Here is a 72,089-nt window from a genome sequence, read left to right on the forward strand (position 1 = left end):
GAGTAAGCAACGCAGTTTGCCTCTGTTGGCTATTCTGAGTTGGAGAAGGGGGGCGGAGAAATGAAAGTATGAGGAAAGAAAGAGAGGAGAGGAGACATGGACAATCAGATAACATACGCGTTAACAATTAGTGCCGTATCCTGCGGGCAAAGAATCATCACGTTTTTAAAATAAACGTTCAGTTGGGAGTAAGCGCTCGTCCTGCTGGCCTTCCTCTTGTGTCCTTATCTATTGTTAGCGCTTTTATTTGAATAAGTCAAGAACCTACTCGCCCGCTTCGCCACTTTCACTCAGTTCACTTCTTGTGCGTACTGGTAGTCTGGCACACCTTCCGCCGTGTTTTCTGCTGGGTTTTCAGACCTCCCAGCGTTCGATTTCTGCTTCTTACCTTGTGCTTTAGCGGTCGTACTTTGTAAGTACTCTTCGGCAATCGCTCACAAAGGTTATTGGCTTCCTGCTAGCTCAAGCGCGTCGTGGTGCCGAAGGCTGTACCGAAGGTGGCTTTCACTGGCGGCCATAGTTTAGTCCGTTTCTGCTCAGCGCCAGCTTACCATTAGCTTCCACAACGCTCCTGCAACGAGCATTCCACACCACCAAAATTATAGTTCTTAGAACTACAATAGGTTCATCGTGGTAAACTTGCTTTTCGGCCGGCAACTTTATGAATATGTATTAATATTTGCTACAGATTTTTGATATCTGCAAAGCAAAGCTGTAAAAGAGTTGCAGGTCTCACCTGAATGATTTGAACTGCTCTTGCGACTACTAGGCTAGTTGTACGTTTTGCGTTACCTCATTACGAACTTTGCGCCACACGATGCAGCTGATCACATGTGTTGCCATCATGCTCAAGCCGGTAGTACTGGTTTCGCCGAAAAACCCCCGAAACAAGATATTTAGATCGAATATCTAGAAAACTACACCTACACATGGCACAAAAAACAGACACTTTAAAATGTACGTACACTTCGTCACTAAAAATTGTCCCGGAGTTACCCATCAACAACGCGTGTGAGCTTTTAGAAACAACTACGAAGTGCACACATTAGCGAGGGTATCCTTAATATAAAATAGTATCAGTAATATTAATGATCGAATCAGAACGGTTATTACTAACGAATTTTTATACACTTCTAATAAAAAAATAATGCAATGGTTTTGTTAGTGTATTCAATCAAACATACACACGATAATACGATGAGCCTCTTGTACCTTGGATGTGAACTGGGAAGCTGAAAGGAACATTAAAATAAGAAATTTCAATTAAATCGTTTGCGTTTCTAGCTTAAAAGAAGCTGTAGACATGATCCTGCGCTCTAGTATTTTCATTCACAATCTTTTATTTCAGGGGAATCCTCCTCTCAAATAACCAAAGTGTCCGACCCATGCGGGGTCTATATTCAAGAAGGCGGAGACCGTGAATGCTCTGCGCTACGAACTGTGAGTCGTTAAAGGCATAGAAAAGAATTAAATACAAAGCAGATTTTTTTTTTAATAATCCAAAGTGACTTCCTTACTTCTACAAAAAATAATAATAATAATAATTGTTGTGGGTTGCCCTCTTCTTTTTTTTTGTGTGTGTGTTTGGGGGGGGGGGGGTATTACGTAGAAACAAAGGTTCTGTGTTGGACCGCGGAATGTCGGTTTATTGACGAATATGACAGCACGTCTCGCCCTTCGAAAAAAAAAACGAAAGAAAACAGTAAAACGTTGGCGCTGTCGTATCAGACATTCACCTGGAGTGGCCGATGCTACCGTACTATGTAGCTTCCTGGGAAAGGGGACACCGCCCTCTTCGAGGAATGCGGCCTCGCCTCAATCTTGGAAGCCTCTGACATGGCGGTCCGCACGGCCTGCATACTCTTATGGCTCGTTCACACTTGCGAAATACGCACTCGCCGCCGACTAGATTCGCTTGCCGAAAAAAGATCGAGCCGTTCACATTTCTTGACGCCTGCGGAGTCCGCGGCGCGCTGCGTCTTGCAGTTTCCCGAACAGACGTGAGCTGACGAGAGCTCCCAAACCTCCTCCTTGCCCCCGCGCGTCTCGTCGCCACCGTCGCCTGCTCGTCAGCGGGGATCCGACGTCAGCAAGCGCCACTTCCCCCATGCGTTCTGATTGGCTTGCGCCGAGCGAAAGTTTTTTTCCGGCGTTCAAAATTGGTCCCAGAGCGATCTTGTTCTCCGTCGGAAATTCTGCCTGCTCTCGTCGCCGGCCGTCAGAATTCTCGCGAATCCGGCCGCCGGTTCACAAGTGTGAACGCGGCATGAGCCTATACTCCGTTTTACCTTAGGATGTACCGTGATAAACGCTACGAACTACCCGAGCCAATTCATAGTTCGTAACTTGTCTCATGACTTCGCACGTTCGCGTCGCTCGGCCAAACCGGATAGAAGGAAGCAATTGACGTGTATTGGAAATCGAGAGCCCTACGTGAGTTTACATCCTAAGATTCAGGTTATCTGCTCGTGCGCCGCCGGTAGCTGGGAGCCTGGGCGAACTTCAAAGGACTATTGTTAGTGATAATGGTTCTGATGGCAATTGTGAAGCCCATGAGGAAAGATGCAGCGCGGCAGACTCAAGATGTCGGAGGGGTCTGGTAGTCTAGATCCTGAGCTACCCCTGGTCAACACTGCCTAGAGGACAAAGCCGTAGTGCTCACATTTTTGCGTCACTAGCAAAGGCCAACACTGGACACAGATTGGAAACGATTGCTGTGTCAGCGCTTTGCTTTGAGTAAAGTTTGAGCCGCACATTGACTCGATCGCCGTGTCCAATCTGTGGTCAGGGTTGGCCGTCGCTGATGAAATCTCTATCAGCACTAAGGCTTAGTTATTTCTTTTTTATTTCGAATACCCTCATGGCTAGAGGCATTACAGAGGGGAGTGTGGGTTAGTAAGGCGATTACATATAGCGCTCCGAAACAAGGTGCCGTCGCTGATGGTGACGGTATTCTCCGGAACCTGCCTCGTGACTTCGCACAATAAAACAAATGAGGAAATTGTTTTGGTAATGTATTCAATGAGAAATACACACGATAATCAGATTAGCCTCTTCTACCTGGGATGTGACCTGGGAAGCTGAAAGTTCAAGTAGTTCAAGAGAATTATGAGAATGCCGGCCCTCCTTTTCGAGTCCGCGATTGGGCGGGCTCACTCCGCCATAAGCCTTGGTCTGACCGTTACTGGCAGTCGCTCGATGACGGTCCGTCGAAATGCTGCTAGGACTTTGCACTCCCAATATTCGTGGGAGAGCATGGGGATGACTCCTGGCACCTTACAACGCTGGCAGTCCGGATCAGGCGGGACGGCGTAAGGCTTTCCTGTTGAGAGTGATGAATCGCATATCGTAGATCACTCGAGGGGTGATCGCCCCACCCGTCCGGATCCGGTGAAGGGTGACGGTTTCCCGCCGCCGGAAAGTGTTGTCTGGGATCGGATCGTACGTTGGCTGCCAGGAGTCTTGTGATTCCCGTGGCCTTTAGAGCCGTTCCCTTCTAACTTTTTCCCTTGGGTCGTATTCTTCAAGAACGTTACGTCTGCCGGTATCGTCGTGGTTTGATCGGGGTGGCCTCTGGGGTGGTGGCTGAGAAATGGTCGGTTTTGAACTGCATAGCACAGACTGCTCTTTGCCGCCCCGTGGTCGGTCTCGTTCCCAGAGAGCCCTTTATGTGCGAGAACCCACCTGATTGCGAAAGTCAGTCCGTGGGACCTCTGCAACTGCATGGCCGAGACGTACGGCGCGTTAATGGTGGGAATGCACGTCGTCCCAGTCATCAATCCCAGTCCTTGTATATTGTGTAGTTTCCAAAGAAGTGGGGCAAGTACTACGTTGAATAACGTCGGGGATAGAACTGCCCCTTGCGGGACCCCGACCCTGTTGTCCCTGGTTCGTCCGTGTTTAGCTTTTGTGCCGAAGCCGGCTCTTATGCTGTATATTCTGAGTGCCAAAAAGGCAAGGACAAAGTCGAGCAGCTCCCATTCAGATTTAACTCATCCATCAATTCGATAATAGTTTTATGCTGCACCAAATCCTACGCATTCTTTATGACTATCCACACGAAGACTCTCATCTTCTTGCTGCCTTTAGGTCTGCCCACCACGGTTTTGTAGATCATGGAGAGACTGTCCCTGGTACTAAGGTTCTCCCTGAACCCCGTTTGAGTTGAGTGAAATATCCCATTGTATGTTGCAGTGTGCTGTTTCTGTGCCGAGATCATGCATTCCATGAGTTTTCCCACGCTCGACGTCAGGGAGGTGGACCTGATGTTCTTTGCGTCCGTGACCGGTTTGCCTGGCTTCGGATAGGCAATACCACGGACATCCTTCACTCGTCTGAAAATCTTCGGTCTCCCAGATTATGATGAAAGTCTTCAGTGTTTTGTCTTTGACCGTTTTAGGCTCGTTTCTCGGCATGGCGGCCGTGATCCCGTCCCGGTATGTCGCGCTGCTCGTTCTGCACTGGTCAATGGCGATCTCTAGTTCATATTCGTTAAAGGAGGAATCTCATTGTTCTCTCGCCGACCCGAAGTATTTAGGGGTGTAGATGTTCTGGTCTGGTTGTTGATTCGGTTGGGGAAAAAAGATGTTCCCCTTTCCTCAATAATTTCTTCCGTTTCCATGTCCGCGCGTAACGCGATAATGGGAACGGCGCTGGCGCTCTTTTTTTTTTTTGTAGTCATCGAGTTGAAGACTCTGTAATGGTCTTTCATTGTGATGGTGTAGTTCACTATGGCAGCAGCTTGTAGTTGAGGGCCATAAAGTTTGTATTTCGTCACCAGTGAAGAACTCTGCCTATCTCAGAAGGTTTCTTGAAGAGGCACGTGTGACCGGATGTGAAATGATGAACTAATGCTTGGAAATGGTCGAACCATGTCCATTGCGAGGCAAGTTTACTAAAAAAGGTGCTATCTTAAAGGATTTGTAGTAGCAGAAGCGTACAGTCGAGGGTCCTAAATTGTGTATTTCATAACCAGTAAAGCCCTCGGTCAACCTCAAAAAGTTCTTAGATGAGGTGCGTGTGCCGGAATTTTAAAAGATGAACGAATGCGCTAAAACGCGCGAACCATCCCCACTTTGATACCGGTGTTCGCAGAAAGATCTCATTTTTGAGCACTTGCCATAGTAGCAGGATGGGTTCGAGGGCTCTACATTTTATATTCCATCTTTAGTTGGGAAGTGATTTCTGCTCAAAAAGTTCCCTGGCGAAGCGCGTGTCCCCAAATTTCAAGATATGAACGAATGCGCAAAAACAGTCGAAACATCCATACTTTGAGACAGCTTTATCAAAAGAACTGAATTTGAAGTATTTGCCATACCAGGATGGGCTCGAGGGCTCTGATTTTTATATTCCAGCTCTAGTTGGGAACTGCGTTCTTCTCCAAAAGTTTCCTGACGAGGCGCGGGAGCCCAAAATTTCAAAAGATTAACGAATGGGTAAAAACAGTCAAACCATCCCCAATTTGTGACCGGTTGTCTCAAAAGGTAAACTTTTTTTAGTACTTGCCATAATACCAGTATGGGCTCGAGGGCTGTACGTTTTACATTCCAGCTTTAGTTCGTAACTTAGTTCTACTCAAAAATTTACCTGGTGAGGCGCGGGTGAGGCACGATCCCCACCTTGAAACCGGTTGTTTCGAAAATTAATCACTTTAACCCCCCATTCACACTGGAAGCGGATCCGCGTTCGCAAAGCGGTTGCGAACGCGGTTGTATAAAGATCCAGTGCAATTGCACGCGCATTTGATGTCATCAAATGCGCGTGCAATTGCACTGAATCCTTATACAACCGCGTTCGCAACCGCTTTGCGAACGCGGATCCGCCTCCAGTGTAAATGAGCCCTTAGTATTTGCCATAATACCAGGATGGGTTGAGGGCTCAACGTTTTATATTCCAGCTTTAGTTTGGAACTGCGTTCTAAAAAAGTTCCCTGGCGAGGCGCGGGTGTTGAAATTTCAAAAGGTGAACGAATGCGCAAAAACAGCCTAACCATCCCCACTTTGAGTCCGGTTGTCTCAAGAAGTAATAATTTTTAGTATTTGCTATAATACCAGGATAAACTCGAGGTGCATGTCGGGGTTCGGGATGTCGTTCACGACTTTCATCGACTTTCTTGCCCTTTCGGTAGCGGTTCTTAGCAGTGACCCCCGTGAAGTCACGGGGTCACGTGACCTCACGGTTACGCCTACGCTGACGGCAGCACCGACGCCGCTCTGGCCGGAAACGGGCGCCTTAGAGCTGCGCTCTAAAAATCAACATTATTTCAGTAATATCCAGCGAGACAAAGTATCAGTGTCTGATGCGTGCCCTTCATTACTTCACATGTTATGCAACATAATCCCTAGACTAGCTTGGTGGTTTACGTGATTTTGTTAAGGGCTGCCGCACGTTAGTGTCCGGTTGCGGCATTTGCTGGGAAGCTGGGAGAGGTGCGGAGGTAGACTCTTCCCGTCCAGGCGGTGTGTTCTGCCCTGCCACAGCATGTTCAGGCGGCTGTTCGTCTGGCAACGACCTCTGATGGGATAGAACTGACCCCGGTTTCATCGGTGCCCCTGAATTCAGCGAAAACCATCCTGGCCACCCTGGTTCTTTTTCTTTTCCCGCTTGAGGGACGAGAACTAATTTCAAAACGTTCCACGTACGTCCGTCTTCCAGCTGAAACATGCTTGGTACTTTTCTTTTTAGGATTTTCAACGGTCTCGTATACCAAAGGTCTCCTTTCCTGCCACCAGGCGGCTTGCGTACTCTGGCAAGGTCGCCCTGCTTGAACTTGGCAGCTTTTGCACCACGTTTTTCGTCAGTGTAGGCCTTGCTTTTGCTCTGCCGGTCCTCGACTCTCTTCCGGAGAGATTTCATTTCGGCCTCTAATCGTTGAAAGAAGTCCTTGGATGGCAAACTTACTATATCTAACCTTGTTCTTGGCTGCCGACCATGCAGTAGAACGGCGGGCCAGATTCCGGTCGTGCCCTGTGGGCTGCATCTGTAAACGCCCAGATAGTTGGTAACCGTAGACTGCAGAGGGCGACTCTCGAAGAGAGCAAGCTGGATGTAGTCCTTTAAAACCCGATTGAACCTCTCAATCAATTTATTCGCTTGCGGATAGTATACTGAAGACAGGCAGTGCCGGATTCCCCTTTCTTAAAGAAAATCCTCGAACTTTTTGGATTTAAATTGCGTCCCATTTTCTGTTACAATCCCCTCGGGGTACCCTTTCCTACTGAACACTGAGAGAAGAAACTCGATGACCGTTTGCGAGGTCACATGGCTTGTAAAGCAGAGCTCAGGCCATTTCGAGTGATAGCCTATCAGTGTTATTACAAACTGTTTGTCTGGTGGTGCTCGAGCCAGTGGTCCGACAACATCCATGGCCAACTTTCGCCATGGACGATCCGGTAAAGCAACCGGCTGCAGCGGAGCGGGCACAGGCTTTGCAGATTTGTCTACTTCCTGGAAATGTGGCTGTTTCTGACTTCTTACTCCACTAGGCGATCTATGTGAGGCCACCAAAACCGGTCCCTGAGCCTTTACTTTGTTTGCACGATACCAGTGTGGGCTTCATGTGCATAGCGTACCATCAACGGCGTCTGGGCTTCAGGTATGACCACTTTCTCCTCCCGCAGCACAAGCTTGTCAACCACCGACAGTTATTCCTGAACGTAGTAAAATGGAATCAATTTAGTGTCCATCGACCCAAAGGAAAGCGAATGGGCACGTTGCCTATGAGCAACTCCGTAGATATCTCCCGTGCACGTCTGTAACCGTCGTCGATCTGCAGAACCGTGAAGACGTTAGCTTCCGCCAACTTCGGGTCCTTGACGGCTTGAACACTGGACATCTCGCTCGACTTTCACACTCCTTCGAAGTGGGCAATATTCTTGCATCGGCGACCAAAGGTCGGCATTTTAGGTCGCCCTCACTCACCCTCACCCTCACAGCCACACTCACCTAAGCCCCTCACTCACCCTCACCCTCACAGCTACACTCACGTTCAGCCCCTCACTCACCCTCACCCTCACAGTCACACTCACCTTCAGCCCTTCACTCACCCTCACTGAACCCCACGGCCCTCACGCACTCACCGCCCTCACGCCCCTCACGGCCCTCACGCCCCTCACGGCCCTCACGCCCCTCACGGCCCTCACGCCCCTCACGCCCTCACGGCCCTCACGCCCCTCACTCACTCATGGCCCTCACGCCACTCACCGCCCTCACGCCACTCACCGCCCTCACCGCCCTCACCGCCCTCACGGCCCTCACTGCCCTCACCGCCCTCACGGCCCTCACGGCCCTCACGCACTCATAGCCCTCACGCCACTCACCGCCCTCACGGCCCTCACCGCCCTCACGGCCCTCACCGCCCTCACCGCCCTCACGGCCCTCACCGCCCTCACGGCCCTCACCGCCCTCACGGCCCTCACGGCCCTCACGGCCCTCACGCCACTCACCGCCCTCACGCCACTCACCGCCCTCATGCCACTCACCGCCCTCACGCCACTCACGCACTCATGGCCCTCACGCCACTCAGGCCAGCTTCAGATGGGGCAATTTCGGCCAGAAACTTTACGTCGCAAACCAGCAACACGCGCCGCCCGCGATCACACGCAGCAACCAATTGCTGCAATTTGCCATCGTCATCATAAAATTTTATTTTTCTTGCACTATTTAGACACAATTACGCGTTATAAACGTGTTTTTATGCATTTAAATCCCGTTAAGAATACTAATGCACCTTTCTGAAACAGTTTATTTCCAAAAAACAATCGACTTCAAACGAGAACCAAGTCTTTCGGTGTCATCATCACCGGCACGAGGTATCACGTGAAAATTTTGCGTCCCTGATTGGATGCAGCCGCTTCAAACGTATTTGAATTGCTCCGAGTTGCTTGCTTATTTAGAGCCGGACCCGATCTCAGCAATTCGTGTCGATCTAGGGAAAGCTAGAGAACAACCCGTCATTAACACCAAAATTGCTGAGAAAGATGCTCGATCTGAAGGGGGCCTCACGCACTCACCGCCCTCGCGGCCCTCACACCACCTCATGCACTCACCGCCCTCACGGCCCTCACGCCTCTCATGCCACTCACTGCCCTCACGCCACTCATGGCCCTCACACCACTCACGCACTCATGGCCCTCACGCCACTCACCGCCCTCACGCCCCTCACGCACTCATGGCCCTCATACCCCTTACCGCTCTCACCGCCCTCACAGCCCTCATGGCCCTCACGGCCCTCACCGCCCTCACAGCCCTCACGGCCCTCACTCACCCTCACACTCATGCATTTTCCTGGTTCAGAAACTCACTCACCCTCACCTCACCTGTGAAGATGAGGGTGAGTGGGGTGAGTGAGGGCCCTCATGAGTGAGGTTTGCCGAGGTATGTCGGCGACAAGGCTTGTTCTTTGCCCGGGATTTGTCGTAGTTGGCCTTGTGAGCTTGTGACCCACAGCGGTAGCAACATCCTTTTGCCGAAGTAGATCTCTCATTTTTCTTCGGTGCCACGCGCTGCACAGAAGCGTCACCATCAAATTCGTGGATCTCCCGTTGAATTTTTTTCAATCTGTCTGCCCATATCGATCGCTCTCTGAAGTGAGAGGGTAGAGCCTTCGTAGAGCAGGCGTTCTCGGACTTGACGACTAGTGCCCTCAAGGAGTTGATCTTGAATGACGTTGTCAATGTCGTCACCGTAGTCACAAGAAAAAGCAAGTTCCCGCAGATTGGCTGCATAGGCCGCATACGCCTCATTAGGCGCCTGACGTCTTTGTTGGAACCGGCGACGGATTACGAGCACACTCGTAGTCATGCCAAAATGAGCGTCCAGCACCGTCATTGCAGATTGGAACCCATCTTCAGCTGATGGCGTTCCCTCCTGTTGTAGCGCGAGAACCAAGCGATGAGCTAGTAGCGCAAGTGGCTTTGACACTCAAGCTCGTGACATGGGCCGCGTTCCTCTCGCGCATGAGACGTTACCTTTTTCGTAAGCTCTCAGAACGAGTTGGACGCCATAAAGGTTCTTCTGGTTTGGATCGTCGTCCTTCGTCGTGGTTATTACATTGGCGACGAGGATCGGTTTCGCCTGCACTGGTCTGCCAAGCGTCGGGTAAGGAAAGCGACAGCAAGTAATGGGAAGCCGTCAACGTTCAGAGAAGGCGGCCGGGTACCAGGCGTCAGCAGTGGAGCTCGAACGCACGTCGGGAAAAGCAGCGACAAGATAAGTACCTGCTTGGACGTTTCTTGTGCCTATTGAAGTCATGTCGCGACTAGGAAGACTCGACGAGTACGACCCAAAGATCCAGGACTTTGAATCTTACCTGCAACACTTCGAACTTTTTGTCAGCGCAAACGAAATAGCTGCAGCAAAAAAACTAGCGGTGTTTTTAACACTAATTGGGGCAGAAGCATACGAAGTCCTGAAGAACTTCGTAGTTCCCGCACTTCCAGGGCAAAAGACGTGCGAAGAAGTCAAGGCTATTTTAAAGAACCACTACAGCCCGAAGACTTCAGTCATAGCCGAGGGGTGTAAATTCAACCGCCGGATCTAATTAGACCACGAGAATGTGGAGGACTTCATTGTCGAGTTGAAACACCTCGCTCGGAAGTGCAATTTTGGAGTATTCCTTCAGGATGCGCTGCGTGACAGATTAGTGGCAGGTATGAAGTGTGAGGAAACTCAAAGAGCTCTGTTTGCGGCGGATGACTTAACGTTTGAAGGCGCCTGCAAGATCGCTCGTGGCAGGGAGTTGGCCGCCAAGCAAAGCGCTGCCTTACAAGTAGGGAGCCGAAGCGATGCTGTGAACACCTCTGTCAACACCGTTAAAACGGAAGTGAGGTCGAAACCCAAGACAAGGAGTTCGACGTGCCGAAAGGACACAAAACAAAAATGTGAGCGCCGTGGCAAGGCACATGCGTCAGATAGTTGCTGGTACAAGACCCACACCTGTAAGCGATGCTCAAAAGTGGGCCATCTTCAGATGATGTGTCGAGTAAACCAAGAACCACTGACGACACATCTAGTATCTGAGTCATCAGAGGAGGACGAGTACATTTTGCACAACTGCACAGCCCATTCGACGATAGAGAGGGCTACGTGGTGACTGTGAACGTCGAAGGACAGGACTTGCCGATGCAGGTCGACACGGGGGCCGCTGTCACCGTAATGCCGGAAAGCGTGTACAAGTCCAAGTTTTCACACGTCAAATGTGAGTCAACGCCACTCGTGTTAAAAACTTACACGGGACAGAGAATGCAGGTCTTAGGACAGTGTAACGTTACTGCATGATATGAAGGGCAATCTGCTAAGTTCATCCTTATCGTGGTTCGGGAATGTGAACGGAAGCTTCCTGTGCTTCTAGGACGGAGCTGGTTACCCAAGTTGCAGCTGAACTGGAATTCGATTTTCAGCTTAAGCGCAGAAGACAGGGTAGCTAAACTAGGCAGCAAGTTCCCGTGCGTTTTTTCTTCTACGTTTGGAGCCATCAAAGACTTCGAAGCAAAAATAGTCTTGCAAGCTGGCTGCTCACCTGTGTTTTGTAAAGCCAGGCCAGTACCTTTCGCGTTACGTGACGCGGTTGAAAAGCACTTGTCTGAGCTCGAAACGCAAGGCATAATCCAGTCAGTGAGTCAAAGTGACTGGGCAACTCAGCTGGTAGTGGTGCCAAAAAAAGAAGGTAACAAACTGAGGCTAAAGTGGTGACTTCAAGGTCACAGTTAATCCAGTACTGAAAGTTGACCACTATCCGCTTCCACTGCCAGAAGATGTGTTCACTGCGCTTTGTGATGGCAAAATGTTTTGCGTGCTGGATTTATCCTCGGCATACCAGCAAGTGTTTCTAAGCCCAGAATCCAAACCCACCCTGACGGTGAACACCCATAAGGGACTCTATCAGTACAATAGACTTCCCTTTGTTATCGCCAGCGCCCCAGCTTTGTTCAGTCCTTAATGAATAAGGTGTTCATGGGCCTAAGCAATGTAGGTTGCTACATTGACGACGTAATTGTCACAGGTCGGGACATAGACGATTGCCAATGCACAATTGAGCGCGTCTTGGAACGATTGAACGAGCACAACATCACCCTCAAGCAAGAAAAGTGTAAATACTTCCAAAACTCGCTGTCGTATCTCGGACACAAACTTGAGCTCAGAGGGCATCTAACCAACTGAAGGAAAAGTGAAGGCAATCATCCAGGCACCAGAGCCGACAAACACCACTGAGCTAAAAGCCTACCTAGGACTGTTAAACTATTACGGAAAATTCTTGAAAAATGTGGCGTCAGTGGCAGAGCCATTGTACCGGCTACTGAAGAAGGGCGAAAGATGGGTTCGGACCAAGCAGTGCAGCGATGCGTTCGACCCCACGAAGCACCTGCTGATCAACAGCCGAGCGCTCACATATAAGCCGCTGGGTTTGCAGTGTGATGCATTATCGTACGGCGTTGGAGCTGTCATTTTCAACGTGCTGCCGAATGGCGAGGAGCGTCGATTGGCATTCGCTTCGCGAACACTGACACCTGCAGAAAAGAATTACGCGCAGGGAGAAAGGGAGGCTCTCGCTCTTATATTCGGCCTAAAGAAATTCCACAAGTTTCTGTTTGGTCGACAGTTTGTTTTGCACACGGACCATCAGCCACTTCTAGGGATTTTTGGGCAAAACAATGCAACTCCTTCCCTAGCAGCAGCTAGGATGCAAAGGTGGTCCTTGATTATGTCAGCGTACTATTACACTCTTGAATACCGTAAGGGCACTGAAACAGAAGTGACTGATGCCTTGTCTATGCTACCTGTCTGTTCAACGTCCAGAGAAGAGGCAGCTGAATGTCTCTCGGTTTTTGAGCGCACTCCCCTGACAGCCCGAGATGTGGCAAAAGCCACGGCGCGAGATGCCACACTTTGCAAAGTTCTAGAGTACACCAGATCTGGCTGGCCAGGAGACGTCGCAGACGAACTACAAGCGTACCACGTCCGACGTCTCGAACTTTCAATTGAGCAGAGCTGTCTCCCTTGGGGATCGCGGGTTATGGTACCCGGGAGCTTGAGACCACCAGTTCTGACGTTGCTTCATGAGGACCACCCCGGCACCAGCTGAATGAAGATGTTAGCTAGAAGCTTTATTTGGTGGCCTGGATTAGGCAAAGCTGTCAAAGAGTACGTGAAGCAATGCAAGGTGTGTCAGGTCGTACAGCAGGCGGCGCAGCCTACACCACTGCACCCTTGGCCATACCCTTCGAGGTGTTGGCAGAGGGTCCATATTGATTTCGCGGCAAAGGGTCCACATAACTTTCTTGCCTTAGTGAACGCGTATTCCAAATGGGTTGAAGTTTGGTTGATGAGCACTACCATTGCAACTCAAACAATCACCAAACTTCGCAGTGCCTTCGCTGCCTTCGGTTTCCCCGAAGAAATTGTGAGTGATAACGGGCCACATTTTATATCTCAGGATCTGGAACGTTTCTTGAAAAAAACAAAAAAACATTACACATACAAAGACGCTGCCCTACCACCCAATTTCAAATGGGGCTGCCGAACGTCTTGTGCAGACAACAAAGCGGGCACTGTTAAAGCAAGTGCTGTCTCACGCTGAGTCGGAGAAAAAAGAATCAGTGCAAGAAGGGCTAGAAGGGCTAGACAGCTTCTTGATGGGCTATAGAAACACCCCTCATGCGGTGGCTGGAAAGACTCCAGCTGAACACTTCTTGAAACGACAACCAAGAGTGAAGTTGTTTTTCCTCAAGCCCGACTTTGTAAAAGACATGACTGAAAAACAGCTGAGCATGAAACAGCAATGCGACAAGCACAGGGGCGCAGACCGTGCATTTGATCTGGGGGAAAGAGTGTGGGTAAAATGTGTGCGAGGTGAGAACGTTCCCTGGGAGGACGGTGAAGTGACACAAATTGTGAGTCCGGTGAGATATATTGTGCGTGTGGCCGGTGAAACGCGAGTTGTGCACGCTGACCACTTGCACCGTTCTTCGACACGACCAGATGAATCTTCATCCTTGCTTCCGCGACACGGTCAATCGGACCCGTCTCAACAGCATGAGCAGCCATCTGTGATGACAAGAACACATGACCTAGACAACGAACCGATGTCCGATATTGCGACATGCGCAACACCTTCGAGGACTGATTCTGTGACGTCTTCGCCTGATGCGACGCCGCCTGCAGGCTCGTCACCGTCAACTGAAAGTCAAGACCAGCCGGACGTTGAGTTACGACGAAGTGCGCGTGTGCGTCATCCACCCGACTGGTTCAAACATTCAGATTTTAGAAAGTGATCAGCAGGTCGCGCATTAAGGGAGGAAGATTGTTGTAGCGCGAGAACCAAGTGATGAGCTAGTAGCGCCTGTGGCTTTGACACTCAAGTTCGTGACATGGGCCGCGTTCCTCTCGCGCATGAGACATTACCTTTTTTGTAAGCTCTCAGAACGAGTTGAACGCCATAAAGGTTCTTCTGGTTCGAATCGTCGTGCTTGGTCGTGGTTATTACACCTCCGACTTGCCATCCTTCGATGCTTTGTCGCTACCCCAAGAGGCTTTTCAGTAGAAGGTGACTTACGGGTCCGTGCCCCGGCGATGCTGTAGAACACGCGCTGTCCTTCAATGCCCCTGGAATTGAGAAAAATTGCTTTCCGACGATTCGGCTACAATTCGTCGCCAACGGCAGCTTCCAGAAACTTCAGGAACACCCGCTTCCACTGCTCCCATGGAATTCCAGGCTGTCCCGGAGTATGCAGGAACGGGGGCGGCGATGCAGCAGAGAAGAACGCCATGGCTGATGTTAGTATGGCCGTAATGGGCCCAGCATCTTGTCGCCAAAAATGTGGTGTCCTCAGGGACACGGCAGAGAAGAGGGACCAGACCAGTCCAGTCAACGTTCCAAATCAGACTGTCTATTCATCAACAAAGACAACGATGATGTATAGGTCATATTGTGGTGATGATGATTTGTACATATGTTGGTAACACAACCCAGCCGCACAAATTCGTCTTATACAATCCCTTTCGTTGGCCTCCTGTGCGTCAGACTTTCTTGCCCTAAAACGATGTCGTCGTCACGTGTCGGAAAGACACGTGAAACCCTTCGAGCTATTCACTGACTCCGGTGGCTTCGTCGCGTCTTTTGCGGTCCATCGAAAGCGAAAACTGTGTATAGATAGCGAGACCGGAAACACGTGGTTCTCACATTGTTCATTTCGATGTTGTTCTCACATTGTACATTTCTATCAAAATCCTGCGTTATGTGTAAAAACTCACAATCTGTTAGGTAACGTACACAATACAACCACCTTAGTGTCACATCGCATAAACATAGGGGCAATTAAGGAAAAAATATATCCTTCTCAAAAGCCCCGGTAAGCTGTTTGAGGAAGCACCGGAACCCGTTTGTTTTATGCGAAGATTCCTGTATCAGATCCCGTTGACGTGTGGCTGGAAATCTGTAGGTCATAGAGAAAGATGTGTTAATAGAAATTACGCGAACATAACCAGAACATGAACATAAGATTGCATTGTCACAGGGAAATCTGTGACAATGCAATCTGTCATTCCATTGTCATGAGTGCCAATGCAAACATATGTTCACTACATGCACGATTATCAGCGTGCATAAAACTAAAACGGTAAGTGAAATTATTGAAACGGACTAAACCGAAAGTTACCACGAGGAATGCATCAGCATGGCTTCAATTGATATGGCAGATAAAGAGAACTACTTGCGATCAGTAGCGGGTTACGCGATTAGCTCGGTGGCGTGATGGCGCAGACCATATATTCGCGCGGAATTCCGAAGATTATACAGTTGATTTTAGCGCATTGTGTTGTCTGTTCTTCCCTTCTTTCGCTATAAGCGCAACCATATTTTCAACAACAAAAAGATATATTGCGCTCATTTTTATAACCTAGTTTCTTCTGGTGTCACGTGGGGCAAGCAGTTTTACGAGGTTGAACGAAGTAAACGTTCTATAAAGTAAAATTGTTTTGTGGATTTCTAATGTGCAGCAGTGGTTCAAAGAGTGACAAATTATTATCGACAAAAGGATGGAAGGCAGCTACTGCTTCAAAAAAACGACACATCCAGAACAGCGAGAAAGTAACGCGATTCTTTTGAATCTGTACCGAGTCTCGCATAGTGGTCACCATGCTTTCCGGAACACGCGAGCGGTGTCGTATCTCATGGTATTACAATCCTAATGGCAGCTGCAGAAGTACTCTGTAATGTATAGCTCAATAGAACACTTCAAGGAAGCGAGGCCGTTCCCTCAAGGTCAAGATCGCGGCTTTACCGTGACCAGAGCTAGCAGTTCTTTTGTTGTTTTTTTCGGACGGCCGTTCTCCGCTTATCGCCCCCTTTTTGTACGAAGAGGCATATGTGCCGGTCGAAACTATTAGTGGTTGAATTATCCAATTAGTATTTAAAGTTTCTACTTGATGATCGAGCGATATATAAACTGACGACTTAAGTAGTAACCATATACACTGTTAGTGAGGGGATGGCTAAAAGCGTAGATTGCCACACGTGCAATTTTTTTTTCTGCGGTTCAGTGGTGATTTTAACCTTTATCCAGGGCCTCTAAACGCGTCAAGCACAAAGTTGGGGCCAAATTTGATGGTGCGGACCGATTGCCCTATCACGACGGTGACTTCGCACGTTTTTCGCCGACGTCCAATCGAGGCGCTCCACGAACTTTCAGCTGCAACATTGTGTTTGACGACTTAAGGGCCCCAGTGGTTTCAACTTCCCGGGTTTTTTTTAGTGAGCGCTACGTCATAGTGCAGCTCTTCGACTGCCGCCAGAATAGTGCTCTTATTAGGTGGGATGCCGTTCCTGTGTTCCCGATCAGTTTGGTTAGCACAGTTCTCAGTTACTTCTTGGGTGATAACGAGTAAGGGAATTTAGTTATTCACGATAAGGAAAGAGGGACATTTAAGACAAACAGACAAGACAGGCTTTCGAAAGCCTGTCTTGTCTGTTTGTCTTAAATGTCCCTCTTTCCTTATCGTGAATTAATAACCAACACGCTCAACCATCTACAGAATTTAGTTAATATTGTTTAAGAACGTGTACATGTCTACTTCTGGGGAATACTACGTTGAGAGAAAGTTAAATAAAGAGACAGGCAAGGCTGACGTGTGAAGAAGGGAACTGGCTGGAAGGCCATGTACTATCGCGGACAATATGAGCTAAAACAGCGCTCCGGCCGGCGCACGGTACTACCTGCGCCGCCTGTCGCCTTACTCCGCACACATGACGCACCCTGAGTACGAGATGAATTCTCACTTGCGCTCGCTGCGCCACTGCGCTCTTCCGGCCGTCTGCAAGCGAGACGGCGGGTGCGACACCGGGCATGTGTGTGGTAGGGTGGCGGGGGAACAAAACATTACACTTGTCGTTCCTCTTTTGGAATTGATTAACTTTACTCTATCACGCAGAATACCGTAAAAAAACGCAGAGTAGTGAAGAAAAAATATTGAAGTGTCTAAAATTTCAGCGGCGATTATCGTTTTTGAAAGTCTCATCAAAAGACGTTGGAGGTTGTTCTTGTTTGAATATAGGGCATGCACAAAGTAGGACATCCTAAAATATAGGCCAAAATCTGTATGCCGGATTTAATCCTGCTCCAAGGTATTTACTTTTTTTTTCTTTTTCATTGATCACAGATGTTTAAAAAAATGGTAAGCATACAAGTTACTGAGAAGGTTTTGTAACCTTGATTGGTATGAAAAGGTTCAAAATTATAATTTCTTTATTACTGGGCCCACCTGATTGTTTCAAACAAAACAAGTTGCTGACAAGACACCAGTTTTTTTGCTTACAGATTCCTAGTCTTAATAAAGTAGGACAAACAGTCATATATTTTCCCGAAGAAGGAGATGTAAACTTAATCGAAAGAAAATTTCCAGACGACAATGTAAGACAAAAAAGATTAATAGTCGGCGTGGAAGTTCAACTGCACAATATGAGAAGATCGGGATCAAGGAGTCACCACACAAAAGTATGCGTGGTTAACGGCGTTAAACAGTGTGTCGCAACCGTAGCATCAAGCTTTGTTCCAATCGGCAGAAGTCCGGTTCAGGGGGTCCTGTGGCGCAGTAAAACTCGCAAAATAATTTAATACCGCGTCATTCTCCTTTGACCCGCGACCACAGCTCTCTTCCTGTCTGGTAAGAAATCATAGAGCGCGGCCACGAAGCCTGGCTCAGCCCGACGCCACTCCCATTCACCTCTGATTGCTTTCCACAATTTGTGGGCAGTGGAGCGGTGGAGGGGACGCCGTGACATGGCTACCTTGATGCGCCTCCAAATGTTTTCGACAAGCACAGGGGGCCAAGCCAGCTCCGTCAGGCAGCGTTCCTCGAGGAGATACGAGCGTGACAACGCATTTTCCACTTCGGTGCTTTCTTGAAATGCACTGAAATGCACGTTAGCTGAAAACGTAAACATTGGGCTACACGGCACACGCATCGTGATGGTGGTTCCGTCGACCAATATTTTCGCTAGCAGACGGGCGGAAGAGCGCAGCGGCGCAGTGAGCGCAAGTGAGAATTTATCTCTGCGTCAGGGTGCGCCGTGTTTACAGAGTGATGCGACAGGCGGCGCAGGTAGTACCATGCACTAGAGCACTGCACGGGCCGGAATTTCTAGGCCCGGCCCGACCCGGCCCGGTAGAGACACGGCCCGGGCCCGGCCCGAGCCCGACAGAATTTTAAATTTCTAGGCCCGGCCCGACCCGGCCCGAAAGAGACACGGCCCGGGCCCGGCCCGAGCCCGACAGAATTGTTAATTTCAAGGCCCCGCCCGACCCGGCCCGATGGCTGTAGCCCGAAACAACCCATTTCCGTTTGAACCCGTCCTGTTTCGACCCGCTCCCGAAACGAGCTCCCCATTTGAACCCGTCCTGTTTCGACCCATTCTTTAAACAACCTTCCCATATGAACCCGTCCCGTTTCGACCAGTTCTCTAAACGCCCTTCTCGTTTAAATTTGACCTGTTTCGACCCATTCCCTAAACGCCCTTCTTATTTGAACCAGTTTCCGAAACACCCTTTGCGTTTGAACGCGTCCCGTTTCAACGTACTTTTATAAGGCCCTGCACATCGCAACCTCTTCGCAAAAAGTCTCCATCGTTCTAAGCCTGGTATGCGCACCTTTTCTGTTTAAGAATATGTTCTGAAGTAGCTTTACATGTCAACGCGTTCTTAAAATATACAACCCTTTCAGGCAAGCTTAAGTTTAATATATTCCTAGTTAACCCCTTAAAACGTTTTTTTCAAGGTGGTTCCCAAAACGTGCAAGCGCGGAACGGACTATGTACACTGCGCGACACTGATACCGCGAACACGACGTTGGCTCTTTTTTTTCGAATTTTACTTCGAAATGGTTTTAGTAGGCACCAAAGAGTATACCGCTTAGGTCTGTGGCCCAGATGAGCACTTCTAAAGACACTAATATTTTTGAAAACAGCGTTTTGATTCTATGAGATAAGCATAAAAACACGACGATCGCTTGTTCGCGCTAATATAGTGTCGCGCTCTGTTCAATAGGGGAGTCTTAGAATAACGTACTCAAGCACTTTGGGCAAGCTAAAATTAGCATCGCCATAGGTTTTACATCGCAACGCTATTTTTACGGTACCAAAAGCGCTTGCGTACGTTTTTCTAAATCTTCCTAATAGTGAACTAGATATTTTTGAGAGCGATGAATCAGACTGGTTGACAAGCATATGACTGGGACTTTATTTTGTTTACAATTTATAACACAACCCTTGCTTACACGAAAAGGCTTGAAGGCTTTCTAGCTTCAAGATGTCTTTTAGTTATTATTTTTAACGACGCTGTAGTGAATTTGCACTTCGCTTTTTTTTTATTCAATGAACCTAAAAGATGAATGAGCAAACTTCTTGCTATCAACAACAATTTATGATTTACGGCACAAAATTGCCCAGGCACGGCCCGGGCCGGCCCGGGCCGGCGCGGCCCGAGAACTTTTTTGTTCAAGCCCGAGCCCGGCCCGGGCCCGAGAAAATACGTGCTACCCGGCCCGAGCCCGGCCCGCGGGCCGGGCCGGGCTCGGGCTTTCGGGCTGGCCCGGGCCCGTGCAGTGCTCTACCATGCACAGGCCGGTGCGCTGTTCCAGCTCATTGTCCGCGATTGCACTTTCTACTCACCGAGCCGGTCAAGTCTCGTACTAATCTTAGTTGGGGAAACTTACCCTCTGGTTCAGACACCCGCGGGAATGAGCAGTGTCTCCTCAGCTACAGTACCGAAAGTTACTGAGAGAACCGCTGCAGCCAGCATTGCCCAAGAGCTAGATCCCGTTGTTACAACAAGATTGACGTAAGCGATGCCAGTTAATGCCCTTCGTATTTTTGCTTTTGTCACAAGTTGAACATGTTAAAGATTTATTTTTACTTACATAATTCTACTACACATTTTTATTCGCGACATTATGTAAATGTATTTCAGACATACAAAACCTTCAATGCAATTGCATGCGCCGTGTTATGCGGAAATGGAGAACAGCGGCTGTTTCCAGAAGGGGTTTGCTCGGGCGGTAAAGTGGTAAGTCACCAGAAAAGCGTTTTAGTGCTTGGGCGCTTCTTTTTCTCCCAGGTGCCCTTGAAGCGACACCCCGGCTATTTCATATAAAAATAAAGTTGTTGATAATTCACTTTTACTTTTTTTGAAAGCAGCGTAGCAGATCAGTATCGGACTTTTTTTTTACAGTGTCATGTGTTTGGCACTAACAGGGGTTAAACGGATTGGTTCTTCCTGGATTTGTGCTGAGTTTACACGCAAACTATATTTTTAATATCTGACAGACCATATTTAATTCCATCGGACTCACGTGTTAAAATACACTCCGTCATCTTTCTTTTTCTTTTTTTGCATGCAGATGAACGCATTTTTGCCTATATATCCGTAAATAGTTGGTGGGACATTTCTGGTTGGTGGGAAATAGTAGTTGGGAAATTGTGACCTAAATATTTCGGTCACAATTTCTTAATTCTCTCAGTGTTTAGAATCGTTCAATTACCATCTTGTCAAAGACTGGTAGGGAAAGATTGAGTGACAATTGCCAGGTGTAATGCCGTCTGTTCTACAGCCTATTGATGGGGCAAATGTCTTTTTAAAAGTAATGTCATGTCCTGCCAAGTAGCGTGCTAAAATAAACTTGCTTCTCTTGGCCAAGAGGTAGGAAGCCCGTCCTTAAAGGGGCACACAAGTGGTTTTTGAGTTCGTGTTTTGATGATGACAGCTGAATTTAGACGCCCCCCTAAAAACCAAAAAGTATAGTCATACGGTGATTATTTCTTTAATAAAAATGTAATTGAAGGCCGCCAAACCTCGTATCCATCCGAAAACGAAACCGCTCTTATTGGTCCTCGCACGCTTATCAAAAAGATCTCGGGCCAATGGCGTTGGACGATGTTCCGTCGCGCAGTGATCCCGAGGTAGCCGCATCGGCCGAACCGCTTTGACATTCGAGCTTCGATCATGGCGGAGTTCTCTACGCTCGAAGACCTGACGCCGTTAGAGGTTGAAATTCTTCGGCGGACAGCCGACCTGGGGATGATTTCCTATGACGCCACTCCGACGTGCGATATGGACGATAGCAGCCTTCTAAAACTGAAGATACTCATTCAGTGACACTTCCTTAACGCCATCGCACCAAAAAGTAGCTTCTCCAAAAACCGCTTGAGTGCCCCTTTAAGACGCGGCCATGTAACGTTTGCATCAAGAATAAAGCAGCACTGTAGCTTTTGATCATGCACGAGCTACAGTTGTTTATAAGTGTGAGTCAATATCTTATTATGCGCGATACCAGCTCGTCTAAAAAAAAGATTAAAAAAATAAATTGTGCTTTCGTTTTTTATTTTTTTATCAATATGAGAAGAATTATTCTCTTGTAGTTTTTTGTCCTTGTTGACTCGCACAAATTTATATGCACCAATGTAAATTTGACAGATTACTCTCGCCGAGCAACGTGAGGAAGCGTATTGTCGCACAAGCGAAACGCCACTGTAAATTATATGATATGCTTGATAAAGGCGCTGCCCAGACTCCAGGGCTACCGGCTTAATAAAACAAAACTATTTTACGCTTTAATATCAGTGCGAAAGGTGATTGCAGTTTCATCAAAATTAGGAGTAAGATTAAAAAATGAATATTAGCAGTATACTACCCACATTTGCTACAGTAGCATGTAGTTTTCGTGCAACACTATTTGGAAGATATAATAAATAAACGAATAAGGAGTGAAGACGAACAGCATATATATGGTAAGATATGTTGTCAGTGTGCTCTCTTGTTATTTATGTTTAGTTATTTTATAAGTTCTTACGCTATCCTATCGCGTTCAACTCCAAAGGAACGATATCGGTTTGAACCTTTCCGCAAACTTGGTGGCCCATGTTCCACCTTACCTACACTAGCATGCAACGGCACTGACAAACAAGGGTCTTTGTAGCAGTGTAATAGACCCTCTTTGAAAGTCACGTGCCGGTTGTTAGAAGGTCGGAACCGCTCAGCAATGGCGGAGCAACCGACCGCACTGAACGCACAAATCTAAAACTGGAATAAACACAAGCACAAACACACAGACTAAAACCATAAGCTCACGGTGCATACATGCGCTTGATTAGTTTAGCCGATGATAATGTGCGCGCTGGCAGACAACAAGCGCCGTGACGTTGTGCTTTTGGTACTGGGTGTTTGTGTTATGCGAAATACGCAACAAAAGTATTTAAGATAAAATACTAGATACCAATTCAAATGGCATTGGAGTAGCATTCAGTGTATTTCTACTGTGAACCATTTCGGGTAGAGTACAAATACTATGAAAAGAGTAATCGAATTACTTTCGAAGATATGTTCCAAGCACGTTGCGAGTTGATAATAAAAGAATAAAAAAGTGAAAGCCGTTTACAACTCCCTGTAACACCGAATTAGAGCGCAGCTCTTGAGGAGGAGGAGAGAAGAGTACTGGGGGGGGGGGGTGAAGTGACCTGGGGGGGTCACGTGACCTTGGGGGTCACGTGACGATGCCGATGATGTCATCAGTGACGTCACTGATGACGTCATCAGTGACGATGACAATGCGGACTCCGATGACGTCATCAGCAATGATGACGATGACGATGCGGATGTCGGTGACGTCATCAGTTACGTCACTGATGACGTCATCCGTGATGATGACGATGCGGATGCCGGTGACGTCATCAGTGACGTCACTGATGACGTCATCAGTGATGATGACGATGACGATGCGGATGCCGGTGATGTTATCAGTGACGTCACTGATGACGTCATCAGTGACGATGACGATGCGGATGCCGGTGACGTCATCAGTGACGATGACGTCATCGGGAGGTCACGTGACCTCGGCGGGGGGTCACGTGACCTCGGGGGGTGTCATGTGGCTTGGGGGGTCACGTGACTTTGGGTGTCACGTGACCTTGGGGGTCACGTGACGCTGGGGGAGGGGTCACGTGACCTTGGGGTGACCTTGGGGGTCACGTGACCTTGGGGGCCGCGTGACCTTGGGGTGACTTTGGTTACGCCGACGCCGACGCCGCTCAAGCCGGGAACGGGCCCCTAAGAGCTGCGCTCTAAAAAAGTAAAACCGGGGTACTCTACCTGGGAAGACTTCGCTGAAAATCCCAATCAGCGCTTCAAGACTTTAAAAATAAGCCTCAGCTGCTGGAAGCGAAGGTTACTTAGAAATAATTTGCGATGTGCAACATAATGGGTGCAAAAGATTTTGGGTACAGTGAGGACCGCAGTATCGTAGACAAATCGACTGTGTTTCTTTGGTTTGGCGGCAGGTTCGGCTCATGACGCACTCCGCAATAAGTTCTTAATATGCCTTGCCGCGATTCGGGAAACCTCAGACGTAGTTCGGCGTTGCATATCCCTGACAGCCAAGTAGAAGTTGTTCAGGCAGACAGATTTTTGGGTGAGAACGCGAGTGAATGATAAACGTGCACGCTTAAGGAGAAACATCGAATTGAGGAAAGCAAAATCGGTCGTTGATCAGGAACCAAGGGCGAGTACTTTGTCCTCCTGTTCATGGGCGAGGAGTAACACCTGTACCTTGAAACTGGAAACCAAATTTAAAAAAGAAATGCTGAGAAGAAAACGCAGCTAACGCGGGAAAGTGTAGACGAAACCGCTTCATTCCCTTGCCCTCTTTCCACACCAGCTCAAATCCTTCTAGATGCGTCAAGGTTAGGAGTCAATAATCAGAATAGTTCAGAAATAACTGACTCCACCTGGCAGAAAACTGTGTTCGCGAACTTTGAGAGTAAAAGAATTCGCGCCTTTAAAAGGAAGTTATGAAACATGTGAAATGATTAACGTTACGGAAACGCCTGTTTCTCCCCTTGTCGTCCGTTCGTCTCAGGCTTATAATCATGTCTGATAAAAGAAACGCTCTTAAACGGGCTTGGTAGAAAACATTAAAGGGGCAGTCAAGTGGTTTTTAAGTTCGTGTTTTGATAATGACAGCTGAATTTAGACGCCTTAAGTATCCCTAAAAACCAAAAAGTATAGTCATACGGTGATTATTTCTTTAATAAAAATGTAATTGAAGGCCGCCAAACCTCGGATCCATCCGAAAACGAAACCACTCTCATTGGTCGTCGTACGCTTATCAAAAGGATCTCGGGCCAATGGCGTTGGACGACGTTCCGTCGCGCAGTGATCCCGAGGTAGCCGCATCGGCCGAACCTCTTTGTCATTCGAGTTTCGATCATGGCGGAGTTCTCTACGCTCGAGGACCTGACGCCGTTAGAGGTTGAAGTTCTTCGGCGGACAGCCGACCTGGGGATGATTTCCTATGACGCCACTCCGACGTGCGATGTGGACGATAGCAGCGCTTCGGAGTCATGTTCGGGTTCCGAGGACGACGAAACGCAGACCTTTTCGGGCGTTCTTCGATTTGCGGTTGGGGGAAGTCGTAACCAAACCAACGTTTGACATCGCAGCGTTACCTCTGGTACGTGATGTCAAACGATCTCGCCACGTTGACTTTCGCCTCGGGAGAACGGGGGGAAGGCTGGTTCAGACATGTGCAACGAGCGCGTACCTACGACTGCGTCCGTTGCAACCGGAACGACCGCACTGCGCCGCGCGTACACACACCTGTAACCACTACAACAAGCGCAGCGGGTCGTCAGCACGGCGACCGCTTCTGTACGCCGCCGACAGTATGTCAGCGGCCCCTCTAAAAAAGGGGACGCACTGCTACTCAAGCCGTAACAGAATATAGACATACAGTTTCCTAGTCTAAAGCTTTATTATTTTTTCTTGATAGGCTTGCAGGGTACAGCGAATGAAAAAAATGAAATAAAAAGATGCAGCGCCGTCTTGGACGATCACGACATTGCAATAGTACAAATATCGCCACACGCCTTTTCTACGATTATAAACGACAATGTATTCTTAGCAGCGATATAGCAACGTAGAAATATGATTTCGTGATCAGATAGACGTTGCGAGCGTTCAGGATTGCTAACACTAATCACTTTTCTCCGGTGATGAAAACGCGTGAAAATTCGTATCCTTTATACGGTACGCGCCAGTAATACCTTCAACTTGAGCACACGCATAAAATGCGCCAAATCAGAAATCCGGGCGATGTTCGAGGACACAAATGCTTAGAAAGCACCACTGTAGTCGAAGTAAACAAACACGACGGCACGGGCGTTTCTGCTATCTTCAGAGTGCCGCCACGACATCGCCGCACGAGTAGGTGGATGTTCCCTTCTAGTACGTGCTGGGTTATCATAGCGAAACACGACGAAAATTCACAGTCAAGGATAGCGCTTTTACGCGGAACGATGAGCTTTCACCAGGCCGTCCATTCCGACGATCACCACCGACGCCACGTTTGCGGATAGAAGGAGGCGGCCGGCCCGCGACCGGCACGACCGGCCTGCAACGCGCGGAGATATGTGCGCTTCCGCGCATCCCTGGGGAACGGGAAATTCACCCCCCGCGGAAGAAGGCAAATAGAAAACGTAGTCCCTTGTTTGTGAAACGATAATTGCGCTATCGCGTATTCTAAACTAGAAATATTTTACGTCTTGTGAAATTATCATGCACAACATATTTAAATGAACTGAAAATTGTTTTTTTAGCGAAACTTTAAAAAGACCGCCAAAATTTTCAAACATACGATAATTTCATTGGTCCTCGCAAGTACAGAAAAGAGTCCGCACGTATTTTATTCCTGCGTGATTAATAGGCGTTTCTGCCTTCTAAAACTGAAGATACTCATTCACTGACACTTCCTTAACACCATCGCACCAAAAAGTAGCTTCTCCAAAAACCGCTTGAGTGTCCCTTTCAACCACAAGAAGCGCAGAGGGGGCTTTGGGGAAGGCAAAATCAAAATTTGGGGGTTTTTACGTGCCAAACCAACGACGGGCATCTGGCGCGCCCCAGCGGAGGACTCAGGATTAATTTCGTCCACCTGACGAACTTTTGACGTGCAACCGAAAGCTCGTTTACACGGTGCCTTCTCCGCAATAAGCCTCCGTCATTGGGAAAGGCTAATCTAGGTCACTGGAGCTTAATAAAGACAGGAGGATCTAGCGTCTTTGTCCAAGAGAGTGCGTGCGCTTGTTTCAAAACGTACTCGTGCATTTTTATACCAGAACCTCCTGAGCCAGCATTTTCCGAGAAGGGTTCAAAAGGGAGCTTTCGTAGACAGTTTTCTTACCTCCGCGAAGCTCCCCGGAACGAAGACGCCAGTACTGCGCATGCGCAGGATTAACCTATAGATCTTTACAAAAAGAGCTCTCTGGCCACTGCCATTTTGCGACCCGTGCGACCCCTATCAGCCAGAAATTACTGTCAAACGCCTGAGCTGCGGAAACCCGGTCAGCGCAACTCCTCCCCACCTGCATTGTGCATTCGGAGCCTGCTGGCTTTTTATTTTTTTTTTACGTTTTTACTTTATTTGCCTTTTCAGGATGCTTACCCCCTTTGCGTTATCTTCCATTGTTAGAACAATAGAATACCAGGGCTCTTAACCTGCTCGGCCTTCGCAGGAAACGAAAGAAGAAAGCGAACGTCCAGCGGCCCGGGACGTTCTTCGAAGAAGATTTCCGTTTAGATAACCTCCGATATAGCCCTCCCGGCTATGTTCTCGGTCTTCACAAAAAATAGGTGATAGGGTGGTCCGTGGTATGGGGACGGAGTGGACATGTTCATTCTTTTGTGTTGGTGCCGTGCAAAAAAAGCAGCAAAACAGCTCATTTCAAAACGTGTCCCAAAACAAGCCGGGTTCCGTCAGATCGGCGTGAAGTGACTATCATTGCCATTGTACATTGGATATTCTGTCTTATTTTAGACCTTTTTTTCAAATGCTGTTCGGATCACGAGGTACCGTGGGGTACTACGTACAATATGTTATTCGATTGACGAGATCGTTAAATTTGATGTTGTGAGCGAAGAATACCCATGCAGTTCGACTATCCCGTGTCTTCAAATATTTTAGACTGTTAAGACCATTGTAGATTGGCACGACTGAACCTGTGGTGCAGGAAATTATCAACACAAAATAAAACAAGCATTCCGGTTGAATTTGTTATGTTTCGTACTGATTCGCCAAAAATAGCTTTCACTTGTTTGTCTGTTTTTATAAAAATAGTACAATGCTTTCTAAAAAACCTAGTGAAATTATATTCGCCATAGAACACAATATATAAACAAACGCGGCAATTTAGTCGCCCTCAGTGTCCGGAATTGGGCCTATTCAGGCTGCCAAAGCCCACTGACGAGAAAATCTACAACCTAGCGCAATCGGGCAACAGTGACATACACTCTCAAAGCCAAGGATGCGCGTTGTAAATCCCTTCGTTCAAGACCGTTCACACTAAAAATTTCAACACCCATGTTCGTGTTAAAAGGGTGTTTTTCCGAGCTCACACCCTTCCTACACCATTTTTACATGATTTTTGAATATTCAAGGGTGTACGGAAAGGCCTACACCCTTCGTACATCCTTTTTACACATTACGGCTACCGAAATCGTGTTAAGAGGGTGTTGCGGTGGTACACCCATGATTTCCGACTCGTCGAACTCGGAAACCGCCGAATTGCAGACATACGCGCCGACAGCAGAAGTCAAGAAGCAGCCTGCTCAATTTAGAGGATTTCGTGAAGTTCAAGTAAGCACAATGGGCAGCTGACATCCAAGCCAAGCCAACGCTCAAGTTGTTTTCAAGCCAGATGAATGCCGTCGTTGTGTACAAGCACTTGGTTGTTTACGTGCAAGCGACCACGAAAATAGCATCGGTTACTCACGCACTTCTGCTCAGAATGGTGAGACCACGTCGGTTCTATTATGATACATTTCGTCTCATCCTGAGATGTACTAAAGCGAAGGCTAGACGTGCGAGACGGTTCGGGCTCACAGCTTTACTGTGAGCCTGTACCGTAAAGGTCGGTTCCGACACTTGCGTTTGAGTGTGTTTGTCTGCGTTGCGTTTAGAACCGAAAACGAGTCACCGGCACATCTGTGCTTCGTATGAAGCGTGAATTCCAATTCAAAGAATCATCTTGGCACGCGATATAAGCAGCAGGGATGTCCTGGTTTCTCGCAGCCGCAACGCGGTCAAACGCAACTGTTTGAACCAGGCTTTACGCGGTTGTCCTGTGCTTGACCCTCGCGCTTTATTCTTTCGATTTTAAGTATTCATTTTCAACTCGCTCGCTTTTACCATTATAGTAGATACTCAGGCTGCACAGGGTTCGTGCAGTGCGACCATCTAGCGATGCTATGAGCTTGTGCTCGAGCCTTGGCTTTAATGCATCTTAGTGGGGAAGGCAATCATTGGGGATATATGACACACGATGATGCCAAGTCTGTTCACGGCGGACTCTCGTGCTGTTCTGATTGGAGGAGAAGGGGCGTGTAAAAAATTGGCAAATGGAACATGGTTAGCGACAGCGCAAATATATGTTGGAAAAAGTTCAGAACGTTGAAGTGCAGCAGCCTGAAACTTTGGAGTTAAGCAATTAGAGAATCATTTGAAGACATCTTTAGAGGTTCAGCCTTCTCTCTCCCCACACCAATATCGAAGGCTGCTAGGATATTGGTTCAGGCTAAGCCCTCTGTCTTTCAGTCAGCGAACTCGAGCCGTTCCACCTGACCTTGTTATTTCATAACAGATATGTTAGAAAATGGAATGCAGATTTTCTTTACACGGCCAAAACATAAAGTGTTATCAAATAATACCTGCCATATTCATATTCTACATTTACAGACCGGGGCTGCCCCGCCTGTGGAGGGTGAAGATGCGAGCAGCCTCGAAGCCCACCAACAGTGGCTGTGTGCTGAGAGCGAAAGCTGGTGCCTGACGAAGGCCAGATTGATCTTCGAAAGGATGCGACTGCCTGCAAATGGCTACATGCGTTGACATTGATGGGCATATAGACTGTACAGAATGCTTAGCCCTACCTGATGGATGCTAGGAGGGTATGCGTTCCATATTTTTTTTACTGATCTCTACGACAATTGCTAAATTGTGCTTCCCCGTTCCATGATTGCGGCTGCCGGACGACCATCTTGGGACACGGAAAATTAATCTTTTGGAGCGTTGCAGAGGCTGGCCGGCAGCGTGCTGAAGACATGTTTTTTGCTTGTTTGTCGTTATTGGGAGCGTTAAAGTGGCCTTGCAATAACTTTTTGACGGGTTTTTAATTTGGACCGAACCTGAGCGCATTGAACGTAGTAATTTAAAGAAACTTTTCTTTTCTCAAATTTCGCTTTATTTTAAAAGTTATAGGCAAATTAGACTTACAAAAACAAGCAAAAAATAACATCCTTCATGACGTCGTAGGTCCTGGTTTGAGTGGCCGTGAAGTGGTGAGCTCATCGAGCGCTCACGGCTGCCGCACTCAGTGTCGACGGCTCGAGAGGGTGCCACTAAAGCACGTGTTGACTAGGCTGTATGAAGCGGGCGGCCAGGGCAGCTCGCATTGCATTTTCCGCGCGATTAAAGACTAATTCGGCATAACACTTCATTGGCCACAAGCGACGGCAAACACGGGGTAAAGATCAGTTCAGAACGGGAGCCACTTCGCGCTGCCATACCGCCAAAGGGCCAAATTGCCAGCCAAGCCCGCGCCGAAAGCCTTGGGAACGCTCAGAACCGGTCGGATCCTCCAGCCGGTATACGACCGCAGTGCCACCGCGTACATCCGGGACCTTTCTAAGCCCATTGTTCATCGGAGCCTCATCCCACTACGCCTTTTTAGTACAGTAAAACCTCGTTATAACAAAACGGGATATAACAAACTAATGGATATAACAAAGCAATCATAATCCCCTTGCTTGCTAATAGTGGGAAGAAATGGACATTGGCTATAACAAACAAATGGTTATAACGAAATAATTACGACCGCTCCTTCAACTTTGTTATAACGAGGTTTTACTGTATGCGCCGTTTTTTTCACCGCTTGGTGGCGGGTTTGTCGACGGGTCTTTTCTTGTTTCCGTACTTTATAAACTGCATTTGTTTCTTTTCTGATCTAAAATAATGAACAAAAACTACTTTCATACATAATTGAAACGGTTCGCGACACTTATATTTTGTATCGACTAAAAAAAATGCTTTTAGCGGCTCTGACCAGTAGTAAGCCCAGGACCAAAGACGTCACATATTCCGCGCTTTCGGCAACGCGGGTCGCCCTCGTAGGTGGAGGAGGTTTCCGCGTCGTCCGGTTAAAATATGACTCACTGATATTTAGTTATTCTCTCCCTGCCCGCTGGCTTACCTGAACCCAAAGAGACGTGGAAACCGCAAAAGAGGTAGACGCTTAAGTATGATTGCAGCTCCCCTTTAAGTCCACACTCCTTTACTCCTACTCTGACGCTCCGAGTTTCATACTCCAGGCACAGCAACTAAACGGCGCATGGCGTACAGGAGCCCGACACACCAAATCTATTGACGAGCCGCACAAACTCCTTCCCACCGCACAGTTATGACGAACCTGGCATCCCGTGGATACGGGTGGGAAAAGCCAAAATTATTTCGGTGGTAATTTAATTAAAGCCAGTGTAGAGCGGCAGGGTACAAAGTAAAAGAGACGGCGACGTTATGAAGTTTCTACGAACGTTTAAGTATTTCTGAGAGGTTTGGAGACTCGCTTCGAGCACGTGCGGGGAAAGGCACCTTGGCTGATCTATTTATTGACCGTGCAAGCTGTTTATATTTGACCGTGCAAGCTGTTTTCAGGCGAGATGCACGAACAAACCTTTCCCGCAATGCGAACTGATGCTTCGGCTTTCCAATCTAAGTATCTTTATTCGCTGCAGCTGGACTAAGCAGTTTAAAAATAGCAACCGTCCCACTGTCTTCTCGGCAACTTTTCTGTCGCCGAGCTATCAGCACGCTCGTTCGATAGATCACTTTGTTCTCAGGCAAGGCACATGAACAAACCTTTTCCGGAATGCTAATTGCTGTCTTGGCTTTCAAATCAAATTGTTTTTACCTGCTGGATTAACCACTAATGGACTGAAAAGGAGCAGCTGTCCGGCTACACCTTTTGTTTCAACAATCTCAACAATGGCACAGCCATCTTGTTTGTGGACGTGACATCACGGAGCGCAAAGAAGTCACTTGTGCTCCAAGAAATGCTCGGAGCACGAAGAGCACGCTCGAGTGTCAGTCTCCGGCGGCGCTCCCCTCTGTTTAGTGAAAGGAGCGCCAAACGCTCGCAATGTGTAAACAATAAGAATTTCTTTTGGAAACGCATAAAATATTTTGCAACAGCGCGGCACCGCAAGAAAAAGGCACAACTTGTCGAACGTCGAGTCTCGCCGGTCTTGCGGCGTGATCAAAGCTTCCTTGGCCTGCCAAACTGCTGCGTCTCTGTGCCTTTTCACGCTTGGATACTTATCAAGAATCGATGCCATGGCAGAGCTTTGAAGGTATGTCGCACATAGGCGTCTTCTCTATCACCCAGCTGTTCCAGCGAGTTGCTATCAATAGGAAACAAAATCGGTGGTTGCTATTATAGATTAACTATGGCTATGTTCCAAATCTACTCAAATGGAGTAGATTTGGAGTAGAGTGACAGCACAAATAGAGCAATGCTGTGGAAGAAGGTAGGTTTTCGAAGGCAAAAGTATAAAGCGGCGATATCTGAAGCTTTTCAAACGTGGCCCGTCCATATAGTTGTGTGCAATCTGTCGCCGTCGCCATAGCCTCCTACCCCTCCTTTTTCGCCACTGGATCATGCCCGCTTCTGGACTGCAAGTGCCGCAAGTTACAAATACAGTCGTAAGAGTAAAGTAAAATGCTGCTCCAGAGGCACATGCATCTTCATGCTCTTTGCACTCACGAAACAAATCCACACGGCGTTAATTCTTGATCGGTATTCAAGCGTGCGAAGACAAAGATGCAGCACTTTGGCATGCCAAGGAAGCTTTGATCATGGCGTCAGAACGGTAAGACTTCCGTTAGACGAGTTGCCCCTTTTTCTTGCGGTGCTGAGCTTTCGTAAAAATTTCCACGTGTTCTCAAACGCAATTCTCACCGTTCGGGGTTTTAACAAACTTCTTCGGTAAATGACAACGAACGAGCAGAAAACATGTCTTCAGCTTACTGCCGCCCAGCCTCCGCAACGCTCCAAAAGGTTGACTGATAATCTTTGTCCCAAGGTGGCCATCCGGTGGCCGCACCTGAGCTGCAACGACCAAGCGGAGACACGCGATCCAGCAAATTGTCGTGGAAATCAATGGTATTGCTTGCACGGCATACTATTAGTCTTCAGAGCAAACACAAGTGTCGCTGCGGTCGCCACGTCTTGATTGGGTGAGGTGTACCGTGACGTCTGGTGACGGACTCCGCTTCGCGTTCTGGCATCTAGCTGGCTTCCCTGCGCCCGTTTCCTCACGATCGGAGGTTTGTGATCATGCTGACCTACTGTTCAGCGCTGCAATGCAATTTCCAAAAAGAAGCTGGTATCATATTCTACCACCCGAAAACTTCGAGATTAAAGAGAGCATGGACAGTCAGACTAAGGATGGGAAAGGCACCGTCAACATCGGCCGTTGTGAGCTGTAAGCACGTTGAGAAGCGGGGCTTCGTTTATCCAGTGTACAAGGCGCTGGGTGAGACTTATGCCGACAGAATTTTCATAGCTTTTCCAACCGTGTTTGTCACGTTTACCCTTATAATTGGGTTATAAGTATGGAAAGCTATCGGTGGAGGCAACTCCGTCGATGAACCCCCCCGCCCCCTCCACACGATATAAGGCGGTTGTGCAAGGGGTTGTGGAAGCGGCGGTGTAAGTGTTTCAGACACTGAAATTCTGTTCTTTGCAGATTCATGAGTTAAGCACGAGACACATGCGCGAAAAATCCATCCGATCCGACGTCCGATCTGACAGTATGACTGCCTGATCCGAAAAATTTGGTCGCTTCAGACGTCAGATCGGCGATCCGACATGCGTCAAACGCGCCAGATAGTTTCGCACGGCGGACGGATTGTCGGATGCGTCCAGCCAATGACAGCACAGCTAGCGCGAACGTCATGATGACATACTTGGTCTGTCGGGACGAATAAGAAAACGGGACGGGCGACGGGAAGCCGGACGCGTAGATCCCGCTGACCCATTCGAAAAAGATGGCCCCGGCAAAGAATGCACGCGCTAACAAGGACGAGCTCCTAGCTTTGCTCGTGCGAGCTAAACCATCAATCTGGGACCAGAGATCTATGAACGCGGACCTCCGCTGGAGTGCTTGGAAGTTGGATCTCCTGGGCGGAGCCGAACGGATTGTTGTGTCGCTTGCAAGGTCGGAAGCGTGTGCGTGTGTCTCAATTCGGAGCGGCGTTCGGACTGTCGGATCGGACGATTCTGCCGTCCATTTGTCTCGCGCTTTAGGAGAACATCAGACCCCGCTTTGCGGGCATACAAATGGCATTTAAGTTAAAGGCCTTTGGGCGGTCTCACTTGTAATTTTCTCCCCATGGCCCAGAATATATTTAACATGTTGCTCGAGCAGAGTGCAGCTTTTTCGCTGAGACGTTTTTGTTTAGAAACAAAGTTGAAAAAAACCTCTTAATTTATTCAAATCATCAGCAGCGTTGATTGTGCGAGATGTAAATATACTGCAATGCTCCTGCAAGTGTGGTGGCATTTCTTCCTTTTCATATACCATCTGTGATTCATGCACTGTCTGCCCTGAAAACCATGCTCGGAATGTTGGTTGAAGTTTCGCCTGCAGCTACAGACCATCCTCAATAAGGCCGCATATAATAATTCGCATTTCCTACGTAAAATGCGCACAAAAAAAAACAAAAAAAACCGAAAGTAATATGCCGACAGCTAACGCCGTCTCGGCCTTTGTAGGGCGAGTGAGGGGGTAAATTTTGTCCTCAGCAGGACGTCACCCCGGCTCGCTGTAAAAGGTCGCCTCCCAAACTTCTCGGTGCTAATACTCTCACCATACAATGCACCTGTTATTTGTTTGGCCCCTGGCCATGAAATCATTCTCAGTTTGCCATTCCATCTCACCGAGAGCCCGATTTGGTCATTGAGGTCTCAACCGGCTTGTACTGAAGAAGTATTAGCGAGTGCGTTTCACGGCACTCGCAGCGTGGAGCGGGTTCGTTTCAGCCGGCACTCCACAAGTGGTTGCACTTTCCGAGTTCGTTTCATTGCTGACACCCCGCGCGTGCATGCACTCGCTGCACTGAGAACATCGAGATTGCGCCAAAATGCAATCCCGTCGTGCCTCGCTCCGGCTAGGCCGGCAAGGTGCTGGAGCAGATGACGAAAGTTTGTCTGCTACGATGTGTCGCAGAACTGAAAGGAAAAAAAGTAGATTTTCTGATAGAAATTGCGTCCCGCGGGCAACGGAATCAAACGCGAGCTTGAACTGTGAGCGTCTCCTATTTCATGAAGGAAGCAGTTGACAAACCATGCTTTATTTGGAGGTTTTAAGTCACTCTGTTGCCATAAAAACGCTGAAATATACCAGTGCGTAAAGAAATGCTCAGAACAAATGCATCAGCGGCCCCCGAGATGTTTATCACCAACTTGTGCGGGTGAAAAATTGAACATTTGTCGACAAAACTGCCCCAGCAGAAACTTTGACTGCCCAATAAGCATCAGAGAAAGCTAAATTTAGTGATTTTACCCGAGGCTTGGGCAACATCATCATGTTTAACATTTACCTACTTCAGCTAACTTGCCCCGTCATATTTTGTTCGAGAAAGCTCTCGTTCTCGACGCCGTACCCAAAGCTAATATCTGATCCACCTGTAATGACGATCGAAATCGAAAAGTTTTGCTGGGTATTCCAGCAGACTAGTTTTAAGGCGTACCCTTTCAGTGGTTTACGCATAATGCCATGCTGAAATGAATCAAGCTTCTGCTCGGACAGCATCATCCATTTTCTTCAGTGTAAACGGTTATGAGAATTGAAAGATTGCAACCAGCTGCTTTGTAGACAGCTGGTTGCGGAAATTTACGCCGTCTGTAACTATCCCTATGACAGCCGAGTTGCTTGAAGTCATCGCAACTATAAACTACAGGCTGCAGCGACCAACGTTTGTAGATAAACGTTGGTAGCGACTGTACTCTCGCTCCAAACAGCAAGGCGCCAGTTTCGGTTTGAGGTCGGTATTCTTTCTACAACATAGATGGCGGCAGCATCAGTCTTCCGCACTTGGTGCATTTGGCGAATTCGTTTGAGTCCAGTTCTCAGTGCAACACTCTGCGAGTGCGATGCATTCTGGGAGAGAACTCGAACGGTGCCAGTGCGTGTGAAACGAACTCGCTATAAAATACCGCTACCAGACGCATCGTCTGCTAACATGAGGGAATAATAATGAGTTTGTTTGCTACTAGGTAGGTATCATTCTCTGACAGAAACAAAACGACGAACAGACTGGCAAGTCATCTGCGAACAGAGCCAAAAAGGGACAATCGTCTGCTATGAATTGTGTGCTGCGCAGGGTGAGATCAAAAACTAATTGAAATATGGAACATCGGCTATTTTACAGATGCAATTGTCCTGTGCTTCGTTTGGCTATGCTGATTTGTTTTCTGGCTGTGTGTAACTTGACACCCACTGGTGCTAAAACAAGAGCTTGGGACAAGCACCCACCTTACCACGATATCAATCTCACTATCCGAAAGAGTATTGGATTTAATTACTGAGTGCCTTTTCCATTGACAAGAAGGCCCCAACATTTTCTAAGAACTCCAGTAGGGTTTTGTTGTTGCATCTTTATACTCGCAACTCATTCACTTTGCCAATTTCGTTTTTCTAGCCTGGCTCAGCTGGCAAGCTGAGTGGCGAGTCTGAAACTGTACCAATATTGTTTCCGGTCAGACTGTCCATTATTATTTATTGTTCTTCCCTGCTATTGTGATATGTCTGCACTGTAGTCATGACAGGGGCTTGAATGGTGGCTCCTACTTTCTACACATGGGTCCTAGGAAACATTTTGTAAGTGATGAGGTGCCCACAATCATGGGCGTCAGCAAAGTGGCGGAAAAGGGGGGGGGGGATTATTCTGAAGGGGTGTAGCTTTCAAACCTATAACTTTGAAAGAAAACAAGGTTTGCCCCCCTCCCCCTCCTTTTCCTGCAAAACGTACTGCAGATGCCCATGCCCGCAATCTAGGCCAACGGTTCTAGAAAGAGGGTTTGTGGAACCTCTCCGTAAAGGCATTTTAGGAGTCCGCAAAACTCTGCCGGTAATAATTTTTTTTCTAAATATGATTTGGGGCATTGAGTTGAGCCCAGTCCGGCCATGGCACATTCACAGCTCCGGGAGAAAAAGGAATCTACAGAAAAATACCTCCTTTCACTCTTCCCCCTTTTTATTCCTGGTAAACACGTTTGCAGTCCACCCCCCCCCCCCCCCCTTCCCCTTTTTTTACACTGCCTGGCGTCTCCCATCACTTCTGCCAGTCCAAAAAGGGTTTGCTTGCCACGACTGGCGGTTTCCTTCTTCTCTCTATAGCATCCTTTCTGCTAAAGTGGAAAGAGTGTAGACGGAGCTTCTTTCCCTCACCGTACCGTCTTAACCTGCAACATACTATACTCTCGGGAACAAGATAATAGCCTTGTATCTTTTCTGCCGCCACAAATGCTGTGCTTAGCATGTTTTTGGCAGAGCCTTTTGCTGCCACCACATGCCACGCTATGAAGTGGAGTGCCACGGTGTGTGCGTGCCACCTGTCGCATAAAGCAGTGCACTTTTAAGCTGCGTGGATGCAATGACGGCAGAAAAAACACCAGCAGAGCGGACAGTACAGAGCATGTTATTAACAGCACTGGTTAATTCCCAATAAATCACAATCTGGATCATTACTGTAAAACCATTTATTTTTGCAAATCGGTCACAGAGGACATAATCGCGGCCACTAAATTTTGCGAATTCCAGACGCCTGCATTCAAACTCTTAAAGAGATTATAAAAGCAATTTCGAAATTTTATTTGACGTCTGAAATGGGCGTCGGGCTCATCTCAGACACTGTTGACCAAGTTCCAGCCCGAACAGAAGTTTGTGTGCCGCACCAATCAATTAAACAGTTGTGGTAATATTTGCGCGGGGACAATGCCTGAGACCCCTTCCAAGACGGCGGCAGAAAGGTGAACTAAAGTGCGCCGTCAAAGCGTGACGACAACGGGCTCCTAGACGATTGCTTCAAACGGTTTAAACGAATGATGCGCTCTTGGTTTAGAATTCGGTAGTGAGATGTCATACAAAAAAGTAATTTGAATGTTGGATAATTTTTTTAAAGCTGTAGTTCGGAATTAATAGGTTTCATAGTGTGTATAGGAATAGGTTCCATAGCATGTGTAGCGTGTGGGATGACAAGGAAGAAGACTTGTGGAAATAAATGACAGCTGTATGCTGTGCTGGTTTTGAGACGGTGGTGTGTATGTTCCTTTTTGTTTCCTTGTCTCAAGGAAACAAAATTTTGACAGCAAATTTTGAACCCTGCTAGTGTACACGTTTCTGATCCAAAACTGACTTCGAGACCCAGTAGGTTTCAAAGAAGAAAACCAACGCAAAAGTCAACTTCGAAACCTGGGATGTTTTGAAGTGATTTTTGGCATTAGTTCCCGAAAAGATATGTCATCAGTTTGGTGGCCGGGAGCTAAAAGCATTTCATGCTTAAAATCATACTCATCAGTGCGGCCTTTATTATTGTCTGACTGAATCAATTCTGCTTTAATATGCAGGAGGGAACCATTTGGCTTTTCGAAGGCTTTACTGTGGTCATGGTGGCCTACTGGCTTTTCGGCTTCGCCCATGGCCAGAAGACGTACAATACGAGCTGCCTTCTTGAGAGGCTTTGTCTTATTCTAATCTACTCACAGCTACGGCCAGTTGCAATCAAGGTGATTAATACAATCAAGAAAACACCTGTAGCCTGATTGCTGATCACATAGTGCAATCGCCAAAGTCTGTGAAACTCCTGCCAGGATTGTTCCGATTTTCGAAATCATTAAAGGCTTTGTTTGTTTTTCTTGAGATGGCAGCTGCAAGTTGTGTGGCTCACATACCTAAGTATGCTTCAATTCATGACCAGCTTTATTCATTTATATTCATCACATTTCTCTAGTCCTCCGTGTTGTTTCCTAGTCATCAAACTATTAGGCACCTGTATGGAGTAGTTACATTTTGTTTTTACGTTTTTATCAAAACGGTTTGTGTCACCCTGTCTGGAATTCATCACCCTTGCTACGAAATGTCAAATTAATCTCACGTTGAGATACTTTTTAAAAGTGGAGATGACCGGCATTAAATGTTGTGTTTCTTTATCACTCCTGTTCATACTTTGTATATTACTTCAGTCAAAAGACACCTCCAGTGTTCAATACGCCCCGTCCGAGCACAAGCTTTTCAGCCTGGATAAGGTGAGCGTGAGTGAGCACGTACTAAGCAGTACCGAAGGTAATGAGCGTGCACTGCTGCATTTTCAAAGTTTCATAAATGCTCTTTTTTAGAAAAAAATAAAAGCCAGGCATTGTTGTGGTATATTCATAACATTGTGGCTTTCTTGAAGAATGCGGGCATTCTGAAGGTGTTGCCGAAGGCTTGCCAGGGTGACAGCGCGGTCGAAGGCGACAAATGCGAGCTAGTACATGCTCTATCGCAAGCTCTTGTTCTGCGAAAGCGCTTCTCAAAGTCGCTCTTGCATGCCTGTAGCCTTTGCTGCCCTACAGTGGTAATGGTAGGCAACTCCGGCTGACACAAGAAATCATCCAATCGCTGCCACACTCCGTTTCCCTTTAAAGGGCTGGTGGACCGAAATTTGGATTTCAGAAAACGATGCAGAAGCCGTAGGCGGGACGCTACAATCCCTAAAACACTACTCGTAGTCACAAGGCGATATCTCGAATCGACGGCCGTATTTTTGGAGAAGGAGGTTGAGATTTAACAAGGCCGATGAGGCGCGTGACGTCAAGATATCTCGTTTTCTCCTCTCTGCTTCGCCCCCTCAAGGCGGCGAGGCGGAGAAGACGCGAGGTCGTTCCCTTTCCTTCTCGGAGAAACAAGACAAACAAATCTGTCAAACGTGCCTCCTATTTTTAAAAGTAAGGTCATCCATTCGAAATATCGCTGTATGAGTGATGTTTTGGTGTTTGTAGCATCTTGTTACACGCTTTTGCCGCCGTGTTTTATGGAATCCAGATTTCGGTTCAACATCCCTTTAAGTGCAAGTGAAACTGAAATGCCAAGAATGAGCACGTTGTCCTGAACGACAGTTGCACTGCACAAGCGCGTATGCTTAGCAACATTCAAAGCATGGAGCTTGCTCTTAAAGCCTCTGCATCAGGCTTCCTGTTGCAGCTCGTGGTACCGAAGCAAGCTTTTGGGCAGACACTTTTTTATAAGCAGAAACTTCACCTGGCACCGCAGAGCTCCGACCGGTACTCGGAGTACTTAGTTGCGGTACTTTAGATAAAACAGAAGGGCAACAGGTGAAGTAGAAACTTCACCTGCACCGCAGTGCTCCGACCAGTACTCGGAGTACTTAGTTGCGGTATTTTAGATAAAACAGAAGGGCATTGAGCAGTGCAAACTATGATTATTGTCAGGTAAGAAGTATTCAGTTGCAGTAATTGTTTTGCTTTACATACAAAAAGGCTGGAGTATGCTTAAATGCTGGGCTAGCAACCAATTGCTACCAGGGGCCCTATGCTACACGACGGGACCAAGCGGAATCAAGGGACCGGGAGCCATCCAGCGACCTGGATGCAAAGATGGGTTCAGCTTCCACGGGATTGGTGCCACCTGGATCTTGTCCCAAAGGGCCAGCAGCAGCTGGATAGCCTCGCATTGCGATGCGGGGATGGGGATGCCGAGCGAGCTCGGGGCATGCCGCCCACTCAGTGTGAGGGCCAGGTGCTCCCACTGACTGGCTAGGTGCATGTTGATGAGTTCCTGGAAGGTGTTGTTTACACTTAGCCGCCGGAGCTTGGCGTTCGACGCGTACGGCGGCACCCCCAGTGCCAGCTAGTACCCCTTGCGAATAATCACGTCCATCTTGCCCTTACCTCTCGACAGCAGGTCAGGTTGAGATACGGATTTGCACAGGCGATGTGGCTCACGACGGGTGGTTGGGTCAGCCGGATCAGGTCCGACTCCTAGAGCCCGTGTCTGTGACTCGTTATCCTTCTCACCATGCGCATGACTTGCGTGGTTGTCTTGACGAGTCGGTCGACCGTGTACTTGGCTTCGCCGTCCCGCTGGAGGTGAAGGCCCCAGTATCCGAACCCGCTTCACCACCGGCACGGGGGTACCATCCTTTAACGTGAGGCGGATGTCCGCCTTCTTCTTCTTCGGGAATTGGCTTGCCCGCACGGAGGAGCAACAGCTGAGACTTATCGGGGGCGCGCTGGAGGTTGCCGGCCTCGAGGTAGTTCTGCACCATCTCAATGACTTCTTCGAGGAAGTCTTGCCTCCCGCTGTCCAATCCCGACGTAGCCCAAATCGTCAGGTCGTCCACATAGAGTGGCATAGAGTGTATGCTTCATCCGGGGAATCCGTTCCAGTAGAGGAGGCGGCTTGCACATCGCCAGGTAACAAGGTGGGTGACAGGACCGAGCCTTGCCGGTTGCCCTTGCTCGGTATCGGGATGGTGCTTGTGCGGATGGACTCGATTCCGATGGTGGCCATCCAGTTGCTCAGGAAGTCCTTCACATAATCATACATCCGGGGCCCGCACCCAGTTGAGGCCAAGTTCTCGAACACCAGCGTGTGACTGACGTTGTCAAAGGCGCCCTTTATATCCAGGGCCAGGACCGCCCGCGTTGTCGTACAGGAGATCCTGTCAAGGATATCCTCCTTGATCTGAAGCAGGACATCCTTGGTGGAGGTGTGACCAGAACCCGAAAATGGTGTTCATGGTGGCATTGAGTTCAATACAGGATGGTCCCCTCAAATATCGCTGTAAACAGCTCATCAGGGCATGGGCATTTAAAAAACTGAAATGGAGTGTCCAGGTCTGTGACGCTCGGTGGTATACCTGATAACCTCTATTTCTTTTGGATCCTTTTCAAGGGAGTATATTTTCCACTTCGGGGCACTTTTCTTGTTTCTGGCACTTACTACTGCAGGAACTGTTTCACCCTCACTTTCTTCTTTGCTTTCACAGCACTCATTTGATGTTAATGTGGAAGGGAATTGGCCGGATTCCCCTCTTCGTTCCTACGTAAAATGTGCTGGCGTCCAATACCTGCCACAAAAAGGGTACTTAAGATTCCAAAAATGACTAAGAGTGTGTAAACATATGATGCCAGCATTTCTTTTTTTTATTTCCAATGAGCAACATTATATTATGCCAAAACTCTCCCTAAATGCACACTGCATTTCACAGCGCGCTAAACTCTGCCGGAAAAATCGGCGCCTGCACGCAAAGGGGCGTCGTTTCCTCAGCAGTGTATTTTACCTTGTGAAATTTTAAGGCGCTCCTTTCTTTTGCAGCTAGAACATCCTTAAAAATACTAAAAATGCGTTCGCCACGGACGACCGAGTCTTCCGCTGGCAAACGCTGTCGTTTGCGTACGATACGCCTTGAAATTTTCACCCCATGGTCGATCAGGCGCCGATTTTTCCGGTTGCTTTCCCATACCTTGAGCCGCCCAGAAACACCGCGCGCCCCCATAAATGTTTACTTACCGACTTTGTGCGTGGACCGCGCCACGTTGCGCTGCCTGATGCACCCGCGTTTTGCTTCCCTCCGAAGATGAAGCCACTGAGCCACGGCGGTAACCGTACTGGTAGGCTGTTCCCTTTCGAACGGGCGGAAGAACACTACGAAGAATTCGGCAGCGAACGGGCGGAAACTCGATTACGTACAGCTTCAGTAGTCGACGCTTTGTTTTCTCGATTGCGTTCGCGGCGTTCACCGTGGACTCGCGCACTCGGCCGTAGCCGAACCGGCCGAACGGCCGTACCAGCTGGACGGCTGCCGGCGCGAGTACCGTCAGCGTCGCCATAGCAACCACGCCGCGAGTGTGGTTGCCAGACAGAATTCACACGATTTTTTTTTTCTCGTCACTCACGTTGAGTTACTAGAAGTTAGGCGCGTATCATTATAATACATTATGCTGTAAGAAGTTATTAAGGGATATGTGTACATACCTAAGACAAATGCAGAAAAAATATTATTGAAAAATAAAATTGGCCTAATCTTTTCATATCTTGATTAAGACTAGCGTGGTCACTGGGCTAACCGATGGGCGAAATAGGAGGGCATATATACCGCTCGGGGCAGTTGCCAGTTTGTATAAGTAGGTTGTATGTACTATTTGTTGTGTGTTGTGCAATTGAACAGTGCTTGTATGCGCGTGTGTATGTACACTGTTGTGTGTATGTCGATGTCGTGAGTGAATGTAACCGCGCGGTGGGCAGGAAAAAAACTACTGTTTTCTTTTTTCAAATGTTTATCACTTTTTGTTTTCGTCGCTAGATGGGGGTTGTCGCCGCCCAATTTGAAAAGTGTGGCGGTTGGTGATCTATAACTATTAGAGGGCTGGATGCCATTAGTCCATCCGTCGTGTTGATCGCTCCGAGTTGTTCGGTTCCGCTGGCAGCTGTGTCGCCGTGTTATGCTGCCTGATTGCAACAAAAGGAGGTTAGGCGGCTTCCCCAGCGCGTGTTCTAGGTGCTGAATGCCGCTGTTCACGCACAAACGTTCATGAGTGGATAACGCACGTAACAGAGGTGAGCACAGGCAATAGTTAATCGAGAGCCACACGGAGCGCGAGTGCGATACCTCCTAGCCGCTGTCGACAGAGGGTGTCTGAGCGATTCGTTGTCAACTTGTCCACGGCAAGTGGGCGTTTTGTTCAATAAAGCCAGCCTGTCAGTGTTTTGTAAAGCTATCCCTTCTTTATAAGCGCTTCTGATGCGATGATAATGCGACCGGCATTGAGCAGGCCGAGCGAGACTTCGGCGATAGTCTCGGCTGTTCAGTCTCCAGCGGTTTCGGCCTTACTCGTATTATTTGCGGTGTTGGCGCTTGGACATAGAGATGTTTGGAAAGTTTTTTGCGCCTACAGATGACACCAAACGAGCGTGCGAGCCGTATGCTCTTGCTCCGGCGAGAAGCCGCGTACGGCTCGCCAGGCTCGTATCGCCTGTCGCATACTGGCCGCCATATTGTTTTTAGGGTGTTAGCAGTTAACACGATTTTCACCACCTCCGGCGGCTAACACCCTTACACGAATAAAGGCGTTAGCCAGAGGACGAGCCATTTACACGAATAAGGGTGTAAAAATTTTAAGTGTGTACATCAGCCTGGGCCATTTTGTCCTGCACAAGCTGTTTTACGGCCTGCTTCTGCAACCTGTACTTTTGCCACCTTATTGCGACAGCGGCTACCGGGCCGCCATGGAGAACCATGCGATGCTCCCTGTTTAGCTCCTGTCTTAATCTGATGGCGGCTTGAACTTCCGCGTCCCACCAACGCTTTCTTAGTCGTCGCCCACCTCGTTCCTCTCACTATGGAGGACCGAGTTTCAGCGGCGCCTCGTGGCGGGGCCTGGAACTCGGTATTTTTTTTTCCCGTCTTTTTCCGCGCTACACGGGCGCAGCCATTATCATCTGGCGTTGGCAGCGCAAACTAAAAAAAAAACGAACTAATTAACGAATTGGACTCGTTCAGTATCCATTACATAGAGAAAAACATTTTAGAGCGTTAACGCACTTGAAACCAGAAAGCGCGATCAGCTGGCACGCACCCACGGATTACAGAAGAACCCAACGAGGTAGGAGTTAGGTGGGAGGACCGAGTTTTCGTGCCGCCTAGTGAGAACGCCTCTCACTAGGCGGCGCTAAAAGTCGGTCCTTAGCTGGGAGCATGCTCTTCCATAGGGAGCATTCAGATGGAGTGGTCGTTAGTATAGAGTTGGTCGAGGAAAAGGCTTTCGTAAAAAAGAAACCGTCAAAAGCGCACATAGTACATTCATACGCACACGCGCTTTTGTTTGAGTGGTGACATCTTAGCCATTATTCCGTCGAATAGTTTGCTTTGTGTCTTTTGAAGGGCGAGATATCCGGTGTGGCTCAGCTTGAGCTCGTAGTCTTAGCTAATACTTAGACGCCACTTTACCGCACAAGTCACGCAATGAGTGCGCCAGCCCGTCACGCGCTGGCACACTCAGTGCAACAAAGGATATCTTCACCCTGAGACAGAAAGACACCTAGGCACCCTATACTCTGTTTCACCTTGTGTTGTGCCGCAGCGAAGGCTAGAAGCGCGAGCTCATAGCGTTAGCAGCTGCCCTTAATGCACGAGAACTTGTGCCGCCGAGATGTGCCTTAGAGCAAGGAGATCGGGCTTGTAGATTTCTTGTTGTACACTATAAGGTGATATAGTGTATAGTCGCGGCGGTCGTCAACTTTTATGATATTTTTGTTTTTTATTATCAACGGATTTTTTACCAGATACGCGGATTTGTGGATCTTTTTATTAGGAACTAGAAAATAGTCGCCAATAAGAAGCACGAACGTCTACAAAGTCCGGGTAAAATTATAAAAAAGGAACGCCGTTCCTCCTGCCCTTCCCTCGGAAACCTGGCGTGTTCCCCTTCCAGTTCCACCGACGCAAACTGAAACGACGGCGTTATTCCGTTCCTCCTAAAAGGAACGCGTTCCATAAACATCGTTTCATGGACCACCGTTCCACATGACACTGAAGGAGAGTAGAAAATATTTTAAGAAATTAAGACAGACGATTGCATAACTCTGAAAGACGATTAAAATGTGCTGTGTTAAAATTAATATTTTCAGACTGTTTCTTTTTTCTCTCAGTCAGCCGCGCCAAAAGTTGTCTAGATTTCTTTGTGTGTTTAACCGAAATGGTCACGCACGACAGGTGTATTAAGATGCGAGTTAAACTGAAATCAAAAATCTACATATGATTTTATAAGATATCAGATTCTTATTTTAATGTACCGCTTACAACCAGTTGCCTTCCTTTCAATTGCCTGCGTGCTGTTGCAATATTCAAGAACGAGTTTATTTGTGTGTTAGGAACCACCGTTACACATATATTCCTCACATCTAATTTATGTAAACTTATGAAGCACATCGTTGGACGTTGTATCGAATTATGTTACACGTTCTTCTGAATTCTGCAAGTTATTACAGAATTCCAGCGCTGTTTCCGTCAAAGCCAATCAAGTGCGGTTCAATAAGCAAGTTATTGAACATTTTAGTTCAATATTTGGCAGGACAAGAAAAGCCGATAGTTTTACGGGAAAGTTCAATAAAGGGCATGATAGCGTGCTGCACGGCTCATTTATACGCAAACAGACTGGCCTACCATTCAAGCTCATTTAGTGAATTGGCGCTTAGTTACTCAAACTGACGCTTTGCAGAAGTGGGCGCCACATTGTAGCTGCTGCGCCTACCATCCGAGTCGGCCATTGCTTGGTAACGTGCTCTGAGCATGTACTGGACAAGAGGGTTGCGTCAGCGCTCGGCGAGAAATCGTATCCAATCACGCACTTCGTGGCCAAGAAATGGTGACCGCCAATGTTGCCTGATGGACTTTTGAAAATGATCTATTGGACGCAATATGCTGGGTGAACTGCACAAATTCAGACCCCTTGACTGTTAATTCCGGGTGCCATAAAAAAAAAAAAAAGCTCAGGTTTCGTTTTTAGGTGGTATCGGTCAACAGCATATCGGTCAGATGACTCTCACGTTGGGAAACGTAAAAAGAACAGAAAGCCTGCCTTTCGTGGGGAACATTTTGATTCGAGCTAAGTACTCTAGTTCTTTTTTGGATAACAATATGGAAGGAGTGCTGACACATCTCTCTTCTTGTCTGGCAATGTTCTCTGCTTCCATGATTTCTCTTGTTAGCTTGTCGTAGTTCCTGCCTAACACTGTGCATTTCTCCAGCTGCGCTGAGCAGCCACAGTCTCGACAGTGAATTCCCAGGTCTCCGGAGTTTTTGTTGGTGATAGAGCAGTTGTGCTCACAAAGGCGATCGTTGACGCAACGTCCGGTCTGTCCTATGTATTGTCGTCCACAGGATAGAGGGTAGGAGTAGACCACCTTTTCGGTACACTTTACGAAGTTGTTTTTATGTTTCTTTGTGCACTTGACTGTAGTTCTTGTGGGTGTATTTACTCTCTTGCACAGGCTATGAAGTTTGCTAGGGGCTGAGAAGATGATGTCCAGGTTAACTCTATTAGCTATTTTGTTTAGACCGTAGGGAAAGTTGTAAATATATGGCACAATGATCGGTTTTTTGGCCCTGTCTTTTTCTTTTTGTTTAATGTGGTCCCCTTGCTTGATGTCTTTGATGAGTCTTTCGGCCACTGATGTTAGTAAGGAGGTTGGATATCCTGCGCATTTTAATCGAGAGACTTGCCCGTTGAAGCTTGTTTCCATGGAATGGCAGCATGATTTTGTAAGCGCTTAGTTTAGACTTAACCGCGCAATGCTCCGCTTAACAAGTTTCGAGTGCGCAGAGTTGAAAGGTAAAAGCGGCTTTTTCCCCCTTGGCTCATAGGACCAGCAGACATGATAAGGTAAAATAAAAAGTCGCAGATCCAGGAATCTTAACGAGTGTTCAACTGGAAGTTCGTGCGTAATGTCTAAAGGGTTCATGCAGCCTTTAAAGCTGTCTAGAACTTCGGCAACCATGGTTGTAAAGTCGTGATCATCGGTTTCTAGCACTATTAAATAATCGTCAACATACCGGAAGACTTTGATATCTTTGGAAGTATCCAAAGTGGTGCTGTAACTGCCTGTCTTGGTGAGCAAGATGGAGGTCGCTAAGGACAGGGGCAATAATTTTATGGTTTAGCTTTCTATTACAAAAACACAGGAAGAAGAAGGAAGAAGAAAAGGGCAATTTTTTTGCCATAGAAACCAGAATCCACAAAGAAAGACGAAAACGAAAATTGTAAATATAACCTAGAGTTGTCAGACAGCGCTGGGTACGTGGCTCTTTCTTTTGTTTGCATGAAAACTTTAGAGTGCTTGTTTTGAGGGTGCGCTGTTTCCTTGTCAGTCATAATTTCACCTTTTGAAATTTTTTGCGAGAACATATAGCTTGCGAATTCACATTGTGTTTTAATGTCACTGATATAGGAAACCACTGTCCCGCGCTCATAAAAATAAGAACTTATTTTTCTGTTTTTTTTAATAAATCTGTGCGAAACGGAATCTTTCTTCTGTCATACACAAAGTTCGCATATGTTGTTATACAGCTGTCGTAAGGAGTAGGAGGAGTTTTTGCTATAAAACGAGGTCGGGATCTCATTTAGATTAGAGGGTTCCTCAAGATTCAATACCAAATACATAGCGATGAAGAATACACTGTGTGCAGCGTTTGTTTTCGGTGTTGTCGTGGCAGCAATGCTGGTAGACTGCGATGATTCTATGGTAAGTATATTTTTCTTCTGAGAGTATTACAAGAAAGATTAAGAAGCGTTTTTCGTGTTTCTTAATTTATAAAGTATGTTAACTTGGTGCTGCTCTGATAAATTATTTATTTTTACATTTATTTTTTACCCACAGCACCTTTTGGCATTACAATCTGAGGGGGGCGGGGAATACACACACAAAAAAGTAAAAGCAGGTAGAACTGGTAAAGCACAAAAGAAATACCCACGTCTGAACATTTTCGAGAAGATAAACGCGACCGCCGTAGCGACAGAATCCCGTACGGCAGTCTTGATGTTTTATGTATAAAACTAAAGGAATCTTCCGGGCCCAAACCACGGCAGCTGGATGAACTCCTCGCCGAATACAGCGATTGCTTCGCAACGTCGTCGAAGGTGCGCCGAAACACCGTTGCGAAGTATCGCATCGTTACCGAGGACAGCACGCCCTGTTCATTGATCGCCATACATATTCCCCGTCGAAGAGAGGGAGGTCATTCAGAAGCAAGTGTGAGAAATGCTGAACGACGACATAATCCAGCCTTTAAGCAGTACGTGGGCCTCTCCAGTCGTACTGGTTCTATAGAAGGACGGGACGCTCAGGTTCTGTGTGGACTACCGGCAGCTGAAAGCGGTGACGAAGAAAGACGTCTACACACTTCCCCGCATAGACGACACGCTAGACCGGCTGCGCCACACTCGGTAGTTTTCATCGATGGACCTGAAGAGCGACAACTGCCAGATCCGAGTCGACGAACGGGACCGAGAGAAGACAGCCTTCTTCACGCGGGATATACTGTACGAGTTCAAGCTGATGCCCTTTGGACTATGCACGACACCAGCAACCTTGTAACGCGTCATGGACCGCGTACTGTCTGGATTGAAATGGCAGAGCTGTCTCGTCTACCTTGACGACGTTGTACTGTTTTCAAAGGACTTCGACGTGTACTTACGACGACTCCGAGCTGTTCTGCAAGCCACGAAGACCGCCGGCTTCACTCTCGAGCCATCGAAGTGTCGGCTCGCCTATGACGAACTGAAGTTCCTGGGCCACGTGGTTAGCAATGATGACGTCCCCCCAGACCCAGAAAAGACTCGCGCCGTCGCGGCATTTCCTGCGCCGACAGACAAGATGGCCGTGCGAAGATTTCTTGGACAATGTGCGTAGTATCGGCGCTTCGTTCGCGATTTCGCAAGGATTTCCGCACCGCTCACAAACCTAACAAAGGACTCCCAGAAGTTCGAATTGGCCGAGGAGCAACAGGAGGCTTTCGACGAGCTGAAGTGACAGCTCCAGGCTCCTCCGGTTCTTGGACTCTTCGATCAAGATATAGAAACCTTTTCATACGGGCGCAAGTAACGCAGGACTTGGCGTGTTACTGGTTCCAGTGCAAGAAGGCGCAGAGCGAGTCATCGCCTACGCAAGTAGTACGCTGCTCAAAGCGGAGCTAAATTACTCCACGACTGAAAAGGACTGTGTTGCGGCCGTCTGGGCAATGACGAAGTTTCGCCCGTACTTGTACGGGAGCCCGTTACGCGTTGTCATGGACCACCACTCGCTCTGCTGGCTTACGAACCTGAAAAAACTCTTCAGGACGCCTCGCTCAATGGAGTCTCCGACTGCAGGAGTTCAATATGACTGTGGTCTACAAGTCAGGCCGCAAGCACAGCGACGCCAACTGCCTGTCTAGAGCCCCTGTCAAGACATCTCGCGGTAGCAGCGAAGACGATGACCACGAGTGCTTCCTAGCCGCAGTGAACACCGACGACATGGCACGACGTCAAAGAGACAACCCTGAGTTGCGCGCGCTAATCGAGCGCCTCGAAGGGCGAAGAGGTACTATTCCCTGAGTTTTCTTGAGAGCCCTGCCGACCTTCGTCCTCCGCGAAGGTGTACTTTACAAGAAGAACTTCGGAGACACCAGCTCGCCAAGACTGCTGGTAATCCCTACCGACCTTAAAGAAAAGATCTCCCAAGGCTGCCACGACGACCTGGTGTCCGGACATTTTGGTTAGAGCCGTACGCTGGCCCGAATTCGTGAATCGTATTACTGGTCCATGCTCCCGAAGACAGTTCACCTCTATACACGATCGTGCCACGAGTACCAGCGATGTAGGAAACCCCCGACGAAGGCGGCAGCCCAACTGCAGCCGATTGCTCCACCGACCGCACCGTTCCAACAGATCGGAATGGATTTAGTTGGTCCTTTCCCACCATCGACGCAAGGAAACAGATGGATAATCACCGCGACCTATTATCTCACACGGTACGCCGAGACGAAAGCTCTTCCATCAGGTACGGCTCTGTAAGTCGCCAAGTTTTTCATCGAGCCCATTGTCCTCCGGCACAGTGCCCCCAAAGTCCTCATTACAACCGTAGATCATCGTTCATTGCCCAGCTGACGCAAGAGATCCTTCGTCTCAGTAGCACCAGCCACCGTCGAACCACCGCGCACCATTCGCAGGCAAATGGACTAACAGAACGGCTAAGCAAAACTATCGCCGACATGATCTCCATTTATGTCGAAGTAGAGCACAAGACTTGGGACGAGGTGTCATCCTACGTCACGTTTGCTTACCACACGGCGGTGCAAGGGACCACAGGAGTAACCCCGTTTCAGCTGATGCATGGCAGAAAAGTAACGACCATGCTCGACGCGATGCTGCCGCACCAACCAGCGAGTCAAAGAGGTTCGTCATCTCGCGCGACTCCGAATTCAAGATCAACAACGTGTCGACGCTACCCGGTACGAACTTCGCCGGATTGACGTTCGCTTCAAACCTGGAGACATTGTGTGGCTCTGGACCCCGATGCAACGAAACGGTCTAAGTGAGGAACTCCTGAAACGCAACTTCGGACCCCTTACAGTGCTTCCTCGACTAGGGGATCTGAACTACGAGGTCATGCCCGACGGAACGTGGACTTCATCACGCCGCTCTCCAAGACCGCAAGTCGTGCACGTCGTGCGCCTCCAGCAGTACTACGATCGATAGGACTGTGAACTACGTTTTGTACTACGATTGATAGGGTTGTGTTTTACAAGTCTCCGTAGTTTGTCGTCATTTTTGTTTGTTTTGCTGTTTTGTTGTCCGGTATATTGCATCGAGACGATGCGCTTTTAAAAGGGGGGGGGGGGGGGGGGGGAGGGGGGGGCGGGGTTAATGCCACGCGAGTCGCTGAGCGAGCGCGTAGGTGGCCGAATGGTTACCGCGCTTGGCTATCGCGCAAAACATCTGGGTTCAATTCCAGAAAGCGGAATGTTCTTTTATTTATTCTTTCTACTTGACTTTTCCGCAAATTCGAGTACTTTCTCGTCTGATCGAGCTACGAATGTTCTACGCGCCGAACGTTCTATACGCCGAATCTTCCAAAAAACATGCGGCTACAAAAGGTGCTCCGCGTGGCAAGCCGGGGTCAGTCTCGCCCCAGCGTTCGATCCTCCTGATTCGCAGCCATCGACGCCTGCGACGCTGGCCTTTTTTCTATTTTGATTTGGCCACAAGTTCGCCCAATTAAACGTTTAGTTTGCTTCCGTTTTTGTCGCCTCATTAATTGTCATTCGTGACATTATGTTCAAAACGTGTATTGCACGTGTATCTTGAAAGAAAGGGTCGATCATATGTAATGTTATATTTGTCACCACATTTGTAAAGTAGGCTAACTTTGGCGCACAACCAGTCTGTGGATATATTGTATTGCTTAAAGGAGCGATGCAACAATTTTTGTACTGTGTACAAATACCGCTTAAAACGGATCTCTAACGTTAATGACCTATGAAACACGCGTTCGTTTTTCACCCCACGCAATAGAAGTCCCAGAAAAAAAATTAAAGAAAAACGAGCAGCGTTCACCCCCTCAACTCGCAGCCAGAACAAGCGGCCACGTGATCTGGAGCCGATTATATGCCGCCAGTGTTGATCATAGCCACGCGCTGGGGTTGGCAAAGCGCAGGACACGCGCTGAGTTCCAGACATTGTTATGGCTCGGCTGTTGTCGTCGTTGCAGCGATTGGACACGGGTCACAACCCGAATGCTTCTCGAGCTAGCAATTGTCACGAGCCCAAGTCGAGTGCCCACGCAATGCTCGGGTCCAATCTATGAACCGCATTCAAATATCGTCACTTGGGTGTACTGCGATCCCCGAGTTACGTCATCAAATTTTGCAAAGGAGAGATTGAATGAAAATGATCGCTTTTGTCCTTGAAATTACACCGTAACAAAGGAGTTTCTTGGCCAATGGCGTTGCGTGTGGGTACCCTTGAGTCCCAGGTGGGCCAGTAAGCCCGTGTAGAGAGAAAAACATTCCAACTGAATATCGTTGCACAGCTCCTTTAAGTGATAATTGGTATATAATTGCTAGGTACTTCACCATCCATTCAGTATATCACTTGGGAATTTTAGAGGGGATACTGTTGGCACCAGTAAATTCTTTGTGTTAATGTTCAGCAAATGTGACGCGACACCGGTTTCAGTAATGAAGTCATAATTCTTAAGTTCATGGTCGTAAGTTCGTTTCCAGTCTGCATATTATCGACATAAGAAATATTTGAATCAATGCAAACCGAACTAAAGGATTCGTTGCACCTTTGGGCTATGGCAGTAGGATCCGGAATGACGATGCCGATTTCAACATGTTGGCGTAAGGCATTATAGTGGACACTGTTAGCTGAAAGGCCTCATTCACACAGCCGGCACGTCTCCCATCCCGGCACCGTCTTGGGAGCATGCCGGGGCGGGGACGCGACGGCAGGGTGTCCGATCAGGCCGTGCAAGCAAAGCGACGGAGGCCGCGACGGCAGGATTGGATTGGATCGGATTGCTTATTTATTCAACTTAAATTACAAAATAAAGAGATATATGTGCCTAAACATTAGTGCAAAGGTTTCTTTTTTTTTTTTTTTTTTTTTTGAAAATTAAGTATTTGCGTCTTCTTTTAGCAATCCCCGCCGAAAAAGAACAAGAAAACCCACACAACAAGCGTTGGCCCACTGTTGGCCACCGAACGGTGAAAAATCTTCCAAACTTAGACAAACTTTTCTATTTTGTGATTGGTCGGTTTTCGATGGGGGCGGTACTCCGTCATCCGCCGGGATGCCGGGACGCCGGTGCCGAACAGCAGCTCCCAACGTCACCCGGCACCCGACGGGGCACAGCTTTCCGGCGAAAACCGGGCCGAAAATCCTCTCCCCTGACGGGAACGCCCCACGCGAAGGTGACGGGATGGGAGAAACGCCGGCTGTGTGAATGAGCACACCGGCGGCGGCCGTTGTGCACCCCCAGCGCCGCATAGCAGGTGCCGTCCAAATCTCCGCGCATGCGCGGTGTGGCGGAATCGCTCTTCCCACCTGCGAGCACACCCTCGCTTTGTTGTCTGCTAGGCGGAGTGCAAACGACGCCACAGCGTCGTCTGCCATTGTTCGCTGAAAACGGTTTCGTGCGCGCCTATTTAGGAACAGACCAACTATCAGCCGTCTCTCCTACTCTGATATTCACGCCATAACGAACTGGTGTCGAACTCACTCTAGGCAGGCAATGTTTTTTGGGGCAGATTGCAGATTCATTGTGACAAAAACCCTCTCTACGTTTCTTTTTTGTAGCGTGAGCTACACTGGCCGATGTTGAGCAGTTTCGCGTGGCTCGCAAAATGAGCCGTGCTCCGTGCTCGGCAAGCGCGAGGAGTAGTGACGTCACACGGCGCACAGCTGGCGCGCAGGAGACGCCGCCGCCGCGCGCGCCTCGCCGGTCTGCGCATGTGCGAGGAGCAGTGATGTCGCACGGCGCACAGCTGGCGCCGTGCGGCGTCGCCGGTCTGCACAAGAGCCGTTTATTGAGAGAGTTTGGCCATACATTGGTTTGAATAGGCGAGAATCTCAAAGCCAACCACAGGCCGCGAAACAGCCCCTAGCGGTGGTCGTGTGCTCTAAATATGTGACACGACCAGGGTTGGGCAGTATTTAAAATACGTATTTCAAATACTTTGTGTATTTTGCATTTATATTTAATTACAAATCGGGTAATGTATTTGACGTCTGTATCCAAATACTAAAACGTGGGTATTTCAAATACATTTGTAATTAAATACAATTTTGTGGGCGAAAATAAATCCCTCAAATTTATTGTCACTGTCCAGAGCAGGAACAAAACTACGTTCTGCACCGATTGCAGTGCCTCCCAATCAAGCACAAGCGTTTAGTGACTTTTTGATTACGGAGCTAGCCTAAAGCCTCGTTTACATGAAAGCGACTTCAGCGCATCGACTCCACTCGTTCTCCGAACGAAGCCGACGCGGCAACGTTTTCATGAATGCGCACCAAGCCCTACACGAAGGTGGCGCCTCGCCGTGTCAAAACTCGAAGTTATGCACTCCCGGAACCAGCCGGGTCATTCAGGACCAGAAGGGGACGTGTGTGCGCACGCTTTGAGGATCGAAGCCTCCGCGCTTCGCCGCGCCAGACCTCGCCGATCGCGACCACCCAACCAAACCCCGAGTCCGAAAGGCTCCTGCGCAGCCAGGAACGGAACCAAGGTAGGAGCTGCTCGTTCCGCGCTACCCTACAGTGCTCTACAGTGCTCGGAGCTCTCGGTGTCGTTCGTGCTTGCGCCGAAGTCTTACACTGTTAGCGAAAATGTAATATTTCGCCTGTTTACACCCCATTTTCACTCGTTAGCATATTTTTACACGCTCTGCTAGTGATAAATCGTCAAAAAATTACTTCGGGTAGTAAAAATTGGTGTTTTGGCTTCGGTTTACACGACTAGGCGTGTAAGCAACACTGAAAACACCCCAGCCCAACACCCCAAAACGTCGAGCGCCATGTTGCTTCTGCCTTGAAGCGGTACGGCGGAAGCCGAAGGTGAGTGTTTGATTTTTTTTATCAAGTTTGTATAGAATGTAGCACGTCTCAGATTTTTATTACATGACATACAAGAACGTTAGATTTGCTTTGAGCAAGCCTGCTCAGGCGTTAAGCCCGATTCACACAACCGGCGTTTAGCCACCCCGTCGATTGGAAACGACTCGACTGCTCGCCGGTTCTTTTGCGCGAGCTTTCGCTCGGGCGCTGTGAACCCTATGAACTGTGGTGCTCAAAGCTAGCACAATTAGGCACGGCTAGCGTCCCGGTGGAAGCTGCAGAGAGCGGAAACCGAAGACACCGTCGCATAAGAGTGGCGAAGCCGCGATCCTGCGCTGATCGTTGTCCCGCCGCTCTCTCCGGCAATATCGACACTTCGCTGCTGGGTGTCTCGTATTTCGACGTTTTAGAGAAACTTGGCATTGGCAAGCGCGAGGAGTCTCTATATTGTTTTCTCCGTCGCCTGCGTGGAGGAAACACGGTGGCGATAGAAACATATGCTCATGCAGTCAGTCAACTTGGACAATCCCCCTGTTCCCTCAATCCTATCGCATTCTTTGACTGCGTTTGTGACAACAACGTTTCCCCAGTGTGAAAGCTTTCAGTCACAACGGGCTACAAACTGGGTTGTGCATTGCATGTAGCCCTGAGGGAATTCTTCGCCGGAGACACCAGCACATTAGTTTCATTGGTAAGGTGACCGGCCACTAACGTGTTTGGCAAATGAAGCGATCACGGGTAAGTAGAAATGCAAACAATGTTGAATGAATATTAAGGTAATTGTAGCCAGAGCCTGCCAGTTGAAATCAACCTTTAACAATATAGTCTGCGGTAACTTCTTTTTGCACTTAGGATTGCAATTTTAAACACAAAGCCACTCCACATAGCTGTCGAAAATCGTGTAAACAACAGCAGTCATCGTCCCCGGTTCGGATGAGCGAAGCCTTAGCTTGATGAAAAGAATGGCGGTCTATACTTCTTGGTTGTTTCAATCACAACCTCGCACAGCTGAACAGACAAACAAATCAAGGAAATATATCCCGCGCTGGCTTGCAAATCAGAGCACACGAGCAGGGTACATAGCAGAGCAGAAAACACTGGCAATGAGCACACGGAGGCATGCAGCTTCCTTTCTTTTTCCCTCGGCGAATGATTGGTTTGCTGCAGCATTCCGTAAGCACGTCGACATTCAAAAGTTGAGCCTGATCTGTCTTGCAGTGCCTTGCGGAGCGGCAAGTATCGCCCACCATTCCACAAGGCACTGCAGGACTCGCAAATGTGTAAACAGTGCTTTGCAATAAAGGCCATGATCGGGCAGCAGGTGCCCATCTAAAGACATTTAATATTGATTGGCATTGAACTAACCTTTGGGCTTCATCACGTAGCAAGCATGGGTGAGGTATAATTCAAGAACATTTAATGTTCGACGAGTTTAATATGTTGTGGTGCTTTCCCATCTGTTTCGGTGTCACGGAGTGGGGTTCAAATTAATAAAAATAATTCAATGATCCACTCTGAGAATAAACGAGAAATTACGGGAAAAGAACAAGAGAGCTAAGTTCGACCATTGACTAGCGCTAGGTCCACGCCTGGTGTATAATCAGTAGAGAAAGATGATGACACAGGGAGGATAAGCAAACAAAAGATTAGATTTAATAAAGTGAAAAACTAAGCTGTACACGGCAATAGAGCACTCAACACAAATCACACTCCAGCTCAAAGCTATGGAGCCCTGCGAGCCAGAAACTAATACTAAAAAGACTCGACGCTCATAAAACCGGAATAAGCCAACAAAACAGTGACGAAAACCCGACACTAACAACGAGAGCAAACCGAGATGGAGCTCGAACGTTACCGCTACACGCATGGGATAATCCCCCAAAACAGTCGCGACAGAAAGTAGCACTGTGTAAAAATCTTCCCAACATTCAACAATTCGTACTTCAGAGCCAGAGAATGCAGTAGACAAGTCCTAGAAAACCAGGCTTAGCTTTCCGGTAGGTGCCGAGTCCAGAGCAGTCCGTAGTCTGGAGTTGTCGGCCGAAGAACGGCGTCTCGAAGTCCAGCGGTCCAATTAGAGGCTTGATGAGGTCGACACCGCGCACCACACAGCCACACACGCTTCAGCACAACAAAATCAAACACTTGTCCGACAGGCAGGGCAGAAGCCAAAATTTATACGTTCCAAGACTCATCTGCAGGGAGTAACCGCGTTGAGTAGCGACCCGGCCAGCTCTGGGGTTGGACTACCTTCTTTGTTCCCGAACCCCCTTTTATAGGCTCGTCTACCGACCAACCTCCCGTTTCCCCGCCTTTCGGGTCAGTCAACTTTCAAGAAAAACAAAGCTACACAGCAACGACCCAAGTGGAAAAACCTATTACATTTTTCAGACAACCAAACATATGTGCCCATCCATTCCCCCGTACGAGTCCAAAAACATCAATTATCGCCGATACATAGAACACGACAGGCGGCTGACTGAGCAAAGCCGCCGCCTTCAAAAAGCGCGCTAGCCAGCGTAAACATCTTTGTATCCCGGCGGTGCCCTGCATGTCAAATCGGCACCATACGCGAGCCAGCATACGCACCCCTCCGTCCGCGAGGTCAAAGCCACAAACTGTGACCTGGGATGATCTACGTCGCCCGTTAACAAAAACCCATTCCGCAAACGAGCAAATTCGTTGGGGACTTAGAAAGGAACTACGACGGGACGAACTGAGATTAAAAGTGGCACCACACTCCCCCTTTTTGACCGTACCAACACTTAAAGTGGTCCAAAAAAAAGATCATAAAAGTATTTAAAAAAATGAAGAGAAGCCTGAATTTGTGACACCCGGTTTCTCCATCCTGTGTTTTTTTTGTGCTTTTTCTATTACGAAGCGAGACATTATTCCAGCCGTAGGCACCAGATGTAATTCCCGTCTGCGATCATAAGATTATAGGATCCTAACTGCCGGCAGCTAAGTCTCAATTACATCCGACTTGTGCATACAGTGCAACATCTTTTGCTATTCAGCCGATCATCACTTTACAGCCTGGGTATCTGTTCTTGTAAACGACAGTAGTGCTACATGTTAAACGGCTCTGAAGTGATAGAGCAAACTCACATCTCATTATCTTTTAGCTGAATAAACTGTCTGTTTGGTTATGCTTGTTATCCAATTTTTGTTTTAAATTTAATTTTCTCATATAAACACCTTACATTATAGAAAAAAAATCTTTTTATAGTACGGAGGTGTCCATATTAAGAAGACATGACTGTATCATCTTTGAAACTAATTTGCCACAGCCAGTGTTATAATATGTATTGATTTTTTATGCAGTGCCTGCCTTTCCTTGCCCCTTGTGAGGACGACTGAGAAAGCGACTTTGCGCCACAACGACGGATGGCAAGTGTCCCAAGTGTTGTCACCTATAGTGGTCATGTGCTATGTGTTCGCAGCATTGTAAGCCGACCGTGGAGCACTTTCAAAAGGGAACTTTCGCCATGTGCACAGTATGGCCGTGTACAATACGGGGCACGTACAGTCAGAAGAATTATGAGAGGGAACATGCGGACGTGTGTCACTTGGTACAGGCAGAGCAGCCTAGCAAGTGTCATGCTTGTGCACTGAGGGGCCCTGGTTTGAAGAGCCGAGGCAGAAGTTTCAGCGGCGGTGTCACCGCCCTGGCGGCTTGTCGCCGAAACAGAAACGGGGTTAGCTAGCTTTGCTCGTGGCTGGCTTTGTGTAGTGTGTGTAGACCGGGAACGTAGGCTTATGAACTTCGGCAACAAGAATACTACACGGCTTTGGTGTTTTGGTACGAGCAACAAACGTGACACTATCTGCTACGACTAGCTACGACCACCCACCGCAGCGGTGAAGGCATCCAAGAAGCAGAACCTGTGTATTACGCCGTTGCCGTAACCCAACAGTGCTCGTTTGTCATGGAGGGCTTTCCGCCCAGAGACTTTGCTCGTCACTGAGTGTTATTTCCCGTGTTTCTCTTTGTGTGCGCAGTGGCTGGACGGGCCTCATACAGCAGTTCTTCAGTCTCAAAGGTGACTAAAAGTTGAGGGTGGATGGACTTGCAGCAATCCCCTCGGTTGGTGCGTGTGACAGAACCTTTGTACAACATCATCGGGAGGATGCTGTTGTGAGTTAGCAAGTTGTCCAATTGTATGTTCATTATGCTAATATTTGAAAAAGCTTGTTTAAAAGGATGCTGGGCCAAAATTTGGATTTCATAAAATAAGGCCGCGGAAGCTTTGAATGGGAGCTCTACAAACTCCGAAACATCACTCATACATTAATATCTCAAACGGATGGCCGTATTCTTGGAAAGGAAAGGGCACAATCAAACAAGAAATGTGACATCATACTTCTCCTGGTACACTTTAGAATGAGGGGAAGCGGCCTCGCTTCTCTCATTCCCGCTTCGGTTCGCCTGCTTAAGGGGATGAAGCCTAGAGGAGAGGGAATGAGAATCGCGACATCACATGTCTCGTCGGCCTTGTTGAATCCCACATGTTTCCAAAAATACGGCCATCCGTTAGAAATAATGCTGTATGTGTGATGTTTTGGGGGTTTTGCAGCGTCCCACCTACCGCCCCAGTGTTGTTTTGCAAGCTTCGAATTTCGGTTAAGCATACCTTTTAATATGAATAATTGTGTCATCAGAATGTTAGAACATGTCAGTTCTACACAGCTACTCTCAAACATTTTCGAGTGGTCTCGCCTGCCAGATTCAAAGTGGGGGGGCAACATGTACATGTTTTTATGTCTACAGCACAAATAGCTCCTATCATGCACTCTAAATAGCTGTCAATCGACAGACTGGGTAAAAGAGTGAGCACAAACAAATTCAACTACCAACAATGCTGTCCATGGCGAATCTTGGACACCATGTCTTACGTTATGTGGCCTCAGCGGTCTTTCTATAGTTCTTTTCATTGTTGCCGGTAGAGCAGCTACAGATAGGGGGGGTTGTGAGGACGTCAACTTTGAAATGCAGTTTCTTCACATAATGTTTGCACTTTGGGAAGTTTCTACACAGATACCTTGAAGTCGCTATTGTACGGATGAAACAACTTTGTAAGGGTGTCTATGAAAACTTGGGCAGGGTTCTCTTTAACGTGCCTGACTTACAACAAGGCTGTCCAACTTGAGAAATTTCACTGGTGGGAAGCTTATTTTCATATAAGAATGGTATACTTCTTCACAGCGCTGTATGTATCCAACAGAAACTCCAGATGTGTTCAATAAAAGTAGCATTTGCTAATATTGTGTTTTCTGTGTATCTGATGCACTAGGTTGTATTTGTTTTGAACGCTTGCTACGTTTAGGCTATAAAAAATAGTCTAAATTTTATGCCGACAAGCTTATTGAAAAAGAAGTGTTCGGTCTGAATAAAAGATTCCAGAAATTACACTAAAATAAATTGCTACTTGGGGTAGCAAAAATGGTGTTTTACAGTCGACTCTCATTATTTCAAACTCCAGGGCCCGTTTGCTCGAAGCGCTAACCGCGGCTGAAGTTAGCCGCAGTACCTAGGAGAGGGATTTTCAAATCACGTGACTGGCTCGGTAGGGATGCGGGGAAGCGTGGCGGTGCCCCGGTGAGTGAGCGCCGCACGCTTTGTAACTAAAATGTCGTTGTAGCTGCAATACCGGGCGCGTTAGTCAGCAACGAATGGTGCAGGAGGCTTTCGCTTTGCCTTACCTCACTTCATCACAAAGCATGAGCAAGGCTCTTGCCGCATTTTTTAGATAGTCTTTCGACTCTGGCCATTCCTAAGCCTAAATGAATGTGGTAATTGTCGGCTTAGCAACATCTTTGGAAAGCGGATTGTCTTGACTCTATCGGTCGGGTATTGATTGCACACAAAAGCAAACAGCATCCCTATAGACCTTTTTCTAAATTACCCAAGCATCGAGAAGAACGCTGGAAGTATAATTCTGCGGTCCGCGCGCACTGGCCTTCCTCTTATAAAAGATTCGAAGTAAATAAGCATAATAAATATTTGACCAACGCACGTGCAAGACAAAATTTGTTTTAGACTTTTTGCTTTAGAACAGTTACTACTTCAGACGCCAGCACGTGCAACGCGTGTAACTACACTTGTAGCCTGCACCTCGGTGCTTGGGAAATTTAGAGAAAGGTCTAATATGGTCTATTGGGACGCTGTCTGCGTTTGTGTGCTATTAATACCCGGCCGATTGAGTCAAGGCAATCCACTTTCCAAAGACATTGCCATGCTAACATTTATCGCGTTCATTTAGGCTTAGGAATGGCCAGAATCGAAAGACTATCTAAAAAATGCGGCGAGGTCATATGCTCATGCTTTGCGATTTAAATGAGGTAAGACAAAGCGAAAGCCTCTGGCACCATTCATTGCTGACTAACGCGCCCAATATTGCAGCTACAACGACATATTAGTTTCAAAGCGAGCGGCGCTCACTCACCGGGGCACCGCCATGTTTCCCTGCATTCCTGCCGAGCCAGTCACGTGATTTCAAAATCCCTCTCCTAGGTACTGCGGTTAACTTTAGCCGCGGTTAGCGCTTGAGCAAACGGGCCCTGGAAGCCACACACTTTAGTTTGAAATATCAGAAGATTGAATTATCAAAATTCATCTAAATATTGTCACGAATAAAAACATACTTCTTTATTAAACTTAAAATCAGTGTGTTATGCGCCGAACTTGTGCTGAGAAACATAAATTAACAAAGACTTTTGATGGTGTCGAAAGGACAACTGCCTCAAGCAGCCAAGCGAAGGTACTTTTGTAAGCGCGTGGGTATCTAAAAGTTTCTGAGCTCGAACAAAAAAAATTTAGAGTCGTCTCATCATTCCAGTCACGCAAACAAAAGAAAGAAGGACATGCGCTGGCGGGGTCAGCGGCACGTGAGTCAATCACGCTGCTGACTCGGCTATTTGCACGTGGCATTACTCCCCTCTTGTGAAAGACTCATCGTCTTTATGCACACTAAATTAAATTAACAGCTTAAACAAGACTAGGTCAAAATACAGAGTCTCGTAAATAGCAGATTTTCACAGTCCTACCGAGCATACCTAGTTCAGTTGAGTCGGAAGACGTGAATCGCCTACGGGTCGCAGAGGGCAGCGTGACAATGTTGATGTGCCATTGGCCAACGACTTACAACTTAGGTCTCATGTAGCGAATAACCTTGAGGTCGAAGCACCACTTTAACAGTTCCTTGCTGCGACGATGAATTGGTGTTTAGATTCACAGTGGGTAGCCAGGCTGAAACTGGGCGTCGCGGTGACAAAGATTGTAGCAGTCATCGTCAGGAAGTTGTGACTTGCATCAAAATGCGACCAAGCTGGCAAACTTCCTCCGTTCGGTGAGTGACATACCAGGCGTCGTCGTCCTGTTCGTCTTCGTGACAGATACCACATTTGCCGTAGGTATTGTCATCGGGTTCATCATCAAGGTCGCCGTCAAGTTTGTAGTCGTGGTTGTCGTTAAAGGGCAACTCCGTACCACACTTTCAATTTTGGGATTATGACTGTTTTTAGTGCAGTCAGCGTCCCTGAATTGCAAGGTGTAATTTTTTCCTCGTTATTGTGCGTAGTTTTAAAGATATGGACGCCTCAAAGCTTTGTTTGGGGCACGGCCAACAAAACCGAAACTAGCCGCTCGAGGCCCTGGCAGCACTAGAAATCAGCCGCTATGTGAACGTGACGTCAGGATCGTTCTCGTTCAACGAGTACGCAGGTTGATCAGCAGCTACTTCTGTTGCGCTAGCCGTCTAAAGGTAGGAGGTAAGCTGATTTTATTTTAATTCTGTATATGTGGTAGTTATCCAGCACATGTAGGAAGAGTTAGTGCGTATACCCAAAAGCTAGTGACTGGAAAACCCGTAAACTCGTACAGTGCCGTACTCGGCGGCCGCTGCCGCCGTGCGTGTGCCATGCCGTACTTGTCGCTAGTATACCCAAAAGGTAGCGACTGGAAAACGAGTGAACTCGTTCAGTACCGTACTCAGCGGCTGTCGCCGTGTGTGCAGTCTTCCGTACTCTGTCGCTAGGCCTAAATTGTCATCGGGACTCCGTGGATGGAGCGGCGTTGCTCTACGACGCGCTGCCAGTGAAGTACAGTACTGGGGGCCCTCTCGCTTTCGCGCTGCGGGTCAGTAACAGACACGAAGCTTTGAGGCTTTCCGGCACGGGCTGCTGCGTTAGGGCTGTACATGTCTGTTTTTGCATTCTTTTTTCCTTGGGCGCGTAAAAGCCAAAGTCCACTCGTCGAACAGCGTTTACCCGCACCTTCTTCAATTTCTGGTACGTTGGAAACTTGTGAAAAAGCACCTCCGGGTTGTGCAGCGGGTTGTTTGAGCAGCCCACAGCACTACAAGTTCTACTCGGCATCCTTCGAGGAACAGCTGGGCAGTCTTGGGCGCTACGAGTTACTCGCTAAAACCAGTCTTTGAGTCCTCACAAGCAAATAAACAAAAGGCTATACCGAAGCTACACGGGCTACAGATAAAAGCAATGGCTAAACATGACAATCACAAGTCTAAGTAGCGGTGGTAGCGGCTCAAAGAAGCGCACTCCGCGTAACGCTTGGAGGAAAAAAAGAATGATACTGACGTCACGGCCCAATGTTGCTTTAGTGATCGGCAACCCGCTAGCCGACCGCTAAGGTGCAGCGGCTCGCGGTGGGTCACATTTTTATTATCGGCATTAGTTGAGAATGCGGCATCCCACGGACGTAATATTTTGGCTGGGGTCGTATTTTGTGTCACTACAGCGATACCAGTAATTTCTTTAATTTCGAGTTTTGGCCGGAGTTGCCCTTTAAAGTCATCGTCTGGATTGTCCTTGGATAACTGTCAAAGCTGTAGTCGGGATCGTCTTCCATGAAATTGTTTGAGTCTTCGCCTGGGTCATCATCAGTGTCGTCATCAGTCTCGTCACCATGGTTGAAGACTGTTTGTCATTGAGGCCGTTGTCAGGTTGGTTGTTGACATTGTTGCCGGGTTTGGTCTTTGGAGTTGTCGTCCGTTTCATCATCAGCGTAGAAGTCGTCGTGATGTTTTCGTCTAAGTGTGGTAGCCAGGGGCTTTGTCAAGTTCATTGTCCGGGTCGCTTCCGAGGCCATAGTTGAGGTCGTCGTTGGTGTCAGAGTTGGAGTCGTCCCCGGATGATTTCAAGGACGTCGCCTTTACGATCGTCGTCTTCAGAGTTATCGCGTTCACAGATGGTACGCTTTATGGGCATAGACTGCGTTACCCTGCACATCCACCAATATGTCATGAACAAAAACAAACTTGATTAATAAAACTTCAGATCAATGTTAAATGCAGCGAACTTGTGCCGAGAAACATAAAGTAACAAAGACCGCACATACTTTGACAGCGACAAAAGGACGACTGACTCGAGCAGCCATGCGAAGCTCTTTTTGTAAGCCCGTAGGTATCTAGAAGGTTCCGAGCTCGAACAAACAAGATTCTCGAGTCATCTCAAACATTCTAGGCGTGCAAACAAACAAAAGATTCCCCATTCCACCCAACTCCATTGCAGAGAATTGGAATTTTCTAATACTAATTCCATTCCTTTGAACTCCTGGAAAGGAAAAACTGGGCCCATTCCCACTCCTGGAATGGCTGAACTGCTGCATTCCATTCCTCTCAATCCCTCCCAATTGTGAAAATGGCACTTGACAGCTAGTACTAAGTTACCGGAAAATAACGTCGGCGTAAAGCTGGCGTTGTGAAATGCGTAGACAACTGCAAAATTCAAAACCCTACCCGCAATCATTGATTTTACTAAGTTGAGCTTTGGTCGCACATAGCACTAGTGGCAATTGGTATGGGGGCACTGCAGATATTGATCGCACCACCAGGTGTAAAAGCCTCGTAACAGAGAGGAAAACTAAGTCGCCCACCTTTTCCACAAAAGAACCGTATATGTCCTCCACTTTTACGAGATACATAATAAGTGAGGAGTCACGTGTATTAACGAAGTGCGGGCGGTGTGACATTGTCCCTGCCTGGTGGCCTGCAACTGGTGCTGTAATCACACATGGTCCCAACAGCCTTATGGTTGCATCTCGCAGCACTTGGAACGACACTTTGGCTGTGTTCCAAATCTTACCCAAATAGATCCGAGTTACTCCGGTGGGTCGTGTCACGTGACAACACAGATTGAAAAGTGCTGGGCACGGGTAGTTTTTGGAACGCTGAGGTACAAAACCCTTACCCTGGATTAAGATTGAGTAAATTGCCCTTGTCAGCCTACAACTCTACAGTTTGGGTTGCTTCGCTGGGGTTGCCACTTTCATCCTCGAAGGAACATAAGCAGTCAGATAACCAAACCGTCAGTTACCTAAGTGCAATAATGCCGTTTCGAAAGCCCCTTTGACGGCATCTAAGCAGCTCGCATTAGAACAAAGCCTATTCCATTCCTACTCTATTCTGGGCAAAATGTAACTACTAATTTCATTCCCATTCCATTCCAGTGCTGCCACCATTTTATTTGCATTCGATTCCAGGGTTGTGGAAGTGCGGAATCGTTCCAACTCTGGAGTGGCAACTCCTCAACACTGGTGATAGTCACCAAGGCACCCAGTTCAGTGTGAATGCTGTCCTCACAGCCCATCCATAGCTGTTATTACTGTAACAAACTCCAGTACGACGAAGTAGTTGAATTCGGAAGCCTGTTGTGCAGATTTGTACCTTGCATTGTTTCCGGTATTTTTTATTTCTTTTGTATTTTATAATGGACAACAACCGTTGTAATCTCGGTATTGTTGCCAAACCTGAAGGTTTTATCATCGGTGCACTTTTAAATAAATACATATATGCCACAGCCGCAGCTCAGCGATGAGCACTTATATTGCGACTTAGGTGTTTCGTAAGTATTCATTTTGATTGCGCGATAATGATGTTTGTCTTCTGTTAGAATTAAAAAAAAAAACAATATTCAACATGATGGATAATTTTGGACACCCGTGGCATGTGTGACCTGAGCATTTGTTCTTTTCATCTGAAGTGTGTCTCTTGCTTACTACCTATAGAGTGTACGATGTTGTGGACGGAAAAGATGTTGCGACCGACTCCGAGCAATATAAACATTCTGTTTATTCTCATGTCGTTGAGCTCGTGGTGACGAGTATGAGTAGCACTGTCATCTTTGGCGATGCCAAGGCTGAACCGATAGACTGCCGCAGAGCTATCGCCCTCAGCTCTGCACTGTGAGGAATGGCACGATTTTGTTGAAGTGATTGCGGCTCCAGAGAGGTGTCGTTGCTGTTGACATGTACCGCAAGCAGGATGACATACTAGAGAGCAGGAAAGAGAGCGTTTGGAAGCCGTGCATGGTAGTTGACGCCGAGGTCAGGAAATGAGGCAGCAGACGGGGGAAATCGACCCTGTCGTGCTTTCAGTCCGGCTCGATCAGTTTGGAGTGTACAGCCTCGGACTGAAAGGGGGATGCCGGCCGACTGCGGGGCCGATGCAACATCCCCTAAGATGAGGAACCGAACTGAGAGCGAATGCCTGACATGGCAACGATGAGGAGACCCTGGTCGGCTAGCAACATGCCTTGTGAACAGTGTGAAGATGTCGATGAATATTCACTTGCCAAGCCGGTGGGGCAAGCAAGGTGGTCGCAGCCCATTGCTGGGAGATGCCGGTGCTAGATGCGACAGAGCAGAGGTGGTTGCGGAGGCGCTGCAGATGTGGAGGCTGAGAAAGTTGAATATGTGCCTACTGCATTTTCGTCCGAAAAGGCAGAGCCATTGCTGTGCCCTTGGCCACAAAGAACATTCCCCTGGATGGCAGGTGCTCGGAGTCAATCATCATGTCCAGGTCACCAATCTGTAGCACGTTCGATCTTGAGGACGGAAGAGACGGTGCAACAGACTCTGAGTTTAACTGTGAAAACATTCTCTTTATTCTCGTACCGTCAAGCTCGTTCCGACGAGTAGCTTACTTTTATACACTGCAGTCATTAGCATTATAGTTGATCTAAGTATTTTGTAACACTATTAATACGGCAGATTGGGCGAGTTGGTACGGCATAATTACGAACCAGCGCACAGGTAGACCAGTTACTCAAAATCCAAATACACAAAAATATACACTCGCACAGCGCTGATGTGAGTTTTTTGTGTTTGGATTTTTGGTAACTGTCTACCTGTGCGCTGGTTCGTAATATTGCAACACTGCCGTCTTTAGGCGGTGTGGAGGCTGAACCGATGGACTGCCAGAGGCCCATATCTGTATCTGTTTCATATACTGAATGCCTTTTTGCACGGCTCTGTGTTTACTTTTGTCTTCCAGATTTTTACTGCTCACTTGTTTTTTTAATTTTATTTAGAGGATACTACTGGCCATTGAAGGCCCAAGTAGAAGTGGTGTACAACATATGCATTCACACACCTACAACAACAAACAAATAACACGACATTAAGAGGTTTACAACAACTAACCAGCAAATGTACAGGATATATATATTTAAAAGGGGGGGGGGGCGGCACAACATGCATCAAGCAGCATGTAATTCAATCATTTGTAATAATAGATGTGAAATTTAAAACTCATATTTAAGATTGAACATTATCAAACAAATGTGAATTTAATTAAGCTATAAATTTTATATAGACTGTTACTTTTTATACAATTTTGTCTAGATTTGTCAGGATACAATCTGCAAGTATGCACAAAGTAACTGGAAAGTTGAAAGAAGCAAATTAGAGATTGCAAACCCTACTTCTCAATAGATATTTTTTTCCCAAAGTATTTACGTGATAGTGCAGCTGAAATAAGGCTCCTTTTTCAGTTTTTTTATTTGAAACACCTTAAAAATACATTGTTTTCTAAGATTTTTTTTTATTATTATGCTTGGAAAATTAAGTTACCGATTGTGTTCAGTTTATTCTAAACTATTTATATGAAATTCCAGAGTGCTTTTGTGCATAACAGTGGCTAGATAAGGTTTTTATAATTTCTGATAAAACAAACTGACTAGCTCTTTAGTGACCGTTTCGCCAAGGTGACAGTAGAACAAGTAACGGATCCCGACGTCAAACTGCAGGAATTTGAGATATATGTTTTCTTAGCGAATGCACGCCACTGTTGTGACATATTTGAATATCCTTATCGCTTGCTTGGGCTCAGCGGGTAGTGCAGGTCGGCACTAGCGTGAGTATAAAGGCTGAACTGCATAAAGCGATTTAGCGAGCGACGGCGACAGCGACGAGTCAGCGACGTATTACGAAGATTTCTTACTATCGCTCGTCGCGTCACTCGGTTTTTGGATTTCTAGAAAACATCGTTCCGCTTTCATGCGGCTTGCGTCGTCGCGCGAGTGACCGAGCGTCAGCGAAGCGGGTCGCCGTCGCTGTTCTCGTCGCTCGCAAAATCGTTTACATTCGGTTTATACTTCACGCTGTCAATAATATCGACTCGAGCGCGCATAATTTCATTTCCACGGGAGCGCGTGTAAATCAAACCCTAAACCAAGACGGGGGCTGCAGCCAGCAGCTTTGAGAGCGTCATACAATGGATTATAGTTTGACAGAAGCAAGCACACACTTCGCTAGCGCATTCCAGCCTTGAGCGCTCGAACTTCCGAAAACGAAACCAGATTTTGCTACATTTTGGCTAGCTCTAAACATTTTTTTTTTAAATATAGGGTGTCTTTTAGCTATAATCTAGACTAAGAGAAATGTGTACCTTCCCAAATTATATTTATGTCGCCGTACTATATAAGTAATAATTGTGTAATATCGTTGCGTTCATATAAAATACGGGGGGTGTCACCGGACCTTCGTCTGAAACAAAAAGTCTGCTATATATACCGAGCGGGTTTCTATTAGAATTGAGTAGGAGTGTCGGGTTGTTAGTGCCTCTGTTCGTTGTTTGTGTATGTAGATGTTTGTATGTTGATCTTGTGGCATGTGTTGTGATGTATGTGTTGGTATGTTGCCGTCCGGGTTCGAGCGTGTCACTTCCACGAATGCCGAAATGTCCTTCGTTTTTGTAGTTTTCCGCATACTCACTAGGTGGCGCAAGCAGCCGCCCAATTTTATTTTAGCTTTGTTTGTACGTAGTCCATTTATGTGTAAGGAACCATACCACATAGCTACAGTCTAGTAGAAAAGTAACCGCGTGTTTAAATGGCGCATAGCGCCGGCGTTCAGTTCGTCTTCGTTCGCTGGCCGTTTCGGTAGCCGATTCGTACCCGGAAAGCCGCAAAATTTGCGTACACAGGAGATATGAGTGGATACGTCGAAACGTCGCGTACAACTTTGCTCGCGGTAAAGAGGTGAGCGGGACGTCGGTAACGCCGGTCGGGTAGGGTCGGGTCGGGTCGGTGTCGGAGCTATTCGTCGTCGCTCGCGGCAAACGGGCTTTTTCAATAAAGTTCATGTCTGTGGTCGCGAAAAGATAACTGCTGTGGAAATTACCCGGCGTCGGTGACAATGCAACCGGCTTGAGGCCTCGGCGATCGGCTGAACCGCCACGCGAACGAGACCTGCTCGATGGGGAAGCACGCTGCTGGATGCAGTCGATGGTCGCTCCCACTGTCGCGTAATCGCCGTAATGGATACGGCGTCGGCGCTTGGGGGTGAATGCTTGCGGTAGTTCAGCACGTATGGACGACTACGAACGAACACGTGCAAACTACGCTTTCGCTGCCGCGAAAAGCCGTGTAAAGCGCTGGGCCTCGCTCGTCGAACCCGTCTTGCGTCAAACGGCCGCCATTGTAAAAAAACACCCCTAGACGTGTGATCGCAGAGCGAAGTACACGTCCAAAGATGTTCATTTTACACGAGACCTCGGGTGCAAACGAAATACACCGAGCCTCGCGTGTAAAACGAACACCATTTGGGGAGTCCGCCCTGGGACAACGGTTTACACGTCCAGGGGTGTACTTTTTCGCTGTGTGTGTAGTGGCCCCTTCGGACGCGCATGTCGTACTTCGCGAGGCTTGGACGGGGGCCGCCCTCACCGAGCAGCTCCGCTATATTCCGCTTACTTATGATGGCAATAAAAGCTCGCGTTTGTTCTCGGAAAAAGGTTGCGGGCGACCATACGGGACCGCTCTCCGCGCCGTTGACGAGATTGGCCGCCGCCATGTTCTCAGCTGTTCACTCGCTCCCGCAGCGAGCGCCTTCCCATAATCCACCCCGTTCCAAAACGCGAGGCGACCTCCGTTTACATGGGCTGAATGAAAGCGCACTCGCCATCTCGATCCACCTCTGTCTGGCGGCTTGAATGCGATGCGCTTTCTTTGCGCATTATGCCGTTTACATGACCGCATTGAATGCGACAACTGGATTCGATGCGCCTAAATCGCACTCATGTAAACACGGCTTAAGGCAGGAATAGTGACGAAATCGACGTTCACAGGCAGCCTGGCTAAATAAGTGCCTGTGACAACTTGTGATGCTTTCCAGCCTGATTTCCATCCATATTTTTGCCTGGAACATTCTAAATGCGCGGGTCGTCCAGACTTTCGCAACTGGTGCGAGTTGCAACAATAAAAAAATCTCTAGCTGGTGCTGCGCGTTTTTGTCGTCTCAGTTCTTTGTTAGTCTATACCAAAATGTAATCGACAAAAAAAGCTGCTTGAAGCTCTCTACTTTTTTCACCTATTAAGTCCAAGCTGATTACATTTTTTGCGATTATATTTCTATTACGTTACTAGAGCCTCGCACACTAACTCCTGAGTGTTCGATGCAAAATTAAAATGAGATACCCAGAAACCTGTTGCAGGTGCCCTGAAGTCGCTGACGCAAATTCTGAGGAATGTATTTGGAAAAGTATTTGGAGGACACCAAATACATTTGGTTGTATTTGTACCTTGTCCTTAAATGCTTTTTCTCGAAATGTAATTAGATTTGTAATTAAATACGTTTTTGACGAAGTATTTTGTATTTGTATTTCGATACATATTTTGCATGTATTTTGCCCATCCCTGGACACGACTAATTTGAGCTGTTTTAGCGTCGCTAGAATGAAAAGGTTTAGCTCTCGGTGACTGAAAACTTTGCGCATGTGAGGTTTTCGTCACGCCAATATTCAAGTGTAGAATAAACGAACGTGCACTCCAAACCAGGGCCGACTTGCTAGAAACAGCGTCTCAGCTGAGACGGGGAAAGAAAGCACTGCCAAAGCCAGCGCACGAGCCGAGCGGGACACCGCGTCTCAAGACGCTCGTGCGCCTCACCCTTTGCACTGTTTTCTTTCAGCCAGTCTCAGCTAAGACGCTGCTCTACCAAGCCGGCCCAGAGCAAACTGTCACCGATACTTCATCAACACAACCATCAGCAGTGCAGACAAAAAAAATTGGGTTGTGTGTGTGTTTATACAGCCTAGAACTTGGTCTGCCTCACAGGGGCGACGAGTCTCCCAGCTGTAGATGAGAAATTTAGCCAGTGCGGTACAAACCGCTAGCCTGGGGTCTTTAACGTGCGTCACGCAGTAGTGATACACGACCGCACGCCGGTACGATGCTCATCCAGATCGAAACGGGCAGGGGTGGGGCTCGAACCCAGGATCCCTGGGTTCTGCAGCGCGAGCTTTCGCTCCACGTGCTCCGAGCTGGTGTGCGCTAGACCACTCGGCCACCGATCCCCCAGCAGTGCAGACAAAGGCATGGCCACGAGCGCGTGGCTTTGGAAAGTGCCTCCTATGCATGAGTTCTCGTACAAGCAAAAGCATTTCGCTGAGAGAGGCTCACGCGCCTGTGCTTTTGTCTTCACTGCAGACATATTTGTGAGATGGACTAGAGAGGTCGAGATTGAACGCTTTTATTTCGCGCTTTAAATGTTGTTTGCGATATTGTGCCGTCGCAGTCTCTTGATTCGTCAACGCTGTGTCGTACCTTTAGTTTACGCTCTAACCGCGGGGGGAGTTTTCGCCACTGGCGCCGCCTTTGCTCCGCCCGTTATCCAAACTCTCCTAATATACGGCTCTGGGGGGCTAAGCTCGGCTCGGAGAGATCAAGGCGAGTTCCCCACCGAACTCGCCGCTCGCCGCGATTGGTCGGCGCCGTGCATGACGACACGCGCCGTCACTCCCTAGATCGTGACGTCACAACGGAGGGTTTGAGGCGGTCGGAGAGTGGCATATTCGGAACTCGCGGCGAGATGCTGTGACGTCAGTCTGACGTGGCAAAAGCCGCCGCGGATAGGAAAAGCTTGCCGGCTCCGACCTAGGCGAGTTTGGGCGAGTTGGGCGCGAGATGAGGGAGGCGCGTCCAAAATGGCAGCGTTTTTGTGCGTGTTTCGCCGTTGGTGTAGGTACTTAAGCCACGCCACTGTGTTTGACATAGACGACGTTGATTTTCAACAACACTATCGCCTCTCGAAATACGTGGT

The sequence above is a fragment of the Ixodes scapularis genome, unplaced genomic scaffold (assembly GCF_016920785.2).
Source record: "Ixodes scapularis isolate PalLabHiFi unplaced genomic scaffold, ASM1692078v2 PGA_scaffold8__174_contigs__length_109621045, whole genome shotgun sequence".
Classification (NCBI taxonomy): Eukaryota; Metazoa; Arthropoda; class Arachnida; order Ixodida; family Ixodidae; genus Ixodes; species Ixodes scapularis.